This window comes from Lepus europaeus, chromosome 23, assembly GCF_033115175.1.
Source record: "Lepus europaeus isolate LE1 chromosome 23, mLepTim1.pri, whole genome shotgun sequence".
Classification (NCBI taxonomy): Eukaryota; Metazoa; Chordata; class Mammalia; order Lagomorpha; family Leporidae; genus Lepus; species Lepus europaeus.
In genome coordinates this window covers 8,004,865-8,074,701 of record NC_084849.1, presented here as the reverse complement: position 1 = coordinate 8,074,701, position 69,837 = coordinate 8,004,865, and the positions used below count along the sequence as shown (strand labels likewise).

At 54.3% G+C, this 69,837-nt stretch overlaps 1 protein-coding gene across 1 annotated transcript; it reads left to right on the top strand.

Moving 5' to 3' along the window:
* The first annotated feature begins 38,840 nt into the window (after positions 1–38,840).
* Positions 38,841–63,705, top strand: PPP1CC (protein phosphatase 1 catalytic subunit gamma). The gene is made up of 8 exons (XM_062181966.1): positions 38,841–39,084; positions 49,718–49,849; positions 51,312–51,542; positions 57,962–58,066; positions 59,922–60,145; positions 60,344–60,478; positions 62,345–62,405; positions 63,312–63,705. Exons 1-8 carry the CDS (start codon positions 39,030–39,032, stop codon positions 63,380–63,382), a joined length of 1,014 nt encoding a protein of 337 aa, XP_062037950.1. The 5' UTR covers positions 38,841–39,029; the 3' UTR covers positions 63,383–63,705.
* The last annotated feature ends 6,132 nt before the right edge of the window (positions 63,706–69,837 follow it).

Sequence of the window (69,837 nt, the reverse complement as noted above, 5' to 3'; positions counted from 1 at the left end):
ACAGGTGTGGGACACCAGCAGGGGACAGCACACGACCTGGGCACAGGGACACCAGGGGGCCCTGGACCCTGGCAAGGAGACAGGCCTGCTCGGAACCGCCGCCCTTGGTAGGGACGCACGGTGCCGCTACCAGGAAGGAGCTGGGAAAGTGACCATGACCCTCTCCCCCCTCCCTCCACGCCCCTGTAGGTCCCCATGTGGGTGGGTGGGGCACCCGCTGGTGCAGAGCAGGTGGGGAGGGGGCAGGGGCTGAAGAAGTCACCAGTAGACACTTAGCATTGTGCCGGTCACGTCGCTGGTTAGAGCCAGAGTCAGAATTCGAACTCGGGCCATCTGGTCCCTGCTTACGCCCAGAGGACCGCTGATGGCCAGGCCTAAGGAGCCCTGGACAGAGCTAGGTCACATTCGTAGCACCGACACACCTCGGCCTCAGCCATGCAGGGGCAAACCTCGTGATCCTCCACCTCTTTGATTCCTTCCAGAGCTTTCCTGGCCTTATTTGCATAGAGGGACGGGGCTATAACAGGCAAGGGAACACAGACAGGCTGAGGTTCAACTTCCAGCTCAGCCAAGACCCAACCGAGCAATAAGAAATAAGTGACGTCACCGCCCAGCCTTGACCACCCCCCCCCCCCGCCTCACCCCCACCCCACCCCCAGCCCAGGGCAGCAGCCTGCTCCCCCAGATCCCTCCGCTTTCCTGGGGATCAAAGCCGGGGAAATTGAAAGCCCAGCAGGATACCTTAAGACACGGCCAGCTTAGCAACCCAGGCATTAAAGATCTCCCGGAGCTGAGTTCCCAGCAAATCGGATCTTAGGGGAAAAAACCCACCAGTCCTCAGCTGGAAAACCCTCCCGAGGAGCTGGAATGGTGGCTCACAAAGCTGCATCCTCAAGGGACACGGGACAGACAGGGAGGCAGAGTTGTGAGCGTGTCTCACACAGGGCTGCCGGTCCCCTCGCGGGAGGAGCCAGGAGCACAGACGCACGCAAGGTGAGGGCCCTTCTACCAACCACGGGCGCAGACCACAGAAATGCCAGGATCAGCAATGACACGAAAAAGCAAAAAACCCGACAACTAAAAGCCCTGCGAGATCTTTCATAGGAAGGGGAGAGAGAGAAGCCGGGGCGATGTACTAGGTACTGCGGATTAGATAATTTTCCAGTTGTAAAATGTTTACAATTTATCTGAATGGCAGAGAGACGGAGAGACGGGAAGCTATCTCCCGTCAGCAACAACTGCTGCTGGGCCAGGAGGACGCCAGGAGGAGGCTGGCACTCAGCCTGGGTCTCCCGTGTGGGCGGCAGGGGCCCAGCTGGTTGGGCTGTCACCTGCCGCCTCCCAGGGTGCACGGCGGCAGGAGTCCGGACCCCGAAGCGGAGCTGGGCCTCAAACCCGGCACCCTGGTGGGGGCTGCAGATGCGCCAAGCAGCGTGGTAGCCACTGGGACAGTCAGCCCATTCTGCAGTGCTGTGTTCAAGTCAGCCTCCTGAATCTGTTTCCTTACTTCCTCGTTGAGTCGTCACAGGAACGTCTCCGGGTCAGCGTGTGATACACAAACTAACAAGGGGAGAGAGAATAGAGCGCAGGTGGCCAAATCCGCGTGGATGACTCCTCTGGAGTGTGCTTGTCACTTCCCTGTAACAGTGGCTTTTTCTCAGTCTTTTGGTTGTTGTTTGTTTTTTAAAGAAAACTCAGATTCCTGGTGGCTGGCACTGCGGCACCGGGCGTTCAGCCACTGCCTGCCACGCCGGCATCCCCTGTGGGTACCAGCTTGTGTCCCGGCTGCTCCACTCCAAGTCCAGCTCCCTGCTAACGGGCCTGGGAAAGCAGCAGCAGGTGGCCCAAGTCCTGGGGTTCCGGCACCCACGTGGGAGACCCAGATGGAGTTCCAGGCTCCTGGTGTTGGCCTGGCCCAGTCTCACGGCTGCAGCCATTTGGAGAGTGAACAAGCGCTCTCTCTCTCTCTCTCTCTCTCTCTCTCTCTCCCTCTCTCTGTAACTCTGCCTTTCAAACAAATACATCTCTCCCCAAAAAACGCAGATTCCTGGGCTGCAGCCCCCTGGAGAGCCCAACTCATCGGCCATTTAGCGCAGCCCAGGGGAGATCTGGGCACCCGGGAGCCCGGCTGGAATCCCAGCTGTGCGAGGCGCTGGAACCTTCTGTCCCAGTCAGAGGGCGGAGGCACGGCCCTCTGGTTTCCGGCCTCCTTTCCGGCTGCTCCAGGCAAGGAGCCACTGCTGGGAGGTTTCTCTCTCACCAGCGCAGAGCATCCTCCAGCTTCGGCCTGTAACTCACTTATACTTACACGCCTCAAAATACAATCTGCTACAAGCAATCTGCTGGGGAAGGCAGATCCAGAGGAAGGCACCAGGGTAAAGAGGGAAGAGGCCAAGACAGGAGAGACAGGGGCCGTGAGGCCGCGTCTCCAAGGGGGCGGGCGACATGGCTCAGCTCCCGCCATCTCCACGCGGGGCCCTGGCAGCAGCGGCCCTGTCTGGTGCACGCCCCGGCTTGCAGAGGCTGGGGGCCTCGGAGGAAGCGAGCGCACCCCACGAGGGGCAGCCCCGGCGCCCCTGGGCCGGCGGCTCGCTAGCCACGCTGGCCACAGCCCGCGCTAGCCCGGAAGGTGTCCACATCCACACTGTGGACGCACGTGCACGCGCGCTGCAACGGCCCTGTCCACGCGAGTCCGAGGTGCGGTCCTGGGAGGGCTTGCCCCGCGCTGGAGCCCCTGCCTCGCCCAAGGTCGCGCTTCCCTGGGAGGACCCGCGTGCAGGGGACCCCGAGGGGCAGCCCCAGACGGCTCCAAGCAGCCGCCTTGCCGGGTGGGCTCGAAGCCCACGCCCACGCCCGCATGCCGCCCATGAACCGACACCAAGGGGCCCCGCTCCGGTACCTCTGGGGGACCCTACCCAGGCCACGTAATGAAGGCAGGAGATTTGCCACACAGTGCCAGTATGTGTCCATTCCCTGTGTTGTGCGTCCTTATACTGCCTGTGTGATGTCCTGTTTTCAAATGCTGGTCACAGCCGCAGAATAGATTTCATGGACTCACTGAGCCCCGATGTGAAAGCAGGAGCCTTGCTAGGCCTGTGAGCATGGGAGATGCTCAGTGCATCTTGGGCTGCCTGGCTATCAGCAAAAGATCGTCACCCTGGAATGAATAATAGGAGTTCATCTTTTGCAATAGCAATAGGTGGTTTCTCAGTAAGTTCATGACTCAACAACTTCATTAAAAACCCAAGCTCTTTCCATATTGCTAATGTAACATCCTGACACGCTGGCCAGGCGTCCTCATGGTCACAAGATGGCTGCCACTGCCCCACACCATGTCTCCATACAACCACCTCCAGAGGAAGCAGCAGACAGCACTATTCAGCAGAAAGCCTCTTCCCACACACCTCTCTTTAATTCAGGAAAATTGTTCTTGCAGAAGCCCCAGGAGCAGATTTCCCCTGGTATCTCATTGGCCAGAACTGGGTCATTGTTCATTTCTAAATCAATGAATGTGCCATTCAGCACTTAAGGTTCCATTAGCAGAAGCAAAAATGTGAATGAATGTTGGCGAGGTCTGCCACAGTCAGAAAGCCCGTTCGGCCCTGCTTCCGTCTCGGCTCCGAGGTCAGAGACCCCAAGGTGGGGGCAGCCACTGACCCCAGGCAGACTCAAGTTTAACATCACTCCGAGAGTTACAGACAAGGATCCCGCCCAAAAAAAAAACCCCCCATGTGGACCTATCCACGCCTGTAGATGGACCAGCAGTTTACAGGGAATTCGGTGGCTAACTATCAGTCGCCCCTGGAAGTAGTCAGCAAAACTAGAGTGTGGGACACTGAAGGTCAAGGCCAGAGTCCTCGGCAAGCAACGGGGCTCTCAAAGTCCAAGTTCGCAGGTTCGTGGCCGTTATGTCTGCCACAGTAGTACTCTGTGAAAGGCGACAGTAGGATTTAGTGATTGAGAAATAATTCACTGTTACTCACAAGGCTGTCGCTGGATGGGTAGCTGTTTTGGGCTGAGCAGGTTCCGCTGAGCTGGGTGGGGCTTGCTCGTGCTCAGTTGGCTGGTCTGGAACAGCCTAGAATGGTCTCGAATGGCCTCACCTGGGCAGCCCTCCTCCATGTGGTCTCTCGCCCCCGGCAGGCTGCCCGGGTTGCTCCAGACCTGAGGCAGAGGCCAACAGAGCCTGTGGAGTCGCACAAGAGCAGCAAGGCGCAGGCCAGGAAGCCGGTCAGCATCGCTGTCGCTGCTTTGTGTTGTCCAAAGTTAGTCAGATGATCGAGCTGACTCCGCCTCTCAATCTCAGAAGCCGGGAGCCCCTTGCCAGGGCGTGGAGAGGGGAAGGGCTAGTTTTTCTTTCTTGCTTCCCTCCGTCCCTCCCTCCGTCCCTCCCCCCTTCCTTCCCTTCCTTCCTTTCTTTAATCAGGGCTATCTTTTCTCTCTTTCTTTCTAGGCGGAGTTGAAAGAGACTAAGAGTCAACCAGATGCAGTGTGCACCCTCTGCACACCCTGATCTCAGCTTGTTAACCCTAGGACCTCATTTGCTATGGTCCTTAAGAAAAAGCAGCATCGGGGCCGGCACTGTGGTGCAGCGGGTTAACACCCTGGCCTGAAGCACCAGCATCCCATATGGGTGCCGGTTCGAATCCCAGCTGCTCCACTTCCCATCCAGCTCTCTGCTATGGCCTGGGAAAGCAGTGGAAGATGACCCAAGAGCCTCTGCACCCACATGGGAGACATGGGAAGAAGCTCCTGGCTCCTGGCTTCGGATTGGCACAGCTCCAGCCGTTGCGGCCAACTGGGGAGTGAACCAGCGGAGGAAGACCTCTCTGTCTCTCTCTGCCTCTCCTTCTCTCTCTGTGTAACTCTGATTTTCAAATAAATCTTAAAAAAAAAAAAAAAAAAGAAAAAGCAGCATAGACTCAACCAGGAATGGCTAATTTTTAGTTACAATAGTACTAGGAATATTTTTAATAACCTTACTGTTAGCAGTGCATTCTGAAGTATTGCTGGGGAGACTCTATGATGTCTGGAATCTATTTAATGATACCTCGGGAAGGAACAAAAGCAACATGGTGTGGGGGTAACAGTGACAGCGAGAGGCGGAGGCAGCGGCTGGGGCTCTGGAAGGCGTTGGCTCGTGAGGATTTACGCGGTTGTTTGAAGCGTATCCAGGCGCGTGTTTGAAACTTCCCCAGGGCTTAGAAGGTGTGCATCAGCTTCCTTCCTCCTTGCGTGATCGCATCGCCATGACGACGTATCCGCAGGGCCCTCAGGTGCTCACTGCCTTTCACACCTGCCGGACACACAGGGGCCTGGGCTCCAGGGCTTCGAGCAGGACGTGGCGAGAATTCCGTATCACTGTGATGTTCCTTGCGGTTCCCTTTGACCATTACCGTCGCCCCCACCATGAGCGACACGACTTCGCCACGTACAGAGAGCGGGGCAAAGCTCTCTTTTTAAACGAACTGAAGAATGAATTTGGGGGCAAGCGTTTGCTGCAGTGGCTAAGTGGCCTGGGACACCGGCACCCTGTCTCAGAGCGCCTGGGTTCGAGTCCCAGCTCTGCTTCTGATCCCAGCGTCCTGCGAATGCACACTCTGGGGGCCAGTCAAGTGCCAGGGCCCCTGCCACCCACACAGGAAGCCAGGACGGAGCTCCCGGCTCCGGGCTTCAGCCTGGCCCAGTCCCAGGTGTTGAAGGTATCTGGGGGGTGAACCAGCACACAGAAGACCCCTGCCCCTGCGCCTTCCCAATAAATAAGCCTTCAGAAAAGAGTGGAGAGCTCTTGGTCAGACTTCGGTCACCAGCAGCGGAGGGAGGGCTTGGTGTCCACCAAGCGCTGCTTCCTGGGCACAGGGCACAGGGCTTCAGCGCCAGCCTCCCTTGCAGCCCAAGGTCCTCAGTGTCACGTGCGGAGTCTTCATGGCCCTGCGCACGTCACTCGGGGTCCAATCAGCGAACCCCGCGGGTGCCGCAGGAGAAGGCACTTAGCACAGGGCTGCACTGCACTCGGCAGGGGCGCTGTTCTCTGCTACTGCCGCGGTCACCCAGATCCGCCGGCAAGGGAGAGAGGACATGAACGACGACAGCCAGGACAACCTGCCACCTTGAGGAGGAACCGGACCTGGGGCCGCCAGCTGGAAGCCTGGTCCGCGATGCTGGCATTGACAAGGCTGCCATCACACTCCCCGCTTCCAGATCTCGCACACATGTCTCTGTGGCCAACGAACCAGAGAAGGAGGGTGGTTCTGGAAAGCGTCCCAGCTTCCTGGACACAGCAAGTGGGCCTGGCGGGCCTGAGGAATGCTCCAATCTCAACGCCCCCACAGCCCGGCTCACACCGCCACTCCAGCCAGGCCGACTGCTTGGCTTCCGCCACTGTCCGCTGTCCCCCTGCCCGCCGTGTTCTTCCCAGTCACTATCTTTTGCCTGACTTTTTTTTTTTTTTTTTTTTTGACAGGCAGAGTGGACAGTGAGAGAGAGAGAGACAGAGAGAAAGGTCTTCCTTTGCCGTTGGTTCACCCTCCAATGGCCGCCATGACGGGCGCGCTGCAGCCGGCGCATTGCGCTGATCCGAAGCCAGGAGCCAGGTGCTTCTCCTGGTCTCCCATGGGGTGCAGGGCCCAAGGACTTGGGCCGTCCTGTACTGCACTCCCAGGCCACAGGAGAGAGCAGGCCTGGAAGAGGGGCAACCGGGACAGAATCCGGTGCCCTGACTGGGACTAGAACCCGGTGTGCCGGCGCCACAAGGCGGAGGATTAGCCTATTGAGCCACGGCGATGGCTTACCTGACTCTTTCAGCCTTCAGAATCAGGCCAAATGTCTCCTCCCCTGGGAAGCCTTCCGTGATGTCCCCAGGCAGAGATGGGGAGAGTGGTGGGACCATAAACACAGCGGGGCGTCGTGCAGGGTGCTGTGCCTTCCTTCCCATCGCCCCCCGAACCTTCAGCACAGTTGTCCAGTACACTGAGCGCTGAGTGTGACTGGATTTCTTCTCAAAAATAGAGATGAGCCTGGGCTTCTGCTCTGGGTTTGACTCAGGGTGGAAACAAGACAGCTCACCAAGGCACAGGGGTCCTGGGACAGGGACAAGCAGGGGGAAGAGAGAAGAAGAAACACTGCACAGGAACAGGCAGAATGGCGGGACAAGCTTGCAGTTTGGGTCTGAGTAGCTCTGAGCGGAGCTGGCGCCCACATCACGGAGGTGCAGACGATCGGCTCGTCACCCGGCCCGTGCAGTCTGTATTTCTACCATGAGATACCCGAGGCAGGCTGACTTCGTAGAGAAAGGAGATTGATTCAGCTCCAGTTGTGGAAGCTGAGCATCCAAGCAGCCCAGTGCAGGCCGCATCCCCACGTGGCGATGGCAGTGACGGGAACACCCACGGGAGCAGACATCACAACACCAGACAGGAAGCTGGGAGCCAGCCGGGGCGTGGCCTGGGCTTTGTGTAATAACCCTCCCGTGGACACTACTGGGAGTCCCATGAAAATGACCTCATTCCCTTCTGAGGGCAGCACCTCCCACGAGGCCCCACCTCTTAGAGGTTCCGTCTCCTCCCAGTGCTGCCACCCCAGGGGGCTAAGCTCCCAACCCACGAACCTCGGGCCACCAACCTCATGCCAGTCACAGCAGCTGCCCTCTGCCCTTTGACCTCGAAATGCCCAATGGTAGCAAAGTATCCTTCCCTGTCCTGTGCATGTTGGACTTGGCCATGTGCTGTGAATTTAGGGGGTTCGGGGTTTTTGTTTGTTTTCAGCCAATGGAATATGGACAGAGGTTAACATGCTGGTTCAAAGCCAAAGCATTAGGAAGTGTTACAAGTGCCTGCACGTCCGCTTGTGCTGAACATGCCTGAGTAGTTGCTGGTCCAAAGAGGGTGAGAAAGATGTGGAAGAAACACGTGGGGCCCTCATGGAGCCAACCGCAGCCAGGAGCCAACCTGGGGACCCCAGCTCTCCAGCGATCTATAGATCCCTGAGCAAGAAAATCAAGGTTTGTCGTGGCTGGGTTTTTTTCTTTGTTGTTTTTTTTGACTTATTTATTTGTGAGGCAAAGAGAAGAGGCAGGTAGAGAAAAAGCATTCCCCCAAATGCCTGCAAAAGCCAGAGTTGGGCCAGACTCAAGCTAGGAGCCAGGAACACCATCCAGGTGTCCCACATGGGTGGCAGGGACCCAAATACTTGAGCCATCGTTGGCTGCCTCCCAGGGTGTGCATTAGCAGGGAGCTGGACTTGGGAGTGGAGACAGGACTCAAACCAGGCGCTCCCACATGGGAGGTCGGCATTGCAAACAATGGCCTGACCCACCGTGCCATGGCGTGTGTTAAATCCAGATCTACAGACTGCCAGCTTCAGGGCGGTGGGAACTGGTCAGCAGTTCAGGACCATCCTCTGTTGCTGTGCAGGTTGGAACGAATTGTTCCATAACAAATTCCAGGAAACTTGGAGGGGAACACAGCACAGGCAGAGCACCTGGTTTCCAGGGACTGGAACCCCTATGAGGCTTAGCTGGGGCTGCTGGCCTGGCCTGGGTCTCATCAGAGGCTTGGCCGGGGATGGAGCTGTCTGAGTTCAAGAGGTTGCTCAGGGCCGGCGCCGTGGCTCAACAGGCTAATCCTCCGCCTTGCGGCGCCGGCACACCGGGTTCTAGTCCCGGTCGGGGCACCGATCCTGTCCCGGTTTCCCCTCTTCCAGGCCAGCTCTCTGCTGTGGCCAGGGAGTGCAGTGGAGGATGGCCCAAGTGTTTGGGCTCTGCACCCCATGGGAGACCAGGAGAAGCACCTGGCTCCTGCCATCGGAACAGCGCGGTGCGCCGGCCGCAGCGCACTACCACGGCGGCCATTGGAGGGTGAACCAACGGCAAAAGGAAGACCTTTCTCTCTCTCTCTCACTGTCCACTCTGCCTGTCAAAAAAAAAAAAAAAAGATGTTGCTCAGGATTCAGCTCCTCATGGGCTGCCTTCCACTTCTTGCCATCGGCCCCACTGTCCGATGCTCACATCACCAAAGCCAGCAGGGGAGAGTGACAGCAGGGCAAGCCTGCAAACGGGAGAGCGGTGACAACTGTCTGCAACACAGCCCCAGTGTGACATCCTGTCCCCCTTGCTGCATCTTTCAGCTAGAAGTGGCTCGGGGCAGGCGATCAGCACAGCGGTTGAGACGCTGCTTGGGAAGCCCACGTCCCACACTGCAGTGCTGGGTTCCAGGCCTCCCTCCACCCCTGCGTCCAGCTTCCTGCTAATGTACACCCTGGGAGGCAGCACAGGACTTAGGTCCCCGCCTCCCACACGGGAGACCCGGACAGAGCTCCTGGCTCCTGATCTCGGCCCAGCCCAGCCCCAGCTGTTGCATGTGGGGGTGAAGTAACAGGATGGGAGATCTCTCCCCCTCTCTGCCTTTCGAATAAACAAAATGATTTTTAGAAACGTGAGTCACAGCTCCAGCAGGAGGCTGGCGCAGGGAGGCGAGCGCCGGAAGGCCGGGAGCCCTGGGGGGTGTTTAGGATGTGTCCTCCACAGTTGCTTGCTGCGAAGATGAGGGCCTGGAGTACTTCCAGAACCAGAATCGTGGTGGGAGCAGAGAGAGAAGCCTGGAGGCCCTTGTGCCTGGCAAGTTAATTCGCTCGCCTTTGCTCCTATCCCAGGGCTCCCAGCGCTCCCCCTGCGCCTGGGCTGAAAGCTGCAGCATGGGGTCCCTCACTGCGTCCGGACACAGTTGGTATTGCCGAGAAGCCATGAGACCGGACACTCTGGGTTCCGGCTGTGCGGACAGTCCAGAGCACAGAGCTCCAGGCAACAGCCTCTGAGTGACAGCGGTCTCCGTGCATTTTTGAAAACTGCGGTGTGCGGCTGCTTGGGTGTCCTCGCCACAGGCGGCTGGATTCTCCCCGCAGCAAGTGGTTCAAGCAAGGAGGGGCGAGGTAGACGCCACGGTGCGCTTTAAGACCCTGTCTTGGAAGTCACACGCTGTCTTTTTTGGGACATCTGTGTGTTCGCACAGGTCATCCCCATTCGGGGTGCACCGAATCGTGGTCTGTGGGAGGCAGGACTCTGACACCACCTCTGGGTGCACTCCCTCCCCACGCAGCCTCTGCTCCCCGACCCTGGCGAAAGGGATTTCACTCCCACGATTATGTGACCTGCTGCATCGCAGGACATGTTTGCAGGCGTAATTAAGGTCCCCGATCAGCTGAATCTGAGTTCATCGAGGGGAAGTAAGCAAAGTGGCCTGATGTAATCGGGTAAAGAGTCAGAGAAATCCAAGCCCGAAAAGGCTTCTCCCGCTGACCTGGAAGAAGCCAACTGCGTGTGAAGTGGCCGCGGAGCAGACCACCCGCCAAGGATTTCAGGCCCGTGCTGGGTGCAGGGAGTGTTCCCCTGGACAGTCAGCAAGAAAACAGGGACTCTGGGCCGGCGCTGTGGCACAGTGGGTTAAGCCACGATCTGCAGCACTGGCATCCCATGTGGGCACCGGTTCCAGCCCCGGCTGCTCCACTTCCCATCCAGCTCTCTGCTGTGGACTGGGAAAGCCCAGAGGATGGCCCACAGGCTTGGGCCCCTGCACCCACGTGGGAGACCTGGAAGAAGCTCCTGGCTCCTGGCTTTGGCCGGGCCCAGCCCCAGCCATTGTGGCCATCTGGGGAGTGAATCAGCGGATGGAAGGCCTCTCTGTCTCTCTGTAACTCCGACTTTTAAATAAATAAATCAACCTAGAAAGAAAGGAAGAAAGAAAAGAGGGGCAAACAGCCCCAAGGAAATGAATGCCGCCCTCTCTGGAGGACGAGGCCTTGGCTTCTGCCTGGCAAGAGCCCGAGAGAACTTCTGACCTGGAGAGAGAGGGATCCACACGGATGCTGGCTGGAGCCACAGCCGCCGGCGTTTGTTGTGCAACAGGGAAATAAAGTGTGAACTCCTGGGAGCCGTGGTGGGGCCTGCAGACTTTCTCTGGTGGCCGTCAGGCTACTTTTCTTTCTAAAACTTATTACTTACTTTGATCTATTTGAACGGGTGGAGGAGAGTGCTCTCCCATCGCTGGTTCACTCACCAACACCGGCAACCGCCAGGGTGGGGCCAGGCCAACGCCAGGAACTCAGTCCGGATCTCGCATGGAAGTGGCAGGGACCCTGCTGTGTCCCAGGTGCTTGCCAGCTAGCAGGAAGCTGGAACAGGGCATGCAGGCGTCCACAGGGCACCCTAACTTGTGCGCCAAGTGCTCCCCTCCCCATACAACCCTCGTGCACGCCGTTCATCCACTTGCCTACCCTCATTCGTTCACTCCACAGACGATTCCTGACCCCCACTCTGGTCATGTCCAGTGCCAGTTACGGGGACACACAAGTGGCTCGTGTCCCCCAAACCCCAGATCACCACGTTAGAGAGCGCAGCCCTCCCTACTGCCGGCCCACCAGCCCACACTCTCACCAGTCACTGCAGCAGCCTCGTCCGTGGGCCCAGGCACACTCACCGTCTCGCTTTGGTCACCTGCCTATTGGTCTCGATTCTCTCCCCGTGATGATTTCAGCTCCAAGAAATCTGCGTGGCTCACTGCCCCACACGGCCCCACTCACTGCCCCACCCCTGCCCCCGCTCACTGCCCCACACGGCCCCGCTCACTGTCCCACACCTGCCCCCGCTCACTGCCCCATACAGCCCCGCTCACTGTCCCACACCTGCCCCCGCTCACTGCCCCACACGGCCCCCGCTCACTGCCCCACACGGCCCCGCTCACTGCCCCACATGGCCCCCGCTCACTGCCCCACACGGCCCCCGCTCACTGCCCCACACCTGCCCCCGCTCACTGCCCCACACGGCCCCCGCTCACTGCCCCACACGGCCCCGCTCACTGCCCCACACGGCCCCCGCTCACTGCCCCACACGGCCCCGCTCACTGTCCCACACCTGCCCCCGCTCACTGCCCCACACAGCCCCCGCTCACTGTCCCACACCTGCCCCCGCTCACTGCCCCACACCTGCCCCCGCTCACTGCCCCATACAGCCCCCGCTCACTGCCCCACACGGCCCCCAATCACTGCCCCACACCTGCCCCCAATCACTGCCCCACACCTGCCCCCAATCACTGCCCCACACGGCCCCCGCTCACTGCCCCACACCTGCCCCCGCTCACTGCCCCACAAGGCCCCCGCTCACTGCCCCACACAGCCCCCGCTCACTGCCCCACACGGCCCCCGCTCACTGCCCCACACCTGCCCCCGCTCACTGCCCCACAAGGCCCCCGCTCACTGCCCCACACCTGCCCCCGCTCACTGCCCCACATGGCCCCCGCTCACTGCCCCACACAGCCCCCGCTCACTGCCCCACACGGCCCCGCTCACTGCCCCACACCTGCCCCCGCTCACTGCCCCACACCTGCCCCCAATCACTGCCCCACACGGCCCCCGCTCACTGCCCCACACCTGCCCCCGCTCACTGCCCCACACGGCCCCGCTCACTGCCCCACATGGCCCCCGCTCACTGCCCCACACAGCCCCCGCTCACTGCCCCATACAGCCCCCGCTCACTGCCCCACACGGCCCCGCTCACTGCCCCACACAGCCCCCGCTCACTGCCCCACACAGCCCCCGCTCACTGCCCCACACGGCCCCGCTCACTGCCCCACACAGCCCCCGCTCAGTGCCCCACACGGCCCCCGCTCACTGCCCCACACAGCCCCCGCTCAGTGCAGGCTGGGTCAGTGCCTTCCAGTTCAGGCTCCTGCGTTGCCCAGCTCTGACATCCCCTCTCTGAGCCGGTTTCCCCCTGAAATGGGAGCGGCACACCCAGTCAGAGGATTGTCATGAGACTCAAACATCAGCTCGTACACGGTGACCAGGCGGCCTGCTCCATGGCGGGGACTCACCCCTCCCGTGACGGAGGGCGCCGAGCTGCCCAGCAGCCCCCCGGGGAACTGTGGGCACAGCCTGGGGAACAGCTGGATGCCTGTGCGGGTGGCGGATTAACAACGGATCTGGGACGAGGGAGGCCCTTAGGCCAGCTGGTGACCCACTTGGCCACAGGAACAAGGGAGTAAAGAACCCGAAACAAGCCAGGGCAGCTTCTAGAAAGAACAGAGCAGGGACAGCCTCGGGGCCTCGGGAGGAAGACAGGGCCACGCGCACCTCCCGGCGCCAGCTTGCAGGAGTCAGGCCAGGGACAGGGCCAGCTCCCGAGCCCTGCCTCCCACCCTGCCCACCTCGGTGTGCACTGGCCAGGCGCAAAGGGAAGTCCGGCGGGGACTAAGAGACACCAGGCTGCAGGGGAAGCTGCCCTTCCACTCAATACTGTGTGGCAGCCACACAGATTGGGGATGTTGTTGACACACTGACGTGAGCAGTCTCGTTGTGTCAGTGTGGCTAACGAGACGTGGACTTCACTTAAGAAGTGGACACTCGGGGCCAGCATCCCATGTGGGCGCTGGTTCTAGTCCTGGCTGCTCTGCTTCTGATCCAGCTCTCTGCTGTGGCCTGGGAAAGCAGCAGATGGCCCACGTGTTTGGGCCCCTGCACCCACGTGGGAGATCCAGAGGAAGCTCCTCGCTCCTGGCTTCAGCCTGGCCCAGTCCTGGCTGTTGTGGTCATTTGGGGAGTGAACCAGCATATAGAAGACCTCATGCTGTCTGTTTATGTCTCTCTCTCTCTCTCTCTCTCTCTCTCTCTCTCTCTCTATATATATATATATATATATATATATAACTGTGCCTTTCAAGTAAATAAAATAAATCTTAAAAAAATAAAAGTATTAAAATAAAAAACACCCCAAAATATTACTAGAGATCCTCTACAGAGGTGGTTGGGACTGTGGGGCAGCATTTGATTCCCAATGGTATGAGAACAGGTGCATTTAGGAGTGTTTAAAAATACTGCATCCAGGGGCCGGCACTGTGGCACAGTAGGTTAATCCTCAGCCCGCTGTACCAGCATCCCTTATGGGCACTGGTTCTAGTCCCAGCTGCTCCTCTTCTAATCCAGCTCTCTGCTATGGCCTGGGAAAGCAGTGGAAGATGGCCCATGCACTTGGGCTCCTGCACCCACATGGGAGACCCAGAGAAAGCTCTTGGCTCTTGACTTTGGATCGGTGCAGCTCCAGCCCTTAAGACCATCTGGGGAGTGAGCCAGCGGAAGGAAGACCTTTCTCTCTGTCTCTTCCTCTTACTGTCTGTAACTCTACCTCTCAAATACATGAAATCTTAAAAAAAAAAATACCACGTCCACACATTCACTCACTTATCCCGCCACCACCTCCAGGAGATGCGCAAGCAGCAAGCACCAGCAGTGCCTCCCCAGAGCAGACACGAGTGGTTCGGGGATGGAATGGAAAGAGCCCCTCACTAAAATACCCTTCCTCCCTCTGTGTGCGAATCACGGAGTGCAAGACCCACTCACACACAAACACTGGCATTTTGAAAAGAAAAAAAAATGTAGGCCGGCGCCGTGGCTCAACAGGCTAATCCTCCGCCTTGCGGCGCCGGCACACCGGGTTCTAGTCCCGGTCGGGGCACCGATCCTGTCCCGGTTGCCCCTCTTCCAGGCCAGCTCTCTGCTGTGGCCAGGGAGTGCAGTGGAGGATGGCCCAAGTGCTTGGGCCCAGCACCCGCATGGGAGACCAGGAGAAGCACCTGGCTCCTGCCATCGAATCAGCGCGGTGCGCCGGCCGCAGCGCGCCTACCGCGGCGGCCATTGGAGGGTGAACCAATGGCAAAGGAAGACCTTTCTCTCTGTCTCTTTCTCACTGTCCACTCTGCCTGTCAAAAATTAATTAATTAATTAATTAATTTAAAAAAAATGTAGAAAAGGCAGCTGCTGCCCACTTGGGGGTTACTTTATCCCCCTCGTCCACTGAGGAGAGAGGGATAGCGTCCGTCCAGAATGGTCCACCTAAAAAGGACAGCGGTTGTGGGGCCCTCCGCTATGTGGCTCCTCGGGATGAATGCGCCCAGTGACACACAGCTGAACGCACTGTGTACACGCCACAAGGACCGGGTGCATGAGCTGAACCTCCTTCATCTCGCCATCCTCACGTGCTGACAGGAGAGGGTGGAACAGGACGCCAAGGAGGGTGTCGCTTGTGGAAAGTAAACCGTGTGTGTGTGCGGGATTACCAGTCCGCACGCAGAAACCCAAATATGCTGGTCCTACAACTTGACCCTAGAGGTGAATACATAAATGTGGGGGCGACTGGGGGGGGTAAAAATTCATTGTTTTGTTCTGAAGAATTGGATACTTTCCTGTTCATGGTCATATCTTGATTCTTTTTAATGGAAAAGAAAGAAACCTCCAGATACCCTTTGAGAGCCCCCGAGACAGCAGGACTTCTGGGAACATTCGGTTTTCAGTGCCCACACGAATGTTTTGCAAGCACATACGTGTGACTGCTGCTGAAATGCGGATTTTTCTAATTCAGAACTTTTCACTTCATCACTGCCCACCCTTCATGCCAACCCCATTCAAGTGTATCGCAGCCCCTCCCCCCAGGCCCCTCCTGGGGCCCGCACCCACGCTGCTGTCGGCCTCGGGGCACTCACCTCTCAAACACCCTCTCCCCATCGCCGGATTCCTCCCACCACCCTGACTTCCTCCAGTCCTGTTAGCCTCCGCCAAGGGTCACCTCCTTCAGGAAGCCTCCCTTGAGCTCTCCAGGCCAGAACAAGTGTTCCAGAAACGCTCAGAGTTGACCCAGACTTGACTCCGCTGTCCACCTCACCCGTCCTCCTGTGAGCTCCTGAAGGGGAACCATGGTGTCTGCCTCACTTCTGTGTCCCTGTGCCGGGCACGGAGGAGGCATCGACACCTGGCAAATAGGAGGAAGTCAGACAGTTCCCAGGGACAGTGAGGATGAGGAGCGACAGGACGGCCCATCCGGTGCCCGTGCGGGTGTAAAGCGTGTGGAGGGTTGGGCAATGCCTCCAGTCACCAGGAGCTGTACCACCGCATACGTCCAATCCGGGATCACGCTAAGGAGTTTGCGTGGGGAGGATCCGCTGGTGATTTAGGTGAGCCCTGAATGCAGCCACAAACATCCTTATCAGAGGTGCGAGGCGCACATCCACACACAGAGGAAAAGGCCGCATGGAGAGGAAGGCGGAAGCTGGAGGGACCGGCCCGAGGCCGGGCACAGCTGGAGGCCCCAGAAGCTGGGGGAGGCTGGGACCCTCCCCTGGAGCCCTGCTCCCACCTGGAATTTGGCCCCTGGCACGGACTGCAGACTTCTGGCTTCCAGAAGCATAAGAGAATACATTCCTGTTGTGTGAACCCACCAAGTGTGGGGATTTGTTACAGAGCCCCGGAAAACTGACACATTGCTACCCCTTCTCTGGGGAACAGTTTGGCAAAGTCAGTTACGTACACAAGGATGAGCCAGCAGTCCTCCTTGGGACAAGCCCTGCAGAAACCTGCTGGCTCACATTTGCCAGGAGACGTGTTCCAGAAAATTCCTCACAACAGCAGGAAACGATCCACATCTTCACCCCCAGGGGAATGGATAAACAGAACGAGGCGCATCCTCGTGGTGGAATATTACACAGCAGAGAAAACGGGAAACTTGCAGCTATTGGCAAGAGCATAAATCTCACAGGCTGGCACCAAGCACAAGAAGCAAGTCACAAAAAATCACTACATCGTGATTCTATTTATATGAAGTTCAAAAACCAGTAAAACTAAACAGCATTTTGGCATTTAAATTGTAAAGAAAAGGAGGAAAGGATTAAAGTAAACTTCCAGAGAGCAGGGTACTTCATGGGAGCAAGAGGCTACACCGGGGCGGCGAAGCCGGCAGAAAAAAGGTTCTGCACAAGGCGACCACGGTTCCCGCCAGCTGGCACACTTGCAGGTGCAAGGGGGGTTGGTAATCACAGGAGCAAACTGGAACTGCCCCAAGCCAGAGGGGCTGCTGGGTTGAAGGGAATAAGGTTCTAGCTTACGGCCTGGGTGGCACAGATAATTATGTCACTGGTGCTAATTAAACTGAACGGCCATTTGGGGAGTGAACCAGCATTTGGAAGTTTTCTCTCTGTCTCTCACCCTCTCTCTCTGTAACTCTGCCTTTCAAATAATAGTAATAATTTTTAAAAAATACTAGACAGACACCTTTTATGTAAATGATATCTTTCATAGACCTTTTCCCCTGATCGATGAACTTCTGATAAGGAGAGTTCCAGAATCAGCGCAGGGAGGCTGACTTTTTAGTTAAACCTGGCAGGAAAGGAATGTACCACGGGAGGAAGGTGCACGCAGCCGCCGCACCCCCAGCACCAGTCAGAAAACTGCCCGGAGCCGGACTGCTAGGCCTCGGCTCCCCCTCGCTGCCCCTGGCTGCTGCCGCGGCCATCTCTGAACCCGGAAGGCACAGCCACGTCTACACCGCCCCCCACCACAGCTCCTCCTCCCGCTGCTTGTCCTGGTGGAGACCCTCGGCGCAGGCAGCTGCAAGGGATGCTGGGAAGTGACAGTTGTGCCTGGGGGATGTCCCAAATTGAGCTCCATGTGGCACACACACTGAACAGCTCAAAAAATGGAAAATCCACAGTGTTTGCCCTGCTGTGTGGGTCTGCGACCACCGACAGACGCCAAAGCGGATCTCCAGGGATCTGAACGGCGCCCAAATCCTGGAATGACCCCCACCAAGGGCTCAGGTTAAGAGTTAAGAGTTAGGTTTGTGCAATTAGCGCTCCATTTGGCGTCAGAGTTATGTTTCAGGGGAAGGCCATCTTTAAAATTTTTTGTAATTTTTTTTCCTTTTTGAGAAGAGACAGATCGTCTACTCCCAGGTGCCCCCAAAACAGTCAGGACTGGGCAGGGCTGAAGCTGGGAGCGGGGAACTCCACGCGGTCTCCCAGGCGCACTGCAGGAGCCCAGGTACTACGCTTTGCAGGAAGCTGGAGCTGGGAGTGAGAGCAGGAAACCAACCCAGGCACGTCCACGTGGACGAAGGCATCTTAACGGTGAGGCGAAATGCCTGCTCCAATTTTTAATCAAAACAAATTCACCTGCTGACCTGCCAGCCCACAGGCCTGTAGGCTGTGTCTCTAAACCAGCTGGGCTCTCGATTGCCCTACCTGGCCACCTGATCCAGAACCCATCAACCCACTGGCTGGCCCGTAAACCAATCAGTGTCTCTCTCACTAGCCCCACTTCCCAAACACAACCAGTTCCCCACTGTAATTGGAGTCTGGGTGATTCTCCCCGCCCCCCCCACCCCCCCACCCTCCCCCCGTGGCTTTAGGTCAAAACAAATCCCTTATTGTTCTGTTTATCAAGTAATTAGGTCCAAACCACTTAATGAGTATTTATGGCCTAACGACTTTAGCAACGGGCTTGAAAAGGTACATAGAGTGAAAATATTTTTATTTCATTGTTCACCACAGCTGGTGGCGAATGGGATGTGTGTGCCTGCGGGAGACAGCACGAGTGGTCACACCTCAGATCTGACTGAACGCCGCCTCATTTCCTGTCCCCGCTGAGTCCCAGGAAGTGACTGCTTTGTTCCACAGCAGCTGCATGAGGCCCGGCCTGCGAAGAGGTGACGTCATGGGAAGGTTGCAGCTCCATCTGGTGCTGCCACCGTGAACGACTCTAAAAACGTGCATATCCCCCGGGGCCCGCACCTGCCTTGGCATACAGAGTGCGAACTGCTGCTTCTTAGACATGAGCTGAGTGAAAGGCCGCCGCCAGCCAAGCAGTGGCGTCATCGGGAGCAGTTGGGTGTTTTCAGCCTGAGACTTGTTGCGAAGATTCTGCTCATTAAAGGAAACTCGTTTGCAGAGAGAAGCCAGAAAGCCCCAGAAGGAATAAGAGAGAGCAGTGGCTTGATGCAATGCCGCTTGCGAATGGCTCCCCCCTGGCTCCCTCGCCCTCGCCTGACATTGAACTCCTGTTCTGCTCTAAGCCAGCTGCTCCCACAGCCTTCCCCCAGCTCAGAAATGGCTAAAGCCCGATCCTTGCAACTGCTCAGGCCACAGCTGTGGTCCAGCCTCGCCTCTCTTTTTCTCTCGCACCCAAGCCCATTCCCCCACCCCTCAATCTCCATGCCGCTGGTCCAGCTGCCATCATTTCTTACCTGGACAAGGTAGTGGTCTTCCTGCTGCCCCCTGGTCTGTTCTGCTCGGCAGCGGGAGGGGTCACTGGGCGGTGCTGGGCAGTGAGCCCTCTGGTGGCCCCCATGTGGCTCAGAAGGAAAGCCAAGCCCTCAGCGTGGCCATGAGGCCCTGTGGGAGTCACCCTGGGTACTCCTGACCGACCCCCTGCTGCACTGCCACTCACCCCGTCCAGCCGCCGCGGCCTGCTCACTGTCCCGTATACATGCCAGGCCACAGCCCTGCTCACCCCCGGCCCTCCGTTCGCTGCTCCCTCTGCCAGGAACATCACCAGCGCCCTGGTGGCTCGTTCTCTCGCTCCCCTGTCTTCACTCAGATGTGACTCTGCAGTGTGTGCCTGCCTGACCACCCAGGTAAACAGCAGCCCCCGTGCTGGGTGCTCGAGGGCCCCTCACCTCGGGGAGGGATCACCAAATCGGAGGACCGGGCATTGACTCAAACAAGCTCGTGGGCAAAAAGCAACACATTTGAAGGATTCCTTCATTTTATAAACCCAAGATTTACTGAGCACCTACTGCGTGCCAGGCATCGAGCCAGGCCCTGAGGGTTAAGTGGTCACTTCCACTTGTCCAAAACTGGTGTTTTGGACCACCTCCTCCAGGTGACCACGCGGCCCAGTCCTCTTTTCTCTGACGGTGAAACTTGGAGTGGCCTGGACACGCTGACTTAGACCACCCGGGTAAGTCCCTGGGGTTCATTCAGGCTCTCACTGAAACACCTGAGAGACGCTGCTTAGGCAGGAAGGTTTGTTGGGGCTCAAGGTTTGCGGGTGCAGAATTCAGGACTAGGCAGCCCCATTTGACCCGTGAGCGGTGAGGGCGGTGGGTGGCGGGAGGGAGGCTCCCAGGGGGAGCCAGGAAGCACACAGAGGACCCTTGCTCCTCCTCTGCCTCCCCAGCTACCTGACAGAATCTAATCACTTTGCAAGCCCAGACACCATACCCAGATTAAGTCTCCACTCTGAATCCATTAACCATCAACCTGAGACTTCGGGGACCAAACCCCCAACACACGGGCTTTGGAGACACCCAAACCAGCATCCAGACATACACAGGTCCGTCTACCTCCCGGGAATCCCAGGCCTGCTCCCAGTGTCCGCCGTGCCCTGGCGGTGCCTGCAGCCACCATGGAAGAGTGCAGGTGGCCAGGCTGGCTCAGGGAGAGCTCAGCTCCTCTAGCCTGCGGGCTGCCAGGGCAACCTCAGAGGCGGGGGTGGGAGGTGACAGCTCGCGCTGTGAGCGGAATCGCAAGCCAGAACATGCGTATACATTGACTTCTAGCCTTTCTATAGCTAGACACATGGCGTGCATCGATCCTCTTGTTTCATACTGCGCCAGTGTTTCTGGCAGGTTCTAGACCCTGGTGCAGGAATGGCCCGTGGTCATCTCTCGGTATCCACGGGGCTGCTGCCAGATCCTCTGAGGACAGCGAAAGCTGCACACGCGCCAAGCCCCTTATATGAGCTGGCACAGGATTTGCACAGAAGCTATGCACAGTATCCTTTATTTTTTTTAATTATTTGAAAGGCAGAGAGACAGAGACGGGCAGACATAGATCTCTCATCCACTGATTTGTTCCCCAAATGCCTGCAGTAGCTGGGGCTGGAGCCAGGAGCCAGGAACGCAGTCCGAGTCTCCCCCATGAATGGCAGGGACTCGGGCACTTGAGCCATCACCTTACCACCTCCAAGGGTGGGCTTCAGCAGGGAGCTGGAACCAAGCGCAGAAGCGGGACTCAAGCCAGGCCCTGCAGGATGGCACAGGTACTGCTCGCCCCTCCCTCGTGATTCAAATCACCTCCGGATTATTTACAAGACCTAACTTACTGTGGCCACGGTGCAGGCAGTTGTGGGATTGTACTGTTCAAAGGATAATGTATATGTTCAGTACAGATGTTCTTTGTATTTCCAGATATCTGCAATGCAAGGTTGGTTAAACCCGCAGACGAGGAACCTGCGGATACCAAGCACCAACCGTACGTGGCAAAGCCGCACTGCCTGCCCCCTCTCAGGTCCTAGCAGACATCAGTAATGGATCACAGCACTCTTCCTCCCTGAGCTGGGGCATCAGTACTCCTTCTCACACAGCCCTCTGGGCAGTCACTATTAATCACCCATCAGCACTTGGGGTGCCAGGGGATTACCCTCCTTGTTCCAGCACCTTCAGAACGGCGTCTACACTGCACCCCACAGCCCTCATCAGGGGGCTCGTTCTCTCCCAGAAACATTCTCCTGCTGTTAAAAAGAAACTACTGGGGCAGATATTTGCAGAAAGTGGACAAACAACATTCAGATACGGGCCTGGGAGCTGCTCGAGAGTTCTGACGCTATAAGAGAAAAAAATGAATAAAATTCCCCATTTGGGGAGTAATTACTTATATTAAAAACATTTCTAAGCCCACTCTTTCCTCTGCGGGGATGAATGTTTTGCATTAAGGCCCAACACGTCTGGCTCCCAGGGATCTTTGGCAAGACAGAAACTCCCGATGGCTCTTCTGTTTGAACAGTTGCTTTCCTTTCCCTGTGTGGCTCTTTCTTTCTGTGCCTTTTTCTCTCTTTCTTTTCTTTAATCCCCCTCGCTCTTTACAAAGCTACTTCAAAAAGTCAAGGAAAATGGAATGAAAAGATAACTTTATTTTGGTACAAAATAGTTTGAAATTCATGCATACTTTTTTCAGGACATGCATTTTCCATGACTTTTTAAAGTGAAAAACAAAAAGAGATCAATCTTCTATCTGCTGGCTCACTCCCCCGATGCCCACAACAGTCAAGGATGTGCCAGGCCAAAGCCAGGAGCCGACAGCTCCCACATGGACCCAAGTACTTACACCATCATCTGCTGGGCCCCAAGACCCACATCAGCAGGGAGCTGGAATGAGGAGTGGAGCCAGGACCTGACCCCGGGCAGTCAGGTGTGGGATGCAGGCCTCTTCGGCACCAGACCCAACGCCTGCCCCTCCACGAGCCTTGCAGAGACCCCTCCCGTGGCTCTGCAGAGCGCTTGTCCGTCTGGTCCTCAACGGGCAGCAGCCCCGGTCTCTGGGTGCTTGTGTGTCCTGGAGCGGCCGCATTGCCTGGTCTCCGTCTCTGCACGCGGGCCTCTCGTTCTGTCTTTGGTTCTCTCTGGTGCTGGTCACTGTGCCAGGCTCACTGGACATGAGTCTCCGCTGTCTTCGTGGTCGCTTCTGTGTGTGTCTGTGAACTGCTCCATCTCTCTCCTTGTCAGTTTCGCTTGTCTCCCTGCTGCGGCTCGCTCTCTCTCTCTCTCTCTCTCTCCCCCCACAGTCTCCCTCCCCCCTGCGTCCAGTCCACTCTCAACTCCCTGTCTTCCTCCCATTTCCCTCCTCCGGGCTGGATCTGGACTGCAAGACAGGGAGCACCAAGTGAGAAGTCACCGGGGGAGACATTTCCAGGCCAACAGCTGAACGGTGCACCTGCCGGAGGGGCGGGACGATGCCACAGCCTCCGGGCGTCCCGTACGCGCGTGCGCCCGTCTTCCCTGCGCCGAAGCCGCCCTGGGAGGCGCGTGTCCGGGGGCGCGAGCTGCCCTCCTTCTCCTCCTGCTGAGAGAGACCCGCGCAGGGTCAGCAGCCACAGGCCACCTCCACCGCCCTGCGCGCTCACAGGGCCTCCTGAGGGGCTATGGGGCCATCGTATATCTCTGGCTGTAACAGACTACCCGAGGCTGGCCACTGCCTGAAGAAGAAAGGTCCGTGAGCCAGGTTTTGGAGACTGGAAGCACAGCGTCAGGCAGCCCCTGGGTTGCACCTGCCGCGGATGGCGCCCGAAGGCAGGAGCATGCGCAGGAGCGGCCCAGTGCGAGGCCGGGAGCCAGCGGTGGCCTACGGGTCACGCATTTCTAATCACGCACACTCCGGGCACTAGCCTAGTCCCGGAGAGCTCCGAGCGGCTCCTCCCAAGGTGGCGTCCCCATGACCTACCTGGCACCAGGCTCCACCAGCTCCACGCAGTCACCCCACTGCACACGAACCTCTCAGGGGCACCCCCTTAATCCACGCTCCAACCAGAGCAGAGGTCCAGAGAAAGCCCTGGAGACAGCTGGAGAGGAGACCCCCCCAAAAAAACGCAGGATGCTGTGTTGTCCTCGGCCCCATTTCACAAATGAAAAAACGGATAGACAAACGCGCAACAGAGCTAAGTGGGCCTCTGACCGACACCCCCCAGCTGCCAGCAAGCACTGGATCGAAACTGGAGAAGACCTCACAGACGGAGCTGGGTGGTGCAGTGGGCACCGCTCCAGGCTCTCGCAGCAGGCGCTGTCTTCCACCCCCCCCCCCCAGCTGCACCTTGGGAGCTGTGTGGCCTTGGGCAAGCTGCTTGGGCTCTCTGGGGCTTAGAGGGGCTGCCGCCCCAGTGCACCTCCGAGAGTGTTTGTGGAGGTACAGCGAAATAAAACGTGAAAAGTAGTTGGGAAGTACAGGTTGCATATTTTATTAGCATAAAATGGAGGCCCAAGGTCACACAAATTGGGCAGTGGAAGATGTAGGCAGCACCTGCGTCTCCCTCCAGTGTCTTTTCGCTGAGAAAATTTCCCACTACCTTCCCCGACCAAGAACACAATGGTAGCTAGCGCTTCAGAAGAGCCGGCACTTCCTATGTGCCAGATCCCATGGCGACACCTCACACATTATCACTCGTGTAATCCTCGGCACAACCTGTGACGCGGGTCCTGCTCTCACTGCCTTGGTACAGACAAAGCAAGTGAGGCCCAGAAAGCCCAAGAACCGTGGCCAAGCTCACGCGCTGGCAGATGGCAGGGCTGGGGTGCACCTGCAGGCAGCCAGCACCGGAGTCCGCCTGGTAATCCCCACACTTGCTGTCTTCTGTCCAAGTTCTTGGGGATTTATCTCAAATCATGATTATCTCTCTTTTCTTTACCTTCCCCTCTCTCATTATTGACTTCCCCTTACGTAAGTCCTATGCAAATGCATTTTCAACGGAAAATAAATTGAGGGCGTTACTGATAAAACTAAAGTCGGCTTCACCAACACCTCCAAGTTCCACCATGAACAGTTTGGTAGGAATCCTTCCAGAATTTTCCTGATGCATTGACATTGCTATTTTCCAGGGCCTTCGCCCTGGGCCCCTAAAAAACCTGTCATGGAGGCAGCAAACCTGAAACTGAGAGAAGAGGGGGGCTGCAGATGGTGACACGTTCTGCTTTCTAAAGATCAGTCAGCTATAAATAAGCCTGTGAGCTTCCGGCAAGTAGACCCTGCCCGGGGGCTGAGAGCTGGAGGCGTGACAGCACTTCCTTGGCTATCCGGAGACAAAGCCAGCACAGGGTGGGCCGTCTCTGTGCTGCCCAGGGTGGCAGTCATGCCCCACGCAGGGTTGGGAGTCCTTGAAATGTGGCTGATCCAAACCGAGATGGGCTGCGAATGGGAAACTCACACCGAATTTGGAAGCTTCGCGCATTCAAAGAGGGTGCGGTAGCTCGCAGGGGCTGTCTTCATATCGATTCTATGTTGCAATGGCAATATTTTGAAATATTGGGTTAAATAAAATATGCCCTTAAAATTAATTTCACCTGATTTAAATTTACTTTCTCAGTGGCGCTCCCAGAAAAATTTAAAGTCTAAAGATGGCTCGCATTCTCTTTGCTCGAGGAGACGCTGTGTTTTACAAAACTCGCCGGTGAACATAGCAGTCGTCCAGGCGTCTCGGGTGCAGAAGCTCCCCGGGGGCCCTCACAACAGCTGCGTGTGGTCACCCTGTGTTCTTTCCACTCTGCAGAGAAGGAAACTGGAGCAGAGAGAGGTAAAGTCATTTGCCCCGAGTGGCACAGCCAAGAAGCAGCAGAGCGGTGACCTGACCACTGATCATGCACAGGGTTAGCCCTGGGCCATGACGAAACAAGACCTCCCCTGGGGACTGGCCTGGAGTCAGAAGGGAGCTTGGCGAAGCTGGGTGACCTTGGAGGATGAAGCCACCAGAAAAATGCACGAGGAGCCTTCTAAAGAGGAGTTTGCTTTTGTTGGTTCGAGGGCCACAGGAGAAGCCAGCCGGACCCTCCCCCCCCCCCCCAGCCCCCGTCTCTGCTCTGCCAGCTGACACACGCTTGAGGAGTAAAGGATCTGCCTTCTTTTTTTTTTTTTTTTTTTAATGTCTTGTTCTGAAGATTCTAGAATGTATTGTTTGTTTGTTTGAAAGACCAAGTGATGAGAAGGAAGGAGCTCTTTCTTCCGCTGGGTCACTCCCCAAATGGCTGCAACTGTCAAGACTGGGTCAGGCCAAAGCCAGGAGCCAGGAGCTTCACCCGGGTCTCCCACATAGGTGGCAGGGGCCCAAGCACTTGGATCCTCTGACACTGCTTTCCCAGGCACACTGGCAGGGAGCTGGATCAGAGTGAACAGCCAAGACTCGAACCAGTGCTCCAACATGGGCTTCTTAACCAGTCCTGTGGCACCAACAGCGCTGACGAGGCCCTGCCTAGAAGCCCGGCCCTGTGCCTGCACACTTCTTCCTTGAGTAAGGAACCCACAGGTGGCCAGCCAGAACAGAGACTGGACTCTCGAGCAGCTCCATTGCAGTGATGTGAGCAACCAATTGTCTTCCGGCCAATGAGATGGACAAGTCCTAGGAAGTGTCCTCAAAGTAAGGAACATGCCTTCATGTCCTCTTCCCAAGCTTCTCCGTGCCTGGAATGCAGACGTGATAGCAGGTGCCACAGCACCCATCTGGTGTCTTGAGAAGGCAAGACACATGCTGAGGAGGGCAGAAAACCAAGCAGCAAGGAGCCGGGATACCCCACGACGGTGGAGCCCCCGCCTGCCTGTAGGTGCCTCTGTGTCTTATTTCAGCCACTGCTTGGCGTTTCCTTGCTCAGAGTGACAAGTTGTAGGCTGAGGTGACCGGCTGAGGAAGGGTGGGTGTGATGGTTGGGGCTAGAACGTTGGGCTGCCCCTGCTGGTACTGCAAGCAGGAGTGAGACAGCGGGTGTAGCGCCTAAAGAGTTAACATCTCAGGACGAAAACCACCACCTAAGGTACGCAGTGAGCAGGTCTCTCAGCGAGAAAGCCCGTGACCTTGTGAGCTGTGTTTAAGGACGGCCTCTCCAGGCCTCGGCCTCCATGTCTATAAAATGGGTTTATAGTGCTGACAAATGGGATAAAGCAATAAGAAGGTGACGTTGTGCTGACACAATGAGACACACTTCTTAACGTGCTGCCTCCCCCGTAGCGTGGACATGGCACGCGCTGCGTCATCACCATCGTCATCGTGGTCGTCACCCTCATCGCGCACTGTGACTGCCCTCGCTGGTATTCTAACTCTGTCACTACTGAAAGCCCCTCCCCCTGCCCTCAGGTTGTCCGCCCCATCTGTTCCTCCCACACAGGGCAAGGCTCTCCGGCCACGATGACTTGACTGATGAGGCAGGGACCATCGCGAGAATCTCGGTCGCCAGCCTTCTGCCGGGGTTGCGCGTGGCTTCCTTGGCCGGTGGGCGGTGTGTTGCAAGTGCGGACGGGAGAGGAGTGAATATTGGTAACGAGGGGGCCAGCAGGTGGACTGTATTCTTCTCAAGTTGCCTTTCCTTCCCCACTTCCCAGCAGGAGGCTTGTCCGTCCCCTGCCCCGCTGCCTAGGCTGAGTGACAGGCCCTGGCCGGCAGCACGTGAGCGGGAGGGGTGCCCAGCATCCGAGCCAGAGCTGCGAGAGGCACTGCCGCAGCTTCTCCCGCTCTCTTGCATTTCCTTCCCTTGGGCCCTGGAGGAAAGGCGCGGGGAACGGAGCCCCCAGAACCTCGGCGGCAGCCACGGACGTGGCCCACGGTGTGCGCCGTGCTGCAAATCGCTTAAAGCGTCCAGCCCAGGCTGCTGGGAAGGGGCGGCGCTGGGCGGGGAAGGCAGGCTCTGTTTTGGATCCCTGCACTGACAAGCCTCTGATGTGAGGTGACCTTGAGAAAGCCACCTCACCTCCTGGGACTCCACTTCCCCCATCTGTGAAATGGGTTTAATAACAGTGCTCGGGAAGAGAACACGGTCCACTCTTCCAAGGTGCCTGCTCTTGGCGTGGCTGCATGGCCTTGAGCTTTCAAAGCAGGGGTTTCTGGTGTGGGCGGGGCCCGTGGAGGAGTCTGCCGCACAGCTTCACACCTGGCGCGCACACGCAGGCGTATGCACGACCACGTCACACCTGCCGGCAGCCACGGACTCGGCGGTCGCCAGGTTTGGTCTCCGGTGCTTGTTTGTTTGCAGTCGCGAACGACATTGCTATGGACGGGCCGTGTGGGCCGAGACGGGGCCTTCAGGCTCTGACGATTTGAAATCCCCCCAGACAGACCCGGAGACGGGATTCCACTGCAAGTCCTTGGTTTGAGAGGCGATCCTTCCAGGAAGCGTTGCGGAAGAACGAGGACGGGAGACAGGCAGGGAGGGAGGTTAACAGAAGGGGGTATTGTGTCGAGCAGATCGCACTGCAGGCAACCAGAGCTCAGTCCTGGGGCCCCCGGGACTGCGCAGCACACGCCTGGGAGCCCTCCCTGCTGAGGGCCGGGGGAGCCGGGTGTTTACCCACCGCTCCCGGCCGCCGCTGGTTGAAGGATGTGTCCTGGGGAAGCTAACTGCCCGGCACTTCTGATGTGTCCCCACACTTGCTGGGCGAGCCCTGAGGGGCCGGTGCCGGCAGCCGGTCCAGGAGCGGCAAAGGGGAGGCCTCGGGTGCAGAATCAGGAGGCCCTGCCTCTCGGGGTGGGAGGTTTGAGCTGGGACACGGTGCGGGGCAGTGTCTGGCAGCGTCTGCTGGGGGCGCCGCAGCTCAGCCCCGCGGGGAACGCTCGCTCAGGTCCACGTCTGTGAGCGCAGTGATGACGGCTCTTGCTCGAGAGGGCTGTTTGTGAGACTCGCGGATCATTCCCACAGAGTGCTTGGAACACGAGTGGGCCCAGAGCTCTGAGCGTCAGCACGGGTGACGGCACACACAGCCTGCTGCAGTCCTCCGAGAGCTGAGGGAGCAAGCCCACCGAGCAGTTAAGGACAGCCTTTACAGTTTAAAAAAAAAGAAAGAAAAGCTTTGTTTTGTTTATTTGAAAGGCAGACAGAGAGGAGGAGGCCCCCCTAGCCAGGGCTGGGCCAAACCAAGGCCAGGAGCTGAGAATTCAATCCAGGTCGCCCACGAAGGTGGCAGGGACCCGAGTTCTCGCTGCCTCCTCGGATGTGTGAGCGTCGGCAGGAAGCTAGAATCAAGGATGGAGCTGGTTCTCAAATCCAGACTCTGACATGGGCCCAGGCATCCCCAGCAGGGTCTTTTTTTTTTTTTTTTTTTTTTTTTTTTTTTATAGGCAGAGTGGACAGTGAGAGAGAGAGAGAGACAGAGAGAAATTCTGGTCTTCCTTTTGCTGTTGGTTCACCCCCCAATGGCCGCTGCGGCCGGCACACAGCACTGATCCGAAGGCAGGAGCCAGGTGCTTCTCCTGGTCTCCCATGGGGTGCAGGGCCCAAGCACTTGGGCCATCCTCCCCCCCAGCAGGGTCATAACTGCTAGGCCAACCACTGCGGTTCTTCTGTTCCTCCTCTAACAGAATCACGCTTCCCTTGGCTTTGCCACTCTACAGGGCTCCTCCAGAGCGGGCAGAGTAACCGCAGCCCGGAGAACCCACACATAGACAGAGGGGCGAGCGCGTGGCCCAGTGGTTAACTCACCACGGGCAGGGCCTGCTCCCACCTGTTGGGGTGGGGGTGGGGGTGCACTATTCGAGTCCCGGCTCCGCTTTCCATCCAGCTTCCTGCTACTGTGCACCCCGGGAGGCAGCAGGTGATGGCTCAAGTCTTTGGGTCCCTGCCACCCATGTGGGAGACCCAGATTGAGTTCTGGGCTCCTGCCTTCAGCCTGGCTCAGCCCCGGTTCTCATAGGCATGTGGGGAATGAACCAGAGGGTGGCAGATTTCTCTGTGTCTGTCTCTCAAATGAAGTGAAAATGCATAAATAAAAATTTCTTTAGAAGAAGGCATAGGAGGCCGGTGCCTCCTCCATTGTGGCGCCGGCACCCCGGGTTCTAGTCCCAGTGGGGCGCCGGATTCTGTCCCGGTTGCTCCTCTTCCAGTCCAACTCTCTACTGTGGCCCGGGAGGGCAGTGGAGGATGGCCCAAGTGCTTGGACCCTGCACCCGCATGGGAGACTGGGAGGAAGCACCGGGCTCCTGGCTTCGGATCAGCACAGCGCGCCGACTGCAGCGGCCATTTTGGGGGTGAACCAACAGAAGGAAGACCTTTCTCTCTGTCTCTCTCTCTCTCTCACTGTCTAACTCTGCCTGTAAAAGAAAAAGGAGAAGGAGAAGGAGGAGGAGGAGGAGGAGGAGGAGGAGGAGGAGGAGGGGAAGGGGAAGGGGATGGGGAAGGGGAAGGGGAAGGGGAAGAAATAGGGAAAAGGGAAAAGTCAGGAAAACATGGTCACTGATGACTCTGCGGCTTTGCCGTCGGGCCGTGAGCTGTCTGCCCACCCAGGACTGGCTTCAGTTTGAGAGAAAACAAACCAACATGCACTCGGGCTTCTGCTCAAAGCAACAGAATTAATTTATGATCTGCATCCTCTTCACCTGTTGTAATTCCATTCAGTGGTTTTGCTCAGGGCCTGGCACGGATGAGAATCCTGCTATTCATGGAAAGGTGCGGCTGCCCTGCCCCACGGCCCTGCCACACCCTGGAATCCAGCCCTCGGCTTATCTCTGCCTCCAAAGCCCTTCAACCCTTGCTCCGCACCTGCCTCTAAAGACAGCAATCAGAGGCGTCCAGCCCTGTGAGGCCATGCCTGAGGTCGGTGAGGACAGGAGGGGTGTAGGCCTCGCTTCCCCAGGGTGCCCTGACCCCTGGGAGCACCCGTCCTGCTCCCAGCCCATCTGCCCGTCTGCCCGCTGGGCCCATTCATTAAGCAGCTGGGCCCTTGTCCTAATGGCTGCATTTTTCTTTTGGCAGGAGACGTCAGGCCAGAGCTGCCAGTTTTTGTTTTTTTTTTTGTTTGTTTGTTTGTTTTTTTGACAGGCAGAGTGGACAGTGAGAGAGAGAGACAGAGAGGAAGGTCTTCCTTTGCTGTTGGTTCACTCTCCAATGGCCGCTGCGGCCAGTGCACAGTGCTGATCCGAAGCCAGGAGCCAGGTGCTTCTTCTGGTCTCCCATGCAGGTGCAGGGCCCAAGCACTTGGGCCATCCTCCACTGCCTTCCTGGGCCACAGCAGAGAGTTGGACTGGAAGAGGAGCAACCAGGACTAGAACCCAGGGTGCCAGCGCCACAGGCGGAGGATTAGCCTAGTGAGCCACGGCGCCGGCCGGGGCTTCTGTTTTACTTACTGCCCTGAATATCGTTTGGCAAATCATAGGTGCTGAAGAAATATTTTCTGAATGGAAAAATAAAGAGTTCTGATTAGAAGATATCACAAACGTAAAACTTTATTTGGACCTTGTCCCCACTTTACCGAGGGGAGAATGGAGGCCAGGAAGTTTAATGTGTCCAGAGTACCTGGCCTAATTAACAGAACGTTTACATGAGTTCCTCTGGCTAGAAGTCCCCTCACCAGAGTTCTCTTATCTGAGAACAGGAGCATCACCAAGACAATAGTCATTTATTAAACTTGCTGTGCCCTCGCCCTGCCCTCGGAGACAGCAGGGGATGGCTCAAGGCCTGGAGCCCCTGCCACCCACGGGGGAGACCCGGATTGAGTTCCCGGCTCCCGGCTTTGGCCTGGCTCAGCCCTGGCTATTGCAGCCATCTGGGGAGGGGGCCAGCGGGTGGAAGACCTGATGGGATCCCCTTCTCGCTCATCTCTCTGACCGTGACTCTCTGCCTTTAAATATCATACATGGATAAATAAACCATTTTTAAAGTAAAAATGAATCATACAGTAAATTAAAAAGTAAATCCCTGCTCTAAACCAGCGGTGGTCTGAGTAGGCCACAGGTTTTTTAAAATAAAACTTTATCAGGACACAGCCACATCCACTGGTTTGCACATTGTCTGGCTGCTTGCACTCGGCCCTGGCTGTGGCGTGTGCACAGCAAACACAATTTAGCTTCCAAGATGCTTCTGATCTGGACCTTCAGAGACAAAGGGACTGGCTCCTGCGCTCAGTCACGTCGCGCCCAGATTCTGTGGCGTGGAGCGCCGCGGCGCCATGGCCTTGGCATGGGAAGCCACTCCGGTAGCAGAAATCCCCAGCAAGGCAGCCCCTGAGAGGCCAAATCTCCGCCAGCTTCCCGGGGGCCAGTGCCTGAGACGGTTCACCCCGGGGCAGGGGGAGGGGGTTGCAAGAAGCGACTGGAGCCCCCCCCCCCAGCCGGAGGCCACGCAGCCTGTGGGTTTTGGAGCTCTGTGCAAATCCGTCAGATGCTGTGTTTGTTTGCTGTGGCTGTGTGATGCAGAGTTCCAGACTGGGAGGTGACACAAGCAATCAGATCCCTCAGCGCTAGAGGTCAGAAGTCCACGTTCAAGGTGTGGGCAGCATGGACTTCATTCTGAGACTTCTCTTTGTAGCTGGCGGGCGCCGCCTCCCCTTGGTCTCCATGTGAGTTGTCTGGGCCCGGTCTCCCCTGCCAAGGAGGATACCGTCCGCAGTGGATTAGCACCCACCCTGACGCCCGGCTTTGGCCTGATCACCTTACTAAAAGGCTTACCTTCCAAATTCAGCTGTATTCCAGGGTCCTGGGGGAGGACCCCATGCCAGATGTCACTTGAGTTACTTAGAGGAAGAGGGCATAGGTGGACATTTGCCTGAGCTGCTAAGAATCTGCTTAAGAGCCCGTGTCCCTTACTGGAGTGGCTGCGTTCATGCCTCACTCCTCTCCTGGCCCTAGCTTCCCTGCTAACACAGACCCTGGGTGGCAGCAGGTGACGGCTCAGCTGGGTTCCTGCTGCCCACATGGGAGACCTGGCGGGAGTTCCCAGCTCCCAGCTCAGCTCCAGCCCACTCAGCCCATGTGGGGCGTGAACTGACAAAGCATGCCCTCTCTCTTTACCTCTCATGTGAATCTGTACACATTTTACAAAGAAGACAAAGCAGCAGCGCCAACAAGAGAGTCACCAGCCCTGGGGGCTGCCTTGTCCTGCAGGGACCGCCACTCTGCCCCGCAGGGTGCATCTCAGGGACCGGACTTCACAGAGGCAGGCGCTGCCGGGCCCCTGCCAGGCTGGCGACGAGAGGGGAAGTGGCCTGATGACGCACACCTGCAGCCCTCCTACTAACCGCTTCAAGTCGCAGTCATTCAACAAGGTTCTGCCGAACACCCTGCATGTGCCAGGCCCTGCCCAGGCCCCGGGAGTCAGGCAGGCAGCTAAGCAGGAAAAATCCCTGCGCGCAGGGAGACAAACGAGACATTGGGAGCTGGGATGCTCCCGTGGGGTCAGGCAGTGAAGGGTGACAGGGAGAAAGGGGGAGGGGGAGAGCATGCTGGAGGGCTGGCGCTGGGGACCGAGGGACACTTGGATCTTAGACCGTGCGATCAGGGATGGCCTCCCTGACGGAGTTACGGAGTGATGTGCGGGAGCAATTATGGGGTGGGGGGAGCACTTCCGTCCACGTCGCAGCTCTAAGTCAGTCCTGGGGGCCAGCGTGGCTGCAAGGCCACACTGCACAGACACAGAGTCTGGCTGGAGATGTGAAGCAGGGGCCGTTCCGCAGCCCTCGCAGCCTGGGGCAGCACCAGCTCTTCTGCCACCCAGGAGCTGCAGTGCCGGGAGAGTATTACACCACGAAAAACAGGACAGCCCCTCCTCCTCTCTGCAGGCCCACCTGAGCAGCTGCAACCAGGGGTCTGGATTTTAGTCCAAGTTTAGCAAGCAGCCCTGGGAGCCTCAGAACAGAGGATGGCATTGGTTCTGCTCTCAGAGGTGGTTCTGGATACGGGGGGAGGGTGAAGAGACAGGAGGAAGGCAGCAGGAGAGATGGTTTCCTTAGACTCCCCAGTGGGAGATGATGGCGGTGTGGACTGGGAGGCTTGGACTCGGACTGCATTTGGATGTGCCTTTGTGTGGTGGGTGCGAAACACCATGGCCTCCGGTCTCTTGAGGGCTTCGTGTGTCCTGGCTATCTATTCTATGGGAAAAAAAAAAAAAAAAAAAAAACACGCCAAGGTTTAGTGGCCAACTGTTTAGCTCACAGCTCTGCCATTTGGGCGGGATTCCTTAGGAACAGCTCACCTGTTAGAATCATCCGAAAACACTTCACTCACACGTCCCAGAGTGGTGCTGGCTGTCACCTGGGACCTCCCCTAGGGCTGTGGCCACCACGCCCACCCGGGCCTTCTCTATGCGGCCTTGGTTTTCTCAACAGCACGGTGGCAGGGTCCCAGGGGCAGGTGGTGGCAGAAGGAGAGCCACGTGGAAGCCATATTACCTTCTGAGACATAGAACGTTCCTTGCGCTGCGGCCACAGCCCCACATGCAGGAGGAGGGGCCAGTCCAGTCCACCTCTTGACAGAGGCTGCGTTACGGCTGGTTGTGGGAAATGCAGTCCCCACGTCGTGAACCACGCACACCTGATTTCATTCACTCCTGGGCGTCTTCACAGATGGCACCACTGAGGCTCAAGTCACTGCTAGCCCCTCGCCCAAGGCCACTCAGCTGTTCACGGAACAGAAGCGGAGTTGGATGCCAGCACTCTGGTTCCAGCGAACAAGCAAGCACCCAGCCAAGGCCAGTGCAGCCAGACAAGACTTGGAAGTGGCCGGGAACGGCCTGTCAAAGTTAACCTGGGGATGGAGGGGCCGGCTCAGCTGGCGCCTGGGAGCTTGCTGCTCTGGGCCCACTCACAACCTGCTGCCCGCCCGGCATCAGCCTTCGTTACTGGCCAGCTCGAAGGCCATGATTTGACCTTGAATTAAAGGCTGTCAGGAGGAGTTGAGGTTTGAACACTTCTGAGCAGAAAAGACAGTTTGCTCTGAGACAGCCGTGCAAGCCTGTTCTTGGCTCCGGAGGGCCCTGGAACCCGGATGGAGCTTCCCGCGGGGCTGGCTGGGAGCCAGCGCGTGGGCAGACAGGAGTGCTGGCCTAAGTGCTGATTCCAGAGACCAGCCACGTGAAGATCCAAAGAAGGCTTTCGCAGCCAAGCCCACAGTCCCTCCACCTTGATTGATGCAGTCTGGGCGAAACGGCCAGGTCAGTGCTGAAACCCAGATGGTCTCTGGGGACCGTGGTGGCTCTGCTCCCGCTGTGGCCAGCACTCAGTGGGTTTCCGGAGCACTGCCCAGGCAGCCTTGACTTAGGGCTTTGCCATTAGGACAATTGCCAGAATTATTGGTGGTATGGGGAAGTCGGCTGTCACAGAAAGTACGTCATTACTTTTTTTTTCTGTCTCTTTTCTTTGTTTAGAAATCATCAAAAATTACTTATCTTTTTTATTGTTTGAGAGCTAGTGAGACAGAAAGACAGACAGACAGAGCTCACATCCGCTGGCCTATCCCCCAGATGTGTCCAACCGTGGGAGCTGGGCCAGGAACTCAGTCCAGTTCTCCTTTGCAGGTGGCAGAGACCCAGCCACTTGGGCCATCCCTGCTGGATCCCAGGTTCAGCGTTAGCAGGAAGCTGGAGTTGGGAGCCGGAGCTGGGGATGTGGGCACCTTAACCACCAGGCCAAACGCCCGCCCTGGAGATTGATTTATTGATAAACCATCTCAGGCACCAAAGGGGTCAGTAATCCACAAATCTGGAAATAACCCAAATGCCCGCCAACAGGGGAATGAAGAAACACACATCTCGCCACGTGCTGAACACGTCTCAGAATGAAAGAAGGGACTTAGTGCCATGTGCCACGTGAATGAAGGCGGGAAACACGCTGAGGCAGGGGTGTGGCTCCACGGTTGAGACGATGCTTGGGGCTCTCACATTCCAAATCAGAGTGCCGGGTCGAGTCCTGGCTCCTCTGTTTCTCATCCAGCTACTACTACACACACCCTGGGAGGCAGTAGGTGGTGGCTTGGTTCGAGCCGTTGGGTCCTTACGTGGGAGACCCTGCGTGGCCACCTACATAGGAGACCTGGATTGAGTCCAGGGGGTTCTGGCTTCAGCCTGGCCCAGCCCTGGCTGTTGCAGGCGTTTGGGGAGAAATGAACCAGTGGATGGAAGATCTCTTTCTGTCTCTCTGCCTTTCAAATTAAATTTTTAAAAATCATGCCAAGTGAAATAAACCAGACACAGAAACGGACACCCTGCCTGATTGCGTTTGTGTAAACTGTAAATGTGATCTGCCTGAAGGAAATGGAGTCCGTGGTTTCCTGGCACTGGGGGGAGGGGGAGGGACAGATGTCACCGCACAGGGGCATGAAGGGACTGTTGTGGGGGACAGAGAAGCTACACATCGTATTTGGATGATGGCTGCGTGGCTGTGCTTACTGATCAAACTCCAATCAACTGTATGCTTGCATAGGGACATTTTATCAAGCGTAAGCTATCCCGCAATAAATTGATTTTAAAGACAGTAATGGGGGGTGGGCACTGTGGCTCAGTGGGTTAAACCAGCACTTGGGATGTGCACATCACATATGGGAGTTCCTGGGAGCAAGTTCTACCTTCTCTTCCCATCCCGCTCCATGCTAACACGTGTGGGAGGCAGCAGAAGATGGCCCAAGTACTTGGGCCCCTGCCACCCACATGGGAGACCTGGATGGAGTTCCAGGCTCCTGGCTTCAGACTGGGCCAGCCCTGGTTGTTGTGGGCATTTGGGGAGTGAACCAGCAGCTGTGTACATCTGTCTTCCTTTCTGTTGTTCTGCCATTCACACAAAGAAAAATGAATAAGATCAAGCGGTTACAGGGAGCAGTCGTGTGGCCTGGCGGCCTGCGTCGCATACTGGAATACCGGCTTTGGTGCTGGCCTCTGGCTCCTGGCCTCAGCTCCCTGCCAGTGAAGACCCTGGTGGTGAGCAGCGATGGTGCAAGTGGCTGGGACCCTGCCACGCACATGTGAGACCTGGATTGAACCTGGCTGCCGGCTTCAGCCAGCCCAAGCCCAGCCGTTGGAGGCTTTTGGAGAATGAATCAGTAGATGGAAGCTCTCTGCCTCTCAAATAAATGTAAAAATAAACAGACAGATAAAACAGTAACATAACAAACTCCCACATAAACACTGTCTAATTCAGGAGACGAGGCATCAGAAATGCAGTCCCGGCCCTGTGTCTCCACCTCCCAGTCTCTTTCTGCTCCTCCTGTCCTGAGGATGACATGGCCTTCTCTCGTGTGTCGATTTGTACTACATCGGGGTCTGCCTCTAGACCAGCATTTCTCAAGCTACAATGCTTTGTCAGTCATAAAGGCAACCTGGAGGGTCCACAGTAGTTTTATGGCACAGCGGGTAAAGCCAACAGCTGCGATGCTGGCATCCCACATGGGCGCTGTCTTGTCCCAGCTGCTCCACTTCCTATCCAGCTCCCTGCTAATGGCCTGGGAAAGCAGCAGAAGATGGCCCTGCCACCCACGTGGGAGACTCAGATGAAGTGCTTGGCTCCTGGCTTCAGCCTAGCCCAGCCCTGGCCATTGTGGCCATCTGGGGAGTGAGCCAGCAGATGGAAGATCTCTCTCTCTCTCTCTCTCTAACTCTGACTTGCAAATAAATGAATTTTCTTTTCTTTTTTTTTTTTTTAAAGAAGAATTTGCTGGCCCTAGAGGAAGTCACTGTTGTGGATAATCACAGAGGGTCAATGAGGGGCTCCTGCCAGTGGGAGCCACACTGCCCTCAGTCCAGCCAGTCCTCCTAGGCATATGCGCCAGCACGTCAGGTCCCTGTGCGCAGGGTCTGAAGTCCTCCTAAAGTCCTGAGGATGCTGACGAGGGTGGAACACCTGCCGTCTTTTGTATGAGCAATCACAGTGCCTTTTCTTTTTTTTTTTTAAGATTTATTTATTTATTTGAAAGAACCACAGAGAGTGAGAGAAAGAGCAAGAGAGATCCTCCATCCACCGCAATGGTGAAAGCTGCGCCAGGCCGAAGCCAAGCAGCTTCATCCGGGTCTCCCATGTGGGTGCAGGGGCCCAAGCGCTTGGGCCACCCTTTGCTGCTTTCCCAGGCCGTCAGCAGGAAGCTGGATCAAAGTGGAGCAGCTGGGACACAAACTCTCGCCCATGTGGGAATGCCAGCATAGCAGGTGGCGGCCTCACCGGCTGCAGCACAGCGCCAGCCCCAATCACGGTGCTCTTACTGGTGGGTCCACTGGGTTCTGCACTGATTATGTGCCTGCTGCATGCCGCCATGGGCTTCACCAGGGGGATTTGTAGATTACAAGCTGTCCTGACTTCCAGCCCTGGCGCTGTAACTTCCCAGCTGTGTGACCTGTACGTAGCAAACCACCCAGCCCCTCTGCGCCTTCCTGCATGTGTCTAATAGGCGTGATGGGAACCATACCTCACTGCCAGGGCTGTGTGGGCCATCAGCGACATCACCCTTGGCACAGACTAAGACAATGAAGTTTTTTTTTTTTTCTCCACCGCACTGATCAGAAGCTGCTGTCTCATTTGCATCTTTGTGTACTGCCTGGTTACTCTCCCAGAGAAAGGCCCTGCCTGGCCAGGGCTCACCCTGCTTCCAAGACCCAGCACTGCTCCTTCCCCGGGCAGGGGCCCGGTGAATCTCTGCTGGATGGATGAATCCTGCTTTCCTATTCCTGCTCTAAACGCCATGGCCATGATGCACGCTGCCCTGGGGCAGTGCAAGGCCTCCACACCAGCCAGAGACACCCTGACCCGCACAGCCGGGCCCCCACGCAGCGCAGGGCCCCCAGAGCTTAGCAACGACACTTGGTGTGCAGAACGCCAGCTCGGGAGAGGGAGCTGGTGACTGGGAAAAGTGGAGGAGTGGAACCCGAGCAGAGCGCGCGGAGCCCGCGCCCCGCAAGGTGCGCGCCCGGAGGCCGCAGTCAGCGCCACGCAGCCGGCGGTGAGCGCCTTCGCGCATCCTGCGTGCGAAACCGCAAAGCGCCGCGGGAGGACGCGGAGCCCGGGAGAGGCGAGGGCGGGGAGCGGATGGGGTGGCTCAGCGGGAGCTGCAAGTTCCAGAGCCCGCGCAGGGCTGGGGGGCTGGGCCCCCGGAGAGGGGGGCATCGGGGCGCCCCTCCCGCGGGGAGCGGGGTCACCGCTCCGGGGGTTACATAACTTTCCGAGTTCAAGAGCAGGCGCGGCGGCGTTCCGCTCCGAGAGGATGGGTTTTCTCCCCAAAGGCGAAGCGGCCGCGGCGCGCGCCCACGGGGTACGCGCCCCTCTGCGTCCCCACCGCCCCACCGCTCCCAGCGAGGGCAGCATCCGGACAAGGGCTCCTGTTTTTTCTTCCTAGATGCCAAATAAATGCTCTCGCTCCCTCTCCCCACCAAGTCCCCGCGTCTGCGAGTCCCAAACAAGTGAACCCACTCTTTATTGTTCTCACTCAGCATCAACCCCCCGCCTCCCCGGGACCGACACGGACCCCCGAAACCCCTCCTGCGGATCCCACAAGGCCAGGTCTGCAGACGCCCGGCTCCAGCGAGCGGCCCTCCATGCACGCAGCTGCACTCGCTCGCCAGCCCCGACTGCCGCGTGCAACTTCGCAACTCACGCTCGGGCCAGGGGGGAGGGCCTATTTCCTCGGCCCGTTTGGCGGAAGGATTCGGCGCGCGAGCGCAGCCACGCTCAACCGTCTCCTCGCGCCAGGCCCCGCCCCTCCCGCGCCCTGGCCCCGCCCCCTCCGCGCGCCCTACGGCCCATAAAGAAGTCCCGGCCGGGCCGCTGCACTCCCCCGCGCGCATCCGTGCGCCGCCCGAGGCTGGCTGAGGACTCGGCGGCCATTTTGTTCTTCTCGTGGTTCCAGTGGGGCGAGGAGGAGGAAGCAGGGAGCGGGGCGGCTGGGGGGGGTTCCCGCCGCGGCTGCTGCCACCGCCGCCACCACCGCCTGTGTGCTCGTGGTGTGGAGAGGAGGTGCGAGTCCCGGGCACGAGCTGGCGGCGGCGCCGCTGCGGGAGGGTCGGCGGTGGGAAGGCGATGGCGGATATAGACAAACTCAACATCGACAGCATCATCCAACGGCTGCTGGAAGGTGAGGGGGCGGCCGGCGGGCCCGGGCTGAGGGAGTTGCAGCGCCGCCGCGGAGGAGAGGGAGGGAGGGAGCCCGCGAGTCAAAAAGCGGCCGCAGCGGGAGGGAAGCCGCCCCGGGGTCCCGAACTCGGCGCTGCCCTCAGAGCCTCCGTGCCCGGCTCATTCATTGCACGACGAAGCGACCTTCCTCCTGGCCGTGAGATGTGAGAACTCCGCTCCCCCCCGGCCCCCGGCCCGGCCCCCGGAGGAGAGGGGGCTGGGGGTGGGGAGGGGGCTGCCGGCCGCCCAGGCGGGACTTCGCCCCCCCGACATGCGGCCCCCGGCCCTCGTCCGCTCGATGGGGCCCCGGCGTCCTCCGGCTCGGCGGACTTGTCCTGTCCGGTGGCTTCGCCGCGCTGCGGCCTGCAGGGGGTGGCAGAGCCCATCTGCCCCTGCCCGCCGAACCCTGGGACGTGCCGGTCTTCGGGGGTCTCGGCGCCCTCTCCCTGAGGGGCCGCGGGGGCGGCCGGCGGGCCTCGCCTCGCCGCCGGAGCAGCCGCAGCCGGCGCTCCGCCGCGTTCTCGCCCCGCTCCGCGGAGCCGCAGAGGCGAAGTCGGCGGACCAAGGTCACGGAGTTGGTGACTCGGGGCCGGCGGCCCAGGAGGGGGTCACACCGAGCTGCGGTTCGGGCGGAGTTCGGCTCCGGTTCTCGAGGAGGCGGCGGAATTGAGCGGCGCTCACCCAAGCCTTCAGGAGGATTAAGTCCGCTCCGGTTACTCGGGCGCCCGGCAGTGTGACTTGGGCCGGCTTTGAGCTGCTTTTTTGCCTTCGTGCGGGCCTCCCAAAGTGGTGCTGGGAGGAGCGGTCTGGGGAGGGGGGGAGAGCTTGAACACACAGCGCTGGCGTCCGTACTCGCAGGTCTTCTGAAGCCGGTCATTAGGACGAAACTCCTAAAATATCTTGTCCCGTTTTTGTAATCTGTGCTCCCCTCCGCTTCTTAAGAGGAAAAGCCATTGCGGCCACGAAGGACCCCTGGAGTGCGCCGTTTGGAGGGGAAGCGGGTCTTGGTGCAGCCCCGGCCTCCAGCAGAGCCTCACTCTCACTCTGGTTAATTCATTTCTTTACTTGAAAGAGACAGCGCTCGGTCAGTAACTGGTTAAAATAGTTTACAGTAAGAAAGTTCCCGCAGCATTTCTGTTCTGGATGTCTAGCTTCTCACCTCTGTGTGGGGATATGCGAGAGACTAGAGTGGGCTTTGGTTCAGAACAAGCAGTTGGAATCTGTATGCATTAGAAGCTTGGGAATTGAAGGGCTGCGGCCGGGTTGCCTGTGGCTGGCAGCGTGTGGCTTGTTGGCAGCCTCCTCTTTGGTGGCTGGGCTCGTGTGGAAGGAGAGCACAGTCGTCTCTCAGTGGCTCCCCCACTGCATGCTGTGTTGCACAGGAAAATCACTTCTTAATGTACTTTTTGTTGAAATCAATAAAGCAGTGTGGGTTTTTTAAAATATTTATTTATTATTTGAAAGAGTTACACAGAGAGAGGAGAGGCAGAGAGAGAGAGGTCTTCCACCCGATGGTTCACTCCCCAATTGGCCGCAACGACTGGAGCTGTGCCGATCTGGAGCCAGGAGCTTCCTCCAGGGCTCCCATGCGGGTGCAGGGGCCCAAGGACTTGGGCCATCTTCTGCTTTCCCAGGCCATAGCGGAGAGCTGGATCGGAAGTGGAGCAGCCGGGTCTCGAACCAGCGCCCATATGGGATGCCTGCGCTTCAGGCCAGGGCATTAACCCACTGCGCCACAGTGCCGGCCCCAAGCAGTGCATTTTTTATGCTACAGGAGACAATGTGTGTGCTCAAAATTCCTTTTCTCAGTGTTTGTTGACAAACTGTTGAAGGTCAATCTGTTGAGGACGTGTATTCATGTAAGTTAGAGGATGTTTGAATGTGTTTTGTGCTTTTTGTAGTGCCCCGAAAACTTTTTCCCTAAGAATTTTAAGTAGGTCTGAAAATGGAGGGCTGTGACCTTGGTAGACTTCTCGAGGTGTGCAGGATTGACCTGAGAGGCTGAGGGGCTGCACTAGCAGAGCAGTGGCTAGGGGTGGTGCTGAGGAGGGAACTGAAAGCGAAGGCTTCGTTAGAGCAGCGCGTCTGCCTTGGTGCTGATGAAGCCTTAAAAGTGGTCTAACAGCTGTTCCGTTATTTAAATAACTGCAGAGTAAAACATAGGGAATTAAAAGAAAATAAACTAGGGGCCTGCACTGTGCCACAGTGGGTAAAGCCGCCATCTGCAGCACTGGCATCCAGTATGGGCACTGGTTCCAGTCCAGCTCTCTGCTATGGCCTGGGGAAGCAGCAGAAGATGGCCCAAGTGCTTGGGCCCCAGCACCCACATGGGAGACCTGAGTAAAGCTCCTGGCTTCGGTCTCACCCAGCCTTGGTCATTAGTGAATGACAGATCTCTCTCCTCTCTCTTCTCTTTCTCTCTGTAATTCTGAGTTTCAAATAAGTTAAAAATAAAAAAAAAGAAACTAGATTTGGTCTGGTGCTCTAAAATGAGGTTTGGGGCAAAGTTGACCTGTTCAAGGATGAGTCATGGCTAGTGGTTTTCTTGCATAGCAAGGAGTTGTAACTTATTTCACACCCAGGTTGTCAAAACACCTTTGCTCTGAAAAAGGCCATTGTCAAACTGTAAAACCAAGCCACACTTTGCCTGAGTTTCATGATTTAAAACAGGTCTTTTGATACACAACAAAATGTTGGTGGAAGAATGGAATTTAAAAGTTCAAGGTCAGCACAAAAAGACTTTGGAGATCTGTGCATAGAAGAGTCTTCAAAAAATGCATTATTGAAAGCTTATGTGTGGATTTCAGAATGTTCTGCATCAAAATAATCATGTCTGATTCCACTTTTCCACAAACCGTTTGAAGTTCCCCTGTGCTTAAGGGTGCCTCTGAAGGGTGAACTAACGCATGCGTGCCTCTGCTGGTCGTGATGTTTGCCCTCACCCTAAGGTAATGATAGAAGGAGCATAAATGGTTAAGGGGTGGGCGGAGAGGTTCTTAAAAATGAACAAAGAAAACACAAAAGCACTGTTTCCTAATGAGCAGCTACAATTATCTTTTACACAGCAGACAGTTTTAATGGTAACATCCAAGAGGAGGGCTGTGTTCCAGTTCCTTGGGAGCCCCTGCCCGTCGCTAGCCTGCTGCTTATGTCCACAGCCTCGCCTGCAGGAGAGCACCCGTGGAGACCTGCACGATGGAGATCTCTGCTCTCCTTGCCCACTGTGCCGTTTGCTTGTCAGTGGCAGGAGGCAGCAGTGAAATCTAACAGGATCATGTGTGTCCTTCTGTTAGACTTTGTGCAGGGGTGGGGGGGCTGGCACACAGACACAGACTGCCCCTCCCACCCCCGAGAACTGGACGCCAGAGGCAGCTGGGCCTGCTCAACCCTAGTGCCCAATAGTAGCCAGAGCGGAAGTTGGTGAAGCAATTTTATCTTTTATCTTTTTTTTTTTTTTTTTAAGATTTACTTACACATTTGAAAGGCAGTGGCAGAGAGAGAGGCCTTCCATCTGCTGGTTCACTCCTCAGATGGCTGCAACAGCCTGAGCTGCGCCGATCTGGAGCCAGGAGCTTCTTCCAGGCCTCCCACATGGGTGCAGGGACACAAGGACTTGGGCCATCTTCCACTGCTTTCCAGGCCATAGCACAGAGTTGGATTGGAAATGGAGCAACCGAGACTTGAACCTTGCCTGCACCTGCTATGCCACAGCACCGGCCCCCAGAATGTATTTTTAGATGAGAAAGTCTAGAGTTTTCAATGACTTGGCTTTGCCCTGGGTGTAGAAAAGCCAGAATACTTCCTAGGAGCAGGAGACCCTGTTTTGCAGCAGCGTCCTGACCACAGGCATTGCTGAGAGCACACCAGCAGTGCAGGCCAGGCTGGGGCACCGCGTGGCAGGCTCCTGCTGGCACTCCAGAGAAGCAGAGCCGTCCTGACACCATTTTTGTAGTTTGCATCTTTAATGAAAAAGACATTAACTGTGGAGAAGTTTAGTGCTGCAAATAGTTACTGGGTTTTTTTGTTTGTTTGTTTAGGGTTTGGTCTGAAGTCTTATTTTCCTAAACATGTCAAGTATCATGAAATGATTGATTGAAATGAATGTGATGTGGGATTATTTTTATGATTACCACCTTCTTTAATAGGATTATCTTCAAGCAGCAAAATCTCTTGATTTATTTTTATGCTGATTGTGCCTTTCTTCGGTTCTAAAACTTCATTCTAATTCAGCTTGCACTATTTTTATGTCTATTATACCTTCAATATGACCTTGAAACAATTAAGGGGCTTTTCTGCGGCAAGGAGAATACTTCTGTATTCCTTATGAAGAGCTCCAGGGTACTCTGAAATTTACTACCCACGTTTGCATCTCTGCTGGTAGTGAAGCTGTCCGAGAAGTCAGCACCACTTCTGAGAAACAGCTGATACTGCAAATGAGCACCAGTACTTTTTTTTTTTTTTTTTAAGAGTTAAGCAAGAGAGAAGCCAGCACCCATATGGGATGCCAGTGCTGCAGGCTGGGGCTTTAACCCATTGCACCACAGTGCCCACCCCCCAACTCCCCCAGTAATATTCTTTTTTTTTTTTTTTTTTAAGATTTATTTTAATTACTTGAAAGACAGAGTTAGAGAGGTCTTCCATCTGCTGGTTCACTCCCCAGATGGCCGCAATGGCTGGAGCTGGGCCAGTCTGAAGCCAGGAGCTTCTTCCGGGTCTCCCATGCGGGTACAGGGGCCAAGGATTTGGGCCTTCTACTGCTTTCCCAGGCCATAGCAGAGAGCTGGATCAGAAGAGGAGCAGTCGGGACTAGAACCAGTGCCTATATGGGATGCTGACGCTTCAGGCCAGGGCTTTAACCCGCTGTGCCACAGCGCCAGCACCCCAGTAATGTTCTTTTATGACTTCATGTTTTCACTTTTTTTTTTTTTTTTTTTTTAAGATCAATTTGTTTATTTGAAGGGCAGTGTTCGAGAGAGACAGAGAGCTCTTACATCCGCTGGTTTACTCCCCTCAATAGCCAAGGCTGAGCCAGGAGCTTTTTCCAGGTCTTCCACGTGGTGGGTAATGGGGCCCCAGCACTTAGGCCATCTTCTGCTTTCTCACAGGCACGTTAGCAGGGTGATGGATTGAAAGTGGACCAGCCCAAACTTGAACCCGAGCCAGGGCTCCTATGGGATGTGGGCATCAGTCAGCCCACCTCAGCGCAGTGTGGGCTCCTCAGTTTCTGATCAAACAGTGTGGCAGCTTTCGGACATGCTGTACTGGATGTGGCAGATAGAGATCGGGTACTCTTCTGTAGTGGGCCTCTGCTGTCGACAGCCAGCATGCTTCTGTCTGAATCTCCCTTCCTAGCCAGGTGAAAACTTACTGCAAGTTCATGTGTGAATCCCAAGTTGACGTTGGGATGTGTTGCTTGCTAACTCTTAGATCACACATTGCCTTGTGGTTTATTTCCACACAACATACATTTCTGAGACACACTCCAGCTAGAGAATGGAATGCTTGCTCATCGGAATATTTTGAATTCTATTGGTGTTCAATTGTTGAAATAATTTTATAATTGGGGGCCGGCGCCGTGGCTCACTAGGTTAATCCTCCACCAGCGGCGCCGGCATCTCATATGGGTGCTGGGTTCTGTCCCGGATGCTCTTCTTCCGGTCCAGCTCTCTGCTGTGGCCTGGGAAGGCAGTGGAGGATGGCCCAGGTGCTTGGGCTCCTGCACCTGCATGGAGACCAGGAGGAAGCACCTGGCTCCTGGCTTCGGATTGGTGCAGTGCACCGGCTGCAGCAGCCATTTGGGGGGTGAACCAACAGAAGGAAGACCTTTCTCTGTCTCTTTCTCTCACTGTCTAACTCTATCACATTTTTTTAAAAAAGAAATAATTTTATAATTGCTGTTTGAATGCTGCTTGGGAAGGTATCATGAGGTGACAACCCTGATGTCCCACCTAGGGACACTTTTATGTTGACAGTTTGTCCTGTGTGCACAGAGCACAGGAGAGCTTGAACCTGAAGTGTGTGTTGTGCGGGGTCAGTCTCACTGTAGTTTTTCTTGGTGTCTAGTAGGGGTAGAGCGGTGACACTGTACCTTTGGTTTTTTAATGGTATGGAGACATTATGCTTAAAGTGAATTTCAACATAAGAGCAGTCATCTAGTTAGTCTTAATTTGCTGTCTGTCTCACACCGGCTCTGGCACACAGTTGGTGCCAAGCAGTTAATCTGTTGAGTGTGTGAAGTATGGTAAGTCTTAGTCGTCTTAACAAACAGGTCCATAATTTAATTCATTACTTAATGTTGCCCATTTGTGAAGATGCATTGTGATTATATGAGGATCTTCCAAAAGTTTGTGTGAGAGTATAGGGAAAGCTGCCGCCTGCTGTGCCAGCATCCCATATGGGCGTCCCAGCTGCTCCACTTCCCATCCAGCTCTCTGCTATGGCCTAGGAAAGGAGCACAAGATGGCCCAAGTCCTTGGGCCCCTGCACCCGCATGGGAGACCCAAAGCTCCTGACTTCAAATTGGCACAGCTCCACCCTTGCAGCCATCTGGGGAGTGAACCAACCGATGGAAGACCTCTCTCTCCCTCCCTCCCTCTGTAACTCTTTCAAATAAATAAAACAAATCTTTTTATTTATTTATTTATTTATTTGAAAGTCAGAGTTACACAGAGAGAAGAGAGGCAGAGAGAGAGGGAGGTCTTCCAATCCACTGGTTCACTTCCCAGTTGGCCGCAATGGCCGGAGCTGCGCCGATCCGAAGCCAGGAACCAGGAGCTGCTTCCAGGTCTCCCCTGCGGGTGCAGGGCCCAAGCACTTGGGCCATCTTCTACTGCTTTCCCAGGCTATAGCAGAGAGCTGGTTGGAGGTGAAGCAGCCAGAACTCAAACCAGCGCCCATGTGGGATGCCAGCGCTTCAGGCCAGGGCATTAACCCACTGAGCCACAGCGCTGGCCCCCAAAAATAAATAGGGAAAAAACTGCCTGGATTTCTAAAATTTTTGCACCATAACTAAACTTTTTGATTTTTATAGACTTTTTGAAGTCTCTTTATGTATTGGGGTTTAGTGGTTTGTATCTTTTGGTTTGAAAGTTTAAAACAAATTCTTAATTGAGGTGTATATGATAGAAGCATCACTAGACCTGCCTCCAAGCTCTGTGACCTTGGCCCAAGCCCTGAATGTCCAGCCTATGTAGTGGGAGGTGACAATGCTCTGGCTTCGTTGGATCAAATGGCATAGGAAGCTCCTTAGCACAGTGCCCTGAAGCACGTGGTGTTATTTGATGGGCATTGATAATAGAGTGGATTTTTATGCTGTTAGTTGATCTGGCAACTTTTAAGAGATACTTAATGTTCACATGGCCTGACGACGCATCTTGATGTCTTGTAACTGTTAGATGATTGTGTTCTACTTGAAATTAAGAGTAATTCTAAATTTTCAGTTAGAAAATACTGCAGTGGAGTCTGCTAGGGAGACTGGACTATTTGTTGCTTTTTGAGTTTATCGCACAGCAGTAGATACCTGGTTAGGCATGCATGTAGTCTGGCCAGTGTTTAATCCAGTGACTGTGGTGGACAGTCCTTAAAGATGTGTGCCACTTCACCTGTGCAGCCAGTGGATGCTGCAGAGCAACCTGGGGTCTGAACTCTGCAGGGGTCCAGAGGAGCAGACAGAAGCCGAGTGACAATGCTGGCTCTAAGTCCTGTGAAGTTGAGAGTGGCTGGCTGTCGGGAGAGTGGGACAAGGGCTGCGACAGGGGCTGCGACAGGGGGCGATGGTTGCCGAGGCTTTTCCAGAGTGAAGGATGAATAGCTACTTGCCAACTGTGGAACACAGTTTGGGCAGAGTTTCTGGTTTTAAAGTTTCTGTTTCCTTGAGCTAATTGTAGGGAATTTAAGAAGCTCTAAGACCATGTTTGTTGGTTTTAATGAACTTTTTACTGTCTCTGAATGACCCCACTCAGCACAAACACAAAAACAGAATAAGACTTAAATTACCACAAACTGTATCTAGAGATGGCAGTAGGATGTCTCCAAAGCCAAGGGAATGTATGTTAGAGCATTGATTTACACTGATGGCTGTGATGAGAAAGCAGGCCTGTTGTTCAGAGAGGAGTAAGCCACTTAGTGCGGGCCACTCATTCACAGGTGTAAGGCTGTGCTACACAAACTTCGGGTTGAAACCAGAAGCTTCTGGGAGTTCCCTCCTAGCCAAAAATAAAGTCTGCTGCTGGGCAGGCGGCCACGTCCCAGGCTGGCCTGAAACCGTGGTGACGGGGGTTTTCTGCAAGTGAAGCAGGAGTCCCATCGTTTTCCATTGGGAGGTTTTCTTAAGTTCTCTCTGCTGTGTTTCTAGAGAGAGAAAGTCACTGGTTCTTCTGGAAAAAACTTGGTCGGTTGCTGTTTATTACATAGACGTCTGCCTCCCTCAAAGGTTACCACGGCCGTGCTTTCCCTTTTATTGCTTTTGGTTTCAGCACATTTTGGTCAGAAAGAGACTGCCAGTCTTTTTAGTTCACGTTGATATTTGAGGCCCAACCCTCAAATGATTTGCGAAAAGCTCAGGACCAGTCTCAAACTTTGCGGCTCCTGGCTGGCTCACAGTCCAGCCATATCGCCTGTCATTTTCTCTTCATTTTGTGACTTAAGAGTTTATCCCTTCTCTCATCATCATTATTTTTTCATCAAAAAATAAATGCCTCTGTCCACTGCCATTCCTGCTCAGGACTGGTTTCCTCAGAGCAGTGGACGCTTCACACCGCATCTCTCACACTCACACAGCCCTTTGCGTTGGAAGGCTCTTGAGTGATGTTTTTTAAGGTACTTACAGAACGAAGGTGAATAGAAGTGGACTAAACTACTGCTCTTACTCAGCTACTGCACCAAGTGATTTTATAATTCAAATACAAACAAAAAGTCCAAACCAGCAAAATTTAAATTAGCAGCATTGATTTAATTTGATGGATTTACTTCCCTAAAGCTGTGTCACTTGATTGAGTTTAATGGTAGAGAGATGCGAGCATTAATTTCCAAACTTAGTCCTGCTTTTGCTTCGATTTTGAGAGAATGTCTGCCTTTATAAATTTTTTTGTACAAAGCAAGAATGAAAACTTGGTTCAAGCATGCTGAGAACAGTCAGCCCTGTCCTTGCCTGGACACTGCTAGCAAGCCGTTTTGCTGGAGTTCCCCTTTCTGGAAGGGGCCTCTTTGTAGCTGTAAAATAAGGTACATTGAGCATTTCAGTGCTATTTAATGAGTGTTTAATGACTCCTCTTAGAACTGCAACTGAAAGAAAATTTCTTCATTTCCTCTCCTATCCACCTACTGGTCATGAATGCTGCAAGGCCTTCCACTTGGATAGGAAGGGAAACGCTGAGTGCTTTTGTTCAAGTTAGTGGAGAACGTTGTTAGAACACTACGCTCACATCCTTTGCCCTATATGGTCAAGGTTTATTTGTTTATTTACTTATTTTAAGATTTATTTATTTGAAAGGCAGAGTTACTGAGATGCAGAGAGAGAGAGAGGTCTTCATCTGCTGGTTCGCTCCCCAGATGGCCACAACAGCCAGAGCTGAGCTGATCCGAAGCCAGGAGCTTCTTCTAGGTCTCCCACGTGGGTGCAGGGGCCTAAGGACTTGGGCCATCTTCTGCCTTCCCAGGTCATAGCAGAGAGCTGGATCGGAAGTGAAACAGCTGGGACTTGAGGCAGTGAAAGGCAAGGATTTAAGCACAAATGATGCCCAGAAATTTCACAGTAAAATATGGGCAGTGAGCCTGTGCGGTGTTTTTTTGTTTTGTTTTGTTTTGTTTTTTAATGAACTGAAAAGCGAACTTAGACTTTGTGGGTAAATCAGACTCTTGAACAGCATCGCCTTCTGAAAAACACTGATGGATAGAAGATTCTGAGCATTTCTGATGTCACATTTTAAACCAGATTGTTCCTCAGGCAGGTGATGTAGCAACATTGCTTGGGACGCCTGCATCCTGTAACAGAGTGCTGATTCAAGTCTTGGCTGCTCCACTTTTGGTCCAGCTCCCTGCTAAATGCATGCTGGGAAGTAGAAGATAATGGGTTGTTGATTTCTGCCCGACCCAGCCCTGGCTATTTCAGGCATTTGGAGGCGTGAACCAGAAGATGGAAGATCTTTCGTTGTTCCTCTCTCAAAATCTGCTGTACAAATACTAATTCATTTATAGAGCTGGAGACAAAAAGAGCTGTCCCCTGGGCTGACTGTAAGTGAACAGGGCCAGGTGTGTGGCTTGCACACAGAACTGAGGCCTGGAGACGACTGATTTCAGCCTGGAGGGGAGGAGGACCTGGCAGTCTGCCTCCTGCACAGCCAAGGTGACCCCTTGTGGGTCCTGTGAGGAAGCCTGAGTTGGTATAGGAGATGCAACAAAATAATGTCTGAAACCCATGTAGGATTTGAAGATACTGATTAGACATTAAAATCAGATTCTTTATAAGTGTCCTGAAAATAAAGCTAGTTAAAAGTGTTTTTTGGTCCCCTTTATTTAAAACTTATATCTTTCTGGATTTTTTGTGTTAAATTGTATTTTGACTTCATTAGACTAATCAAAGTTTTTCTCCCCTGCAGTGAGAGGGTCTAAGCCTGGTAAGAATGTTCAGCTACAGGAGAATGAAATCAGAGGACTGTGCTTAAAGTCTCGAGAGATCTTTCTCAGTCAGCCTATCCTACTAGAACTTGAAGCACCACTCAAAATATGTGGTAAGTTTTGGTGCACGGGGTTATCTCTGGGTGTGCGAATGATTGAGTCAAGGTTATGTTGATGACTGCATTAGGGAGCAGAATCCTTTCCTGTTTTTTAGGGTTTTTTTGTTTTGTTTTTTGTTTGTTTTTATTTTGACAGAGTGGACAGTGAGAGAGACAGAGAGAAAGGTCTTCCTTTGCCATTGGTTCACCCTCCAATGGCCGCCGCAGCTGGCGCGCTGTGGCCGGCGCACCGCACTAATCCAAAGGCAGGAGCCAGGTGCTTCTCCTGGTCTCCCATGGGGTGCAGGGCCCAAGCACTTGGGCCATCCTCCACTGCACTCCCAGGCCACAGCAGAAAGCTGGCCTGGAAGAGGAGCAGCCGGGACAGAATCCGGTGCGCCGACCAGGACTAGAATCCGGTTGTGCCGGCACCACAAGGTGGAGGATTAGCCTATTGAGCCATGGCGCCGCCTCCTTTCCCATTTGAAAGAGAGAAATGGAGAGAGATCTTTCTATCTGCTGATCCACTCCCCAAATGGCTGCAACAGCCAGGGCTAGGCTGGTCCAAAGCCAGGCGCTTCCTCCAGGTCTCTCACGTGGGTGCAGGGACCCAAGCACTTGGACCATCTTGTGCTGCTTTTCCCAGGCCATTAGCAGGGAACTGGGTCAGAAGTGGAGCAGCTGCATCTCCACCTGGAGCCCGTATGGATGCTGGCATCACAAGTGGCATCTTAGCCTGCTACACCACAGTGCCGGCCCCTGGGCTTGGGATTTTGAAACAGAATTCACTGCAGAAGGCAGAGCCTTGGGGTGGAGGGCTGAGAAGAGGTGAACTACAGGAACATGTGGGATTGTACTGAAGCCTAAAGCAACACTGGGTGCACTTGCTGGTGCTGGTTTTGTGGTTCTGCCGGTGTGCATAATGGAAGAAGATGATCCGTGTTGCAGCTGTGTTTCCAGAGAACCACAGCATGTTCCTGTGGCGTGTTTGATGACACGACATTCGCATGTGTTTATGTAGTAAAATGTTCTTGGGGAGAAATGAAGCCAGAGGCATTATTGGATGGAGTGTGTGTGCATTTGTCCCATTGGGCCCACGCTTGCCAGAATTGTGCAAATCTGCTGGCACAGTACCTGGAGTGCTGCCACAGATGGGACACTGAGCAGCCCCCCTGAAAGGAGCCCTGTTACCTGGCAGGAAGGCATGTCTGTACACAGTACTCCTTTTCCCAAAACAGATTCCTAATTGGCTGAATTTTGTGTGAGATTCTGGACACATAGTCAAATTTTTCATTAAGCTCAATTGAACTAAATATAATAGAAAATTGCAAATTACTTTGTGTTGGCTGTCAAACTCTCATTAATAGAGGTCAGAGCCATTGTGTGAGCTGAATATTTACAGAATGCCTTTCCCCAGTGTCCCTGGTGGATTGAGCTGGAAGTGTGGTAACCCTGGTAACAAAATCCTTGCTTCTAGGTGACATCCATGGACAATACTATGATTTGCTGCGACTTTTTGAGTACGGTGGTTTCCCGCCAGAAAGCAACTACCTGTTTCTTGGGGACTATGTGGACAGGGGAAAGCAGTCGCTGGAGACGATCTGCCTCTTACTGGCCTACAAAATCAAATATCCCGAGAATTTTTTTCTTCTCAGAGGGAACCATGAATGTGCCAGCATCAATAGGATTTACGGATTTTATGATGAATGTGAGTACTTTCTGTGTCTAAGGAAGAGTTGTTTATAAGATCCTTTGTCATAATCTGAGCTGAAGTTTTATGAGCTTCCTTTTACCTTAGTTTTTTCTTTTCTTGGGGTGGGAGAAGATTGCTGCCACACTAATAGCAGTGTCCTGGATTCTTCGCTGATGTGGTCAGATTCGGACGCAGTGATCACAGTGGCGAGTTCTTTGAGATCATTTCTTTGGGTGCGGTATTCACAGAAACCTGCTTGTTAGTACAGTTCAAATAGTTTTAACAGAGTCACTGATGTTTGGTTCCGTAGGTACCACAGTACGGTTCCTGGTTTGTAGAGACTGGCAGAGCCGTGGGGCCAGCCCTGTGGCCCCAGTTAACAGTGACCTGTCCTGTCTCAGTTGGCCTGTTCTGGAGAACACTACATGCAAGTGTGATGATTAGGTTTTTGGTTTGTTTTTAAGGATTTATTTATTTATTTGAAAAGCAGAGTTAGAGAAGAAGAGACAGATCTGCATCCGCTGGGTCACTCTCCAAATGGCCACAACAGCCAGGGCTGGGCTAGGCTAGAGCCAGGAGCCAGCATCTTTAAGCTTCTTCCTGGTCTCCCACGTGGCTGCTTTCCGGGGCCCATTAGCAGGGAACTGGATTGGAAGTGGAGCAGCCAGGACTGGTACTGGTGCCCAAATGAATGGTATGCTGGCACTCATGACACACTGGCATTGCAGTTGGTGGCTTAACCTGACAAGCCACAGTGCCAGCCGCAATAATTAGTTTTTGAAATGTGGCAGTGGGAGGGTCCCGGCCAAGGATGTCGGGTTTCAGTCAGTCCCAGTGCAGGTTCAAGTTCCCCCACCCATCCCTTCAAACTTCTCAATAAAGTACTTTGATCTCAAAAAAAAAAAAAGAAAAGAAAAGAAAAAGAAATGTACATAGTGGTTTTTCTCCTTTTGACTCATTGGTACTGAGGAAAAATGGCAGTTACTTTTAAAATGTGCTGAATGGAGAGAGCAAAATTGTAAAAAGATTTATTTATTTGAAAGTCAGAGTTACACAGAGTAGGAGATGCAGAGAGAGAGAAGAGAGGTCTTCCATCTGCTGGCTCACTCCCCCAAATGCCACAACAGCCAGAGTTGGGAAGCCCGGACCCTGGCGCTTCCTTCAGGTCTCCCACATGGGTGCAGGGGCCCAAGGTCTTGGGCCGTCTTCTGCTGCTCTCCCAGGCCATAGCAGAGAGCTGGATCAGAAGTAGAGCAACTTGGGACTCTAACCGGCACCCACGTGCCTCATGGTACATGGCGCAGCTTTACCTGCTACGCCACAGTGCCAGACCCAGAAACCAGATGTTTAAAAATATACTGTACTTCTGGATTCAATTAGCTGTTTCTTCATTTCACTCAGATTCTTTATTATTATCTTTATGTAACTAATAAATATTCTCCTTTTCCTGTTGATAGTTCTGATATTTTTAAAGTATTTATTTCCATCTTTTTTAAAGGCAGAAAGACAGATGAGTTTTTGTTTTGTTTTTAAGATGTATTTATTTTATTATTTGAAAGGCAGAGTTACAGAGAGGCAGAGAGAAAGAGGTCTTCCATCCACTGGTTCAATCCCCAAATGGCTGAAATGGCCAGTGCTGGGCTCATCTGAAGCCAGGAGCCTCTTCCAGGTCTCCCATGCAGTTCAGGGGCCCAGGGACTTGGGCCATCTTCTACTGCTTTCCCAGGCCATAGCAGAGAGCTGGATTGGAAGTGGAGCAGCCGGGACTTGATGACACCCGTATGGGATGCCGGCACTGCAGGCGGCGGCTCCAGATGAGGTCTTGTATTTGGTTCACTCCTGAAATGCCTGCAACACCTTTGGCAGGGCCAGACTGAAGGCAGAAGCCCAGAATTCAGTGTGGGTCTCCCAGTAGGTGACAGGGAACCAAGTTCTTCAGCTATCACCTGCTGCTCCAACTTTACAGAAAGTTGGATCAGAAATCATGTGGGGGCCTGGAACTGGCACTCTGATGGGGAAGGGGGCATCCCAGGAAGTACCACAATGCCCACCCCAGAGATCGTCTTACAAGCTTTAAAAATAGTAAGCTTGGTAGAGGGGTTTTAGTTACTCTGGTTGTTTTAAGTAACCATAACATGTCAAAAAATTGTTGAATCCTTGCCTTCCCCCTCCTTTTATGCTTATCATTTATGTGACAGGAGAGTTTGGGTTGGGATTGGAGGAACAGTTAAGAACTAGCAGGTACACAGTACTGGCTCATACATCTAATGAGGGTTGGGGAGGGTTGTGACTGTGACCCTCTTCTGCAGCAGTCAAAACCTGCAGCTTCCGCAGTGATCTGCCCCCGTCTCAGGTTTTTTGGTTTTTTTTGTTTGTTTGTTTGTTTGTTTGTTTGTTTAAGATTTAATTATTTGAAAGAGTTTCACAGAGGAGAGCCAGAGAGAGAGGTCTTCGATCGGCTGGTTCACTCCCCAATTGGCCGCAATGGCTGGAGTTGTGCCAATCCAAAGTCAGGAGTTTCTTTTGGGTCTCCCACGCGGATAAAGGGGCCCCAAAGGATGCTTGGGCCATCTTCTGCTTTCCCAGGCCATAGCAGAGAGCTGGATTGAAGGTAGAGCAGCCGGGACTCGAACTGGCATCCCTATGGAATGCCGGCACTGCAGGGGGCAGCTTTGCCCACTACACCACAGCGCTGGCTCCTCCATCTCAGTTGTAATGTGTTGAACCAGCTCGTTTGTTAGGAGTGTACCCAGGGAAGGTCTCATTCATAGGCTTAGCACTCCTGCCACCCCTTCCTAGAACCGATGCTTGCTCAGTCTCTGGCCTTGAGGTCCACAAAAGAAGACAGGGTGGGGTAGAGGGTACACCCAGGAAGAGAAATCGTGTGGGTTCTGGATTTATTAACACTGTGTTTTGGATATTTGTTAGTTTTGATTTGAGGTTGTTGAAAAAAAGTTACCAAGTTACCCTTTTACATGGCTGTTGGTTCAACATGTACTTTGATTTTTTTGTTGTTGTTGGAAGTTCAAATACAGATGTCTTTCTGTTGGATACCCATATATACTGACGTGTTGATATTGACTGCATTAGTTTCTGCCCCTATTTAATGCTTTAGCCTTTAAAAAGATCTGTGTTGGTTGCTATCAGGGTTTTGTTGTTGTTGTTTTTGAAAGGCAGAGAGGGAGTAAGGCAGAAAGAAAAAGATCTCCCCTTCCACGTCTTCACTCCTCAAATGGCTGCACGTAGCCGGGGCTGGGTCAGGCCAGAGCCAGGAGTTCCGTCTGGATCTCCCACGTGGGTGCCGGGGCTCACTGCTTTCCCAGGCGCATTGGCAGGACGCAGGATCAGAAGTGGAGCAGCTGGGGCTCCTAACTGGCGCTCTGAAATGGGATGCTGACGTAAGAGGCAGCAAAGGACTCAGCAAGAGAAACGGATCCTGTTGCATAGCTGAAGAATCGGGACGGACGCTGTCTTCGAGGAAGAGGTTCAGTTAGCAACAGCCAGTGGCAGCTTACAGGAAAGGAAAAATCCCCGAGGAAGCCACAGGGTAGGACAGGCTTTAACAGAAAAGAGAGACCCAGCCAAGTTACTTCGTGAATGTGGGTGAAGACAGCCTGGAGTGGGCATGTGTTGTGGCGCAGCAGGGTAAGCCTCTTGGGACACCAGCATTCCATATCTGAGTGCCGATTCGAGTCCAGCTACTGCATGGTTCTGATCCAGTCCCTGCTAAGGCAGCTGTACTGCAGCGGGTGATGGCTTGAGTACTTGAGTTCCTTTTACCCGTGTGGGAGACCCAGGTAGAGTTCCTGGCTCCTGGCTTCAGCCTGGCTGAGCCCCAGCTGTTTGGGCCATTCGGGGAGTGCTTGTTTGTCTCCTTTTGCCTGTTTCCTTCTGCCATTCAAATAAATAAACCTTCTCCTTGACAACAAGCTGGACCCTGTTCTTGAAGCATTGTGACTGTCCACGTCCTCATTACTGTCAGGAATTGGAGTGGTGACGTGCATGGGCTCCTCCAGGCTTCGTCAGGACGAGTCCGCTAAGCTCTCAGGACCCTCCAGTGAAGGGGGCTATGGTTCAGTGGGAATCGGTGCCCTCCAAAGCAGTGGAAAATAGGAGGCCCCATGGGCAGTTATACGCCAGTCATTGGAAGCTAGAACTGTCAGGAGAAGAGGCAGCAGTCCCTGTCTGTAGAGGGAAGTCAGGCCTGTCGGCCCTGGGTATGTGTCAAGGCCTCTGCTGAGTCCCTGTCCTGTGATTGGCACCAGGACACAGGGGTGGTCAGGAAGCCTGTTGCTTGGCCAGCTCTTTGTTTGCTTAAAGATTTATTCACTTATTTGAAAGAGTTATAGAGAGGAGAGACAGGTCTTTCATATACTGGTTCACTCCCCAGATTGCTCAGCGGCTGGGGCAGTGTGACAGGCTAAAGCCGGGAGCTTCCTGCAGGACTCCCCTGTGGACAGCAGGGACTCAACCACTTCGGCCATCCTCATCCTCCACTGCTTTTCTGAGGCCGTTAGCAGGGAGCTGTGTTGGAAGTGGAGCAGCAGGGACACAAACCAGTGCCCATATGGGACACCAGCATTGCGGGCGGTAACCTAACCCACTACACCAACAACACTGGCCTCTTGTTTGTTTGTAAGATTGATTGATTGATTTGAAAGGCAGAGTGTGAGACAGACCTTCCATCTATTGGTTCACTTCCCAAATGGCTGCAAAGTCCTGGGCTGGGCCAGGCTGAAGCCAGGAGCCAGGAATTCTAACCAGGTCTCCCACATGGCTGCAGGGCCCAAGCACTCGTCTTCCTCACTCCCTTCCCAGGTACATTAGCAGGGAGCTGAAGTGGAAGTGGAGCAGCCCAGACTAGAACTGGTGCACACATAGGATGCGGCACTGCAGGTAGTGGCTTAATCCACTGCAGCTTGGCCAGCTCTCAATTCCCAAAGGAGAACCCTGGGTTTAAACCTTTAGGTGTCCTTCTAGACTCCAGCCAGAGAGACTAAGGACAGATCCTTGGTTGAGGAATGTAGATGGTGCCTTGGTGTGAGACACAGGCTCCCAGCTGTTGGGCAGTCCTCGGGCAGTCACATCAGTTTCTACAGGCAAGCTTTGGGAGTACGTTTTCAACTCAGAGCATAACGTTCATGTAGAAATGCTCATAAAATTAGGCATACTCTGTCGGTCACGCCCTGCTTGCATATTGCATGGAGTACGTGAGCTGGTGAGGGGCCTTGCTTCTCTGGGGGAGCCTGCCAAGGGTTGGGGGCAGACACCCTGCAGGGCCTGCAGTAAGCAGCCTGTGTCTGCAGAGATCAGAGTGCCCCCTGCTCGGGAGTGTTCAGGGGTTGGGGTCATCTGATGTGAGGCTGTAGAGGGGAGACAGGCTGGGAGTGAACTCCCACAGCCTTCCTCAGGAGCAGCCGGTGCCAGCCTGTGTCAGTTGTTCCTGATTGCTCTTCGGAGGACGCTCCCTGTGGGCTTTGTTGGGACCTGAGATTGCAGACACAGCTGGAACTGTCCAGTATGCTAGAATCTTGGTGGAAATCCTTGATGATTAGCACACCTGGAATTCTGGTTCCATGCTTCTGTTTTAAAATATTTCCTCTCCAGGTACCATCTGCATGTCTGTATTCAGGTCTTTTTTTTTTTTTTTTTTTTTTTTTTTTTTTTTTTTTTTTTTTGACAGGCAGAGTGGACAGTGAGAGAGAGAGACAGAGAGAAAGGTCTTCCTTTGCCGTTGGTTCACCCTCCAATGGCCGCCGCGGTAGCGCGCTGCGGCCGGCGCACCGCGCTGTTCCGATGGCAGGAGCCAGGTGCTTATCCTGGTCTCCCCTGGGGTGCAGAGCCCAAACACTTGGGCCATCCTCCACTGCACTCCCTGGCCACAGCAGAGAGCTGGCCTGGAAGAGGGGCAACCGGGACAGGATTGGTGCCCCGACCGGGACTAGAACCCGGTGTGCCGGCGCCGCAAGGCGGAGGATTAGCCTGTTGAGCCACGGCACCGGCCAAGTATTCAGGTCTTATAAACCTCTTCCAGTTGTTTTTGTTTTGTTTTATCTTTTGGTTGATTTGTTTTTTTATGTTTACTCGAGAGGCAGAGAAAGAGCACTCCTGTCTATAAGTCTCCTCCCAAATTCCCACAGCAGTCGGGGCTGGCCAGGAAAAAGCCAGGAACCAGGAACTCAATCCAGGTCTCATGTGAGTGGCAGAGACCCAGGCACTTGAACCAACAGCTGCTGCTCAAAAAATCGGCGTCAGCAGGGGGCAGAGCCTCAATCACACCCAGGCTCTGGTGTGGGGGTTTCCGTTGTCATCTTACACTAGACTGAGCGCCTGCCCCAGGTTATTTGAGAAAAAGTTTCGTTTACTTAAAAGGTAGTCAGAACAGAATGGTCCCCCAGAGCAGTCGTCTTTTTAACCTTCCCAAATTTTTGCAGGTAAAAGAAGATACAACATTAAACTGTGGAAAACGTTCACAGACTGTTTTAACTGTTTACCGATAGCGGCCATCGTGGATGAGAAAATCTTCTGCTGTCATGGAGGTATGGGGGCTTGTTCCTTCCACACAGGCTTGCTGCCTGCGAGAGCGTGGGCGCTGTGACGTCTGCACCGATGGGACTCCTGGGTTGATGTCCTCTTACCAGTCCTCTCTGACACAACCACAGTCATTTGCATAGAAGTCTGACGTAAGCAGTAGATTTGTTCCCAGGAATTCTAAACTCTTAAGAGTTAGATTTGAAAACAGGACAGAGTATTTTAAAATAGATCTAGAATACTGAAAATAGATTTTCTCTTTATTTACTTTTCATCCTCCCATAACTTGGTATTGATTTGAAGGGTAGAGAAACAGACGCCCTCCATTTGCTGGTTCGCTCCACAGATGTCCAGCTGTCAGGGCTGAGCCAGGCTGCAGCCAGGCACTTGGAATTCCCGGTCTCCCACATGGGTGGCTGGAAGGAGAGGACTGCTGCCTCCGCGGAGCACTCTGATGAGGGATGCAGGCGTCTAGGCCGCAGCTTCCCCTGCTGCGCCGCAGTACCTGCTCCAGTAAGCTGTAGTGCTGTGCTCGGTGACTGCTTTATTTTTGTTTAAGGTAGTTTAAGTGGTAATTACAATTGCCGTGGTCAGAAATTAGGCAGCCGTCAAAGAACCAATGCTGAGTGTTAGCTAGGGCACCCTGTGTCCTCCAGCGGCGCAGAGGTTTGGTAGAATTGGGCGTGAGCTTTAACTCGGAGGGGAGAGGACAGACTGCGTGGGCACCAGCTCACAGATCTGATGGTCCGTGGACAGCAGAGGCCTCTCCGAGCCGCCGCACCCCTGCGCGGCCCAGTGCTGACGCAGCCCGAGCTGCTCCTGCTGTGAACTCACGACACAGGCTGCTCTTGGAGCCTTAGCAGCCGTGGAAATTTCTCCCCACCAGCAAGCATGCAGCCAGCAGGCGCCAGCTGGGGGCCGTTCTCTAATTTGGCTCTGCTCTGGAGCTGTCGGCCTGGACTTAGCATCCAGTTTGCAGGAGGAGGGATTCATTTGCTTGAGAGGCTCACAGACCTCAGGAAAACAAGCTCACCTGTTTCTTAGGATTTCACAAAGAAGACAGGTGAAGAGATGCAGAGGGCGAAGCGCTGGGGAGGGGCCGTAGAGCCCCCGTGCCCCTTCTGGCGCACCCCCTGCAGGAACTGCCAGGTCCTCAGCCGCCCAGACGTCCTCCAGACTGTTCTTGGGGGTCTTATGGAAACTTACATGGCATGGGGATGGCTGCTAGGTAGGCTAAAGAAAGAGCTTGGCCTGTCCGATCCGTGGGTGTGGGACAGGGCCCTCTGGAATCAGGAGGGCTGCAAGGCCTGCTGTTGGGCGAGGTTATGCCAGAAAATGGCCTCATGGCCAGAGAAAGGCAGGGGAAGACTAGCGAGGGTGGTCCAGGTCAGGCTTGTGAGCAGCGACCACACACGTGGTCACTACAGGTGGTCTACAGCATCTCGCACCTGCATTGCTGGGGAGGATGCAGAACAAGGTTTTAAGGTCGCTGGATTTTGTTGTTGTTAAAGATTTATTTATTTGAAAGACAGTTACACAGAAGTCTTCCATCTGCTGGTTCACGCCCCATATAGCTGCCACAGCTGAGGCTAGTTGGGGCCAACAGCAGGAGCTTCATCTGGTCTCCCACGTGGTGGCAGGGGCCCAAGCACTTGGGCCATCCTCTGTTTTCCCAGGCACATTAGCCAAAGCTAAGTCAGAAGTGGAGCAGCCGGGACTTGAAGCCGTGCCCGCAGTGCCGTGTGAAAGGTGGTGGCCTCACCCGCACCGCAGCGCCCTCCCCTAAAGTCACTGGGTTGTAAAGAGATAGCAGGCCTTTTAGAAGTGCTGCTCTCTTCGATTTTCTGTTTTCTCCTGGTACAGGTTTATCACCAGATCTTCAATCTATGGAGCAGATTCGGCGAATTATGCGACCAACTGATGTGCCAGATCAAGGTCTTCTTTGTGATCTTTTGTGGTCTGACCCCGATAAAGATGTCTTAGGCTGGGGTGAAAATGACAGAGGCGTGTCCTTCACATTTGGTGCAGAAGTGGTTGCAAAATTTCTCCATAAGCATGATTTGGATCTTATATGTAGAGCCCACCAGGTATTGGTTTTGAATTTTACATGTACACTTACGAGCATGTGTGTGAGCAGATTCCCCTTGTTGGTTTTGGTGGGTAGGTATTGCTTATTTATACAAAATGTCTCTGGAAAAGACCTGCAGGCTCAGTGGGAAACTGAAGAATGGTTTTACTGTCCTAAAACTTGCACCTACTTACACTGGAAACATTTTCTCTCCAAGGTGGTTGAAGATGGATATGAGTTTTTTGCAAAGAGGCAGTTGGTCACTCTGTTTTCTGCACCCAACTATTGTGGAGAGTTTGACAATGCAGGTGCCATGATGAGTGTGGACGAAACACTAATGTGTTCCTTTCAGGTAGGGCTTGTTTTCAGCATTTGTTTTTTGTTTGTTTGTTTTAGATTTATTTATTTATTTATTTGAAAGGCAGAGAGAGGTCTTCCATCTGCTGGTTCACTTCCCAAATGGCCACAACAGCCAGAGCTGCACCAATCTGAAGCCAGGAGCTTCTTCCGGGTCTCCCATGCAGTTCAGGGGCCCAAGGACTTGGGCCATCTTCTACTGCTTTCCTAGGCCATAGCAGAGAGCTGGATCAGAAGTGGAGCAGCCGGGTCTCGAACTGGCACCTAAATGGATGCCGGCCACTACAGGTGGTGGCTTTACCCGCAATGCCACAGCGCCGGTCCCTTCTTTTTACTGCTACTTTCTGCCTACTATTCATTTATGCTGAGTGGGCTAAACTTAGTTCCCCTTATCAGTGTTTGTCTCAGTTTGAGTAATGTGTAGATCCTTTTTAAGGGAAAAATAGAACTTTGTATCTAGTGTTGAATTTAACTCTTGTTGCATCATTTAAATAGATAGAACACAAGTGCTAGCTCCTTATATTTCACGACTCTTGCTGTAGATCTGAAGCCGTCACGCCGTTGTGACGAGTGACACTGCCGCGTGCAGATGTGCTGGATGACGACTGCTCCAGTCTGAGCTCTGCAGAGCGTTGTGGGTGCGCTGTGACAGGATCTGGCCTTCATTGGGCACAGGCACTGTTTGTTGCAGTCTGCCTTAGTCTTTTTCTCACTTTTTTTTTTTTTTTTTTTTTTTTAATTTTTTTTTGACAGGCAGAGTTAGTGAGAGAGAGACAGAGGAAGGTCTTCCTTTTTCCGTGGGTTCACCCCCACAAGTGGCTGCTACAGCGCCACTTGTGCCCGGTGCGCTGCACTGATCAGGAGCTAGGTGCTTCCTCCCATTCTCCCATGTGGGTGCAGGACCCAAGGACCTGGGCCATCCTCCACTGCCTTCCCAGGCCACAGCAGAGAGCTGGACTGGAAGAGGAGCAGCTGGGACAGAAGCCGGCGCCACAGGTGGAGGATTAGTCTAGTGAGCCGCGGCGCTGGCCTCACTGTTTTTTTATGATAAACTTTCAGCACCTTCAGGGTGATCCAGTCAGAAACATAAGTACAGGCCGGCGCCATGGCTTAACAGGCTAATCCTCCCCTTGCAGCGTCGGCACACCGGGTTCTAGTCCCGGTTGGGGCGCCGGATTCTATCCCGGTTGCCTCTCTTCCAGGCCAGCTCTCTGCTATGGCCCGGGAAGGCAGTGGAGGATGGCCCAAGTGCTTGGGCTCTGCACCTGCATGGGAGACCAGGAGAAGCACCTGGCTCCTGGCTTCGGATCAGCAAGATGCGCCGGCCGCAGCGGCCATTGGAGGGTGAACCAACGGCAAAAAGGAAGACCTTTCTCTCTCTCTCTCTCACTATCCACTCTGCCTGTCAAAAAAAAAAAGAAAGAAAAGAAAAGAAACATACGTACAACCATTGAAATCCTGGAGCAGTTGTCCCTTCGGTGAATTAAACAGTTGTTTTCCCAGTGGCCAGGGGAACCAGCAGTTCCCAGAGATTGTGCGAGGACCCTTTAGGGGGTTGAGCTGCTCCAGAGAACCTTCCTCCTGTGACATAAGGCAGAGCCAAAGGCCCAGCCTGGTGCAAACCAAACCTCAGGAAACTCGCTTCATCCGGAGGCGAAGTAATTTGTTCAGATCCTGTATTCCATCTCTGTCACAGTGTTGATCAGCAAAGATGATACTTCGATGCCAGCTTGGTGTGTGTGAGTAGACTAGTTAGTGGGGCTTCCAGAGTGGTTGGTCAAAAACAGTCAAAACTTGTGAACAGAAGACCGTGTCTGGTTTGAGTGCTTGCTGAAATGCACTGTCTTTGGGATCTTTTCAGATTTTAAAGCCTGCAGAGAAAAAGAAGCCGAACGCCACGAGACCTGTAACACCTCCACGGGGTATGATCACAAAGCAAGCAAAGAAATAGGTGTCGCTTTGACACCGCCTAGTCGGGACTTGTAACATAGAGTGTGCAGCCTTTGTTTTGACGCTGTAACGTGTGTGGTCAGCTTGCCCAGCTGGATCTGTTTGTGGGGCCCCTCCTTCTGTTTTGGCTTTCATGAATGGCGTTTGCTGATTATAACAGCAAATGAAAGACTCCATTCCCCAGAAACAGTGTTTGTTTAGTTTAGTTTTTTAATTCTCTATTCCTTTTGCAAACAACTTGAATGATGGTGTTAAAGCTGTACTCCCCAGACAGTCTGTTCTGTCTGAGGGCGAGTGTACAGTTGATCTTGTTTTTTTAACTCAGTCGATCCCATGAATAATGTAAATGCTCATTTTCATTAGGATATAAAGAGCTCCAGGGTGCTCTGGATCTGTACATGTTATTGTCATAAAATGCATTCTGTTGATACAAACCACTGTGAACTTTTTTTTTTTATTTTGTTTCAAAGGGATTGCTTTTATCTCCTTGTCTTGTCCTGTACAAACTTGTTTTTATAGCTATCAACATTGGGAGTAACTTCACCCTTGCCAGCACCACTGGTATGATGTATATTTAATTAAAGCACACGTCTCCCCACCGTATACTTAAAATGACGATTAAAGCCATTCTTTTAACTGTTTGTGACTCTTTCCTAAAGCCAAAGTTTCTGTTGAAATACGTATTGACACACCCCTAATGACAGGGTGGCATGGGTGTGTGCACACGCCACCTCTGTGGGGACTCAAACAGGTGTTTCTTTTTTTATTATTTTGACTAGCAATTAGTAATATAGCGCTGTTTAAGCTATTAATGATGAAAGTTAATAACATTTTGTACAATTTCCATATAGTCTATTCATTAAGTAATCTTTTTACAGTTCCATCAGGCCTGAACCCGTCCATTCAGAAAGCTTCAAATTATAGGAACAATACTGTCCTATACGAGTGACCGATTATGCTTTCTTTGGCCCACATTCTTTATTCTGCGGTGAAATTGAGGCTTATCAGTCAAAACAGAGGAGTAACTTACTGTCCACCAGTTTATACAGAACTCACAGTATCTATGACTTTTTTAAACCAAGATCTGTTAAAAAGAAATCTGTTTCAGCAGATGACCGTGTACAATACCATGTGGTGAAAACGAATTCAGACTTATTAAATGATGAACTTGTTACAGCCTCCCAGTGTCTGTTTATCAGCACAGCACACACAGGAAAACTACTGATGGCGTAGTGCGTAGGTTCTCATGAATAAATTGCTCTGGAAACCACACAGCTGCATTTTGGATTTGTCTTCCTTCAAGTCATTGTCTCCCAGAGACGGGTTCAGCTGTACGCACTCACGGTGAACTCGCACCTGGGTCTAACTCAGCCTCTGTGACGCATGAGACTGGGGTGGTTCTGTGTCCATGGTGCTCCTGTCATTGGCTTCACTTGAGCTTGGCAGTGAATCCCAGCCCCGCTTCCCTGGTTTGTGTGGGACACAGGGTCATGTTTCGTTATGAAAGTGTCAGGGTTCATATCAAGGCGTGGGTAAAGCCAAGGAACGTGGAAAAGGACTATTTTCTGTTACTGTTTGCCCACCGGCATTGGGTGAGAACCTCCTGGTGAGGAACCATTGGGGTGGAGGTGACCTGTCTGTGCTACGAGCTCCAGCCCCGAGCCGCCTCTCGGCTGCCCCTCTGTCCAAAAGGGAGGCCGGGCCTCGTGGCCATCTTGCTGCGCATTGTGTGGCAGGTGCGGGCGTGAGTTACTGTCTGTGATGTTCTCCGGAAACTCTGATTACAGTAGACAAGGATGTGCGGTTGCTTGGGTCCCAGGCAGCTTCCACTGACTGATCTGCGTGTGCCGGGGCAGTGGAACTGCGGCCGCCCTCACTGGAGAGAGCTGTCCCGCGTAGGGGGATTTCCGGTTACGCTGGCATCCCAAAGCAGAGCGCCAGTTTTGAGTCTTGTCTGAGCAGCTCCCTGCTAATGTGCCTCGGAAAGCAGTTGGTGCTGGGCCCTACCACCTTCGTGGGGCCCCTGATGGAGTTCCTGGCTCCTGGCTTTGGCCCAGCCCTTCCCAGCTGCTGAAGGCATTTGGGGAGTGACCCAGTGAGTAGAAGATGGCAACTCCTCTGCCTTTCAAACATTAAAAATGTAAGATAGGGCACAGCGGGTTAACGCCCTGGCCTGAAGCACCGGCATCCCATATGAACGCTGGTTCAAGTCCCAGCTGCTCCTCTTCTGATCCAGCTCTCTGCTATGGCCTGGGAAAGCAGTAGAAGATGGCCCAAATCCTTGGGCCCCTGCACCTGCATGGGAGACCTGGAAGAAGCTCCTGGCTCCAGATCCCCGCACAGCTCCAGTCGTTGCAGCCAGTTGGGGAGTGAACCAGTAGATGGAAGACCTCTCTCTGTCTCTACCTCTCTAACTCTTTCAAATAAAAAAAATTTTTTTAAAGTATCATGCTTAAATAAAGTAATAATTAATAATAACTAATCTGTAATGTAGTTTGGGTGCATCCACTGAGATCCTGGATAAGGCCTCCTGCCGGGCAGGCTGCACGATGCTCCCCTGGAAGTCCATAAAGGAAAGGACACAAATGTCGTTTAACTTGAGTGACTGGCTTGAATCTGCAGGCATGGTTTTGATGAAAAAGCAGTTAAGTTAGAGGTGCACCTCAGCCTGGAGTGTGCCCGGCCCTGCCCTGCTCTGCTGGAACTGAGACCGCCCCCAGAGCCACCCCCAGCTTTGGTTACGCCGGAGAGTATTTCTGAACACCAGTGTCAATGCAAAGGAACTTGGAGTCAGCAGGAGAGCTTGGTCCAGGCACACGTCCTTGTCATTCGCCCTTGTGGACTTGGTATGAACTTGAGAGTAAGGGACTTGGAGTCAGCAGGAGAGCTTGGTCCAGGCACACGTCCTTGTCATTCGCCCTTGTGGACTTGGTGTGAACTTGAGAGTAAGGGACTTGGAGTCGGCAGGAGAGCTTGGTCCAGGCACACGTCCTTGTCATTCGCCCTTGTGGACTTGGTATGAACTTGAGAGTAAGACTGAGGCTGTCAGCATCTCCTTCATCCTGAGGCTGACGTGGAAGAAATGCTTCCAAGTGCTGGCCTCAAGGGGCCCTTGGATCAGCACCAGAATTGTAGGTCGACCGGCTTGGTGTTCGGATATACTGGAAAGTACTGGAATACTTTTCAAATCTAGGTAAGCATTTTAGTTGGGAAAATTATATATGTAAATTCAGGCAGTATAAATAATGTTACAGAACCTCGATTATGAGCAATTTGTAATCATTTAGAAGCTTAGAGGCTGGCATTCTGGCACAGTGGATGGAGCCACAGCTTGGGTTGCCTGCGTCCCGTATCGGAGTCCTGCCTCTGCTTCCAGACCAGCTGCCTGTGATGCACACGGCATGGGGGCAGCAGGTGGTGGCTCACATGCTTTGGTGTCTGCCACCCACGTGGGAAGCCCTGATGGAGTTCCTGGCTTCCGACTTGAGCCTGGCCCAGACCTGAATGTGCGGTCATCTGGAGGGTGAACCGTTGGATGGGAGATCTCTGACTTTGCCTTTCAGAAGAAAACAGCTCAACAGCTGAGTTTGTAGTGATTCAATAGGGAAATGGGACGTTACCTAGACCATGAATAGGGAAGTGGGACGTTACCTAGACCGTGTTCACAAGGAACTCTACAAAAGCTTAACAGGAACTTGTAAGACACAAGAAGCACTGGAATGAGCGTGGCAGCCCTCCTGAAGGCTCCACACAAAGCCTTTGTCATCTAGAATCCAGGAGGAATGCAAGTCCTGTTCGTGGGCTGGGGCATTGGGTTTGGTGGCAAGAAAGCCACTGGCCCCAAGGTGGGAACGTCTGGTCAGTACAAAGCGACTGATGGCGCTGGTAAAACGTCATTCCTGGCAACTCTGATTAGATTTTGACACGGATTGGGGGCTAGAATTCCAGGTTCATTCTTGGGTCCCAAAGAGCCCATTCTCACAGTGCCCCTAGCTGTTAGCAAATACCTGGCTTGAAGATTCTTGCAGCCAAGACTTATTTGAAGGACTCCAGAAAACATCTCAGGTGCCATTTAAAACTGCCAATTCCTCTTTTTTTTTTTTTTTTTTTTTCCCTTCCAGCCACCCAGTTAGCACAGTGTCAAATCCTGTGATTTCCCCCCCCTCCCCCGAGAGCCAGCCCACACACCAGTTGTCCAGGCTGGTGAACAGAACCGTAAACCGGCCCTCGTGTTCTGGGACAGGCTGGCTACCTGACCTTGGCAGCAAACCCTGGCGAGGTTTCTCTTCTCAGACGCGTGACTTTCCGTCTGACTCGGCCAGTGTGGAGTCGTGCCCGTTTTCCGTGCACCTTTCCCCTGAGGGAGTCCCTGCGGCCCGAGCTTGCCTGTGCTGGAGTGTGGGAGCAGGACCAGTGTGCGCCCCGGTCGGCGTCCCAGGTTCACAGGTCTCAAGCACGCCCTAATTGTGCACTGTTGGGAGAGAGCGAGCTTTTTCCCCTCTGCCCGGTGCCAGGGTCGGCATTGGCCGATGTCTGCGTCCCGTTCGCCTGTGTCTGGCCCAGACACTCGGCTGTGTTTGGGGCATCTCCGGTCGTTAGGATGAACTGGAGCAGAATGCCTGCTTGCTCAGAGGGCATAGGTCCTGGCTCCTTCCCCTCCCCACAGTGGTAACCTCCTAGGCAGAAGGTCCCGGGGTGTGGTAGAAGCCTCAGGTTCGTGTTGGCACTGCTGGGTCCCCTGCCTGCTCATCAGCCGTCCTGTGCTGTGTGGGATCAAACCTCCGCCTTCGGAGGGCCTTCTGTGTGCACTGGGCTCCTCCTGCCGTCGGTCTGATGAAGCGGCTTCCCTGGTGTTTTGGTCATGTGTGAACTCGGGCACACTCCGCTTAACAACCCAAGGCTTCACGGTTCACGCCAGAGCCCCCAGTACATGACATTAACCTTGTACCCGGGACTGAAACCTGTGCAGGTTGCCGCTGCAAAGCGTCCTCGGGCCGGGGTTTACGTGGAACGTGGCGGTAGTGGGTGGTTGTATCGCTGTTAGTATTCCCTCCTTTACGAACTCATTACAGCAGTCGGTTCCATGCCAAGCAGTGGGAGACCCCATGAAACCTTACGGAGGCCAGAGCGGAGCCGCAGTTCTGGTGCGCGCTGTGTCCTGTAAGCGGCTGCGGGTCCCACGGGCTGTGACCTGTGCTGAGGAAGGAGCGGCAGCTTCATCCGAGTGCCGGAGTCCGGGCTTCCAATGCAGGAGAGGCCGGGGGCCGACCTCGGGCTGCCTTGAAGGCGGCCGTCACTCCATCACTGCTCGGATTCCAGGAAGGGTTGGTTTTTTTGTTTGTTTGTTTGTTTGTTTTTATTTGTTTGTTTTTTTTTAACAGGCAGAGTGGACAGTGAGAGAGAGACAGAGAGAAAGGTCTTCCTTTTGCCGTTGGTTCACCCTCCAATGGCCGCCGCGGTAGGCGCGCTGCTACCGGCGCACCGCGCTGATCCGATGGCAGGAGCCAGGTGCTTCTCCTGGTCTCCCATGGGGTGCAGGGCCCAAGAACTTGGGCCATCCTCCACTGCACTCCCTGGCCACAGCAGAGAGCTGGCCTGGAAGAGGGGCAACCGGGACAGAATCTGGTGCCCCGACCGGGACTAGAACCCAGTGTGCCGGCGCCGCAAGGCAGAGGATTAGCCTAGTGAGCCACGGCGCCGGCCTTGTTTGTTTTTATTTATTTGAGAGAGCTAGAGAGAGAGAGAGAGAGAGGCCTTCCATCTGCTGGTTCACTCCCCAAATGGCTGCAATGACTGGAGCTGTGCCAATCCGAAGCTTGGAGCTTGAACCAGGAACCAGGAGCTTCTTCCGGGTTTCTGGGTCTCCCATGCGGGTGCAGAGGCCCAACACTTTGGACCATCCTCCGCTGCTTTTCCAGGCCATAGCTGCTTTTCCAGGCCATAGCAGAGGCTGGATCAGAAGGGGCTCGCTCAAACGAGCACCCACATGGGATGCCAGCACTGCAGGTGGTGACTTTAGCTGCTGTGCCACAGCGCCGGTGCCCCAGAGAGGGCTTCCAAAATACAAGAATAAATTCTTAGGCCTAGAATTTTTTTTTTTTTTCTTTTTAGTCTACTGTTTTTAAACGGTATCTATGCACTCTCGGTAGGACTCTCCTCTCAAGGTCTCTTTCCCAGAGTATCAGATCCCACTGGTTTCCACGTTCACATTTACATTGTGCGCATGTGTGTCCGTTGTGATGAGCAGACAGTGGAACCATACAGCTTCTGGCCCGTGGGTCTGTAACAGTTCTGAGCGTTGTACGCGGGGCAGATTCAGTTTCAGCTCTGTTCCTTCAGGGGCCTTTCTGGGTGGCTCTGGGTGGCTTGTGGAGTTTGTGGTGCTTTGTAGAACACAAATTGTTAAAAGTTTCATCATTTCATTTTATTAGAAAGTACATAGAATCCCAAAACAGAAGGAAAAATAATTCTACACCCTGGTCTGAACAAACAGATTGATTCTTTCCCTTTAAAAAATTTTTTTAGCATTTTTTAACCTTTTAGATTTATTCTTTGAATAGATGTAACACGTGTAAATGGCTTTTAAGAACCCTGACAGTCCCCTGGGTGAGGTGGCATGGGAAATCCCTCACCACCTTCTGTTTGGCTGTGAACCTAACACTGACCTCAGACAATTGTCTCTTTGTTTGGAAGATAAAGAGCTCCTATCTGCATGTTTACTCCCCGATGCCCGATGCCCGCAGTGGCTGGAACCCGGCCCATCTGAAGCCAGGATCTGGGGGTGGCAGGAGCTCAACCAAGTACTTGAACCATTGCCACTGCCTCCCAGGCCTGCACTGGGGAACCTGGAGTCAGGGGCTGGGGCCGGAAATCAAACCCCAGCACTGATGTGGGACACAGAGTGTCCTAAGCACGAGACTACGTGCCTGCTCAGAAGCCATGGATAAGGGGCTGGCGCTGGGGCGTAACTGGCTAAACACCCCGTGTGAGCTCTGGTTCGAGTCCCGGCTGCTCCACTTCTGATCCAGCTCCCTGCTAATGCACCTGGGGAAGCAGCAGAGGATGGCCCAAGTGCTTGGGCCCCTGCACCCATATAAGAGAGTTGGATGGCGCTCCAGGCTCCTGGCCTCGGCCAGGGTTGTGGCCATCCGGGGAGTTAACTAGCAGATGAAAGATGTCTCTGTCTTCCTTGCTCTCCAACTCTGACTTTCAAATAAATAACCATTAAAAAGAAAAGCAATAGAAATGAATCCTGTTCAAGTATTAGGTACGGCTCTCCTTCCCCTCCACTCTCCCAGGGGCAGCTGCCCCTGGCGTCTGTGCCCCTTCAGGGTTGTGCTGTCCTGGGCCCAGCCAGCGGGTGCATCTTCCTTCTTGGAAGCAGATGGCATTGAAGCTTTGTCC

What these genes read in the sequence shown, in the direction of transcription:
- PPP1CC (XM_062181966.1), top strand. Translation starts at nt 39,030, where the DNA reads ATGGCGGATATAGACAAACTCAACATCGACAGCATCATCCAACGGCTG. An exon ending in TTACGGATTTTATGATGAAT is followed by an intron (nt 51,543 to 57,961) that starts GTGAGTACTTTC and finishes AAATTTTTGCAG; the next exon opens with GTAAAAGAAGATACAACATT. An exon ending in CACTAATGTGTTCCTTTCAG is followed by an intron (nt 60,479 to 62,344) that starts GTAGGGCTTGTT and finishes GGATCTTTTCAG; the next exon opens with ATTTTAAAGCCTGCAGAGAA.